Consider the following 72,089-nt stretch of genomic DNA (forward strand, 5'->3'; position numbering starts at 1 on the left):
CTACTAGTTAATGGTGGAGAGGGTGACAAAGACCATAGCACAATGCCTCCATAATGGAGCTCCTCTCCTAACCCCTCACAGGCCCCAGTACCTTTCATGTCTGACTCTTCAGTTGTCAATAACTCCTGACTCTTTACCCTCCAGTTTCTTTGGTCTCCGAATAAGACGTGAAGTTCTGGAAATAAAATTTTTAAATCTTTCTTGAAAGAAAGGCATGTCCCTTTGAAGAGAGAACACTGGGAGCAGCCTTCTCTTCACTGCACTTTACACGCAAGAAGATTCAGATGCAAAATGTTTATTTAGATGCTAGACCCATATCATCATGATGTATGTGATCTCTAGAGGATCCTTTATCTGTTAAATAAGGCAAAACAATACTAGCTCTTTGGAAAAGTCAATTTTTAGAATAAAAATGATATTTTTTCACTGCATAATTGCACAATTTTACTTGACTTGTTTTAGGGCTTCATTTCTATTCTTTAAACATGTATTTTTCCAACCTCATCCTCTTTTACTCATTCTCATTCCCTGAGCTCTAACTAAACTGGATGCTAGAGCATGTCCCTATTTCTGTATGTCTTGTCCAATCTGTTATTTTTCATTTTGTTTTTTGTGGAGATATATATATATATATTCACAAATATATAAATATGTGGATATATATAATTAAATATATATGTATTTAATTTCTAACTCTCTAATCAATAGCTTTCCCTTCAGCTTTTCTCTCATTTTTTTTCCTAATTTGTTTGTAAAACAACTACTAAGAAACAAATTGCAGTTAAACACATAGCCCCATATGATTGCTCCTACTTTAAATGTGTGATTACTAACTTTAGGTAGTGTTTTAATGATGCAACCATACTATATTTGGTCTATTAAATTTTCTTTTCCTTTCTCAGATGACTATCATATTGTTCATTATCTTTCCTTAAATTTCTAACATGTGGTATCTTTTCCACATTCTTACAATGTCCTTGAGTAAGTTGGTGGAAGGCTGAAATCAAAACACAAAAAGATGGACCTTAACAGCCCATTGCTCCTGAAAGCTTTGATGTCTCTCTTACAAACGCTACTGTCACTAATGCGTATATCTGGATCTTGCTCTCATCACTGTGGTTCCAAATGTACAAGAAAAGAAATATTTTTTCTATCAATAAAATGTTTAGTTAGCAATATTCCACAGCTATATTATGGAGACCATGATTTTTAATATTGTTAATTGGTTCAGTTCATGCAGCCGTTTTACAATAACACACATATATAGTAATAGAGTGCCTGAGTCAGGCAAAAGTCAGTGTGTCTGGAATCATCCACTCTCTCGTTGCCTTATATATTTTAGGTAATCAATACAAATTCCTCCTCTCTTTAGGATGACTTAATTAACTCTGGCTACAATTACTGTTCTTAAATTTGAACTTAACCTGTGACACCTGGTTTAGCAAATATATTTTAATAACTTTAATACTTGAAGGAGTTTGTAAAATGCATTTCAGTTATTTTTCCTTTTTCATTTCCTAAGATATTCGATATTAAGAATGACTTGAATTTTACAAGCACGCACATATTATCTTAGGTGAAGTCTGAGTTTTTAGTGTACCCCTCACTTAAATAGTTAACATTGTAGCCCAAAGTCCATCTATCTTAAAAAGTCCAGGAAATGCTACCTCTTATGTTTTCTCCTATTTTTTTAATGACTTTATTATTTTACATTTAACTTGTAAATCTATTATTTATCTGAACATTTCCACAGCCATATATCTGTATATTTGGTGTGTGTAGGGAGTGTGTACACATTCTTTTGAAAGAAATCAGGCATATTCCTCAGCCCCGGGCTTAACACAAACAGGCCCAGTACAAACACATCCCACCATATATCTCTCAACACAAACAGGCCCAGTACAAACACATATATCTCTCTATTTCCTGAGCCCAGTACAAACATCACCTGGAAAATCTCCGATAAGAACACAGCCGTTTGTAGTTTTACTGAAAGCGCGGGAACCAATAGAAAAACTACTAAATGTATAACTTAAAATGTAAACCAATTGTAATGCTGTAACCAGAAGAATTCCTTTGTTCCTCTGTAACTTTACTATCCTATCTACCTCGGGGTATAAAAGGCAAGCACTCGCATTGTTCAGGGCCCTCTTGTATGCTGTGGAATGGAGGGACCAAGTTCGAACTTGCAGTAAAGATCCTTGCCGCTTGGCTTTGACTCTGGACTCTGGTGGTCTTCTTTGGGGAACAAACGGTCTGGGCATAACACTTTCTCTTGTGCCATTCTTGGAATATGACATAAAAATTGGAGAAAAGTGAAAAGGACAAAAGACAAAAAGGCTAATGCCACACAAGTCTGAAGTCTGTTACCTAAAAAAAAAAAAAAAAAGATTTTGGAAAACTAAATAAGATCTGTTTACTATTTATGGGCCAGACCTCTGTCCTATGATTGCCACTTACTACAAAGGTGTTTGTAACCAACTCATATCCACTATTCGCAAAGAAATTCATGAGATCAATAATTATTAAAATACTAGTTCAAGATGGCAGAACAAGCTCACATTGTATCTTCTTCCACTTAATTGCATCTCACAATAACAAAGATTTAAAATTAAAAATATATAAAATTGAAAACACCTAATTAATAAACCTTATATAATAAATTTATGCTCATTTTTTGTTTCAGTGAACAGAAACCACCATTTTAAGTACATAACAAAAGATTTAAGAGGTAAACTTTACCAATTAGTCTTTATAAAATCTCAGTAAATCATAGTGGAAAAGAGATATGGAGAATAACACAAAAAACATGTAGTAAAAATAACCTGGACAAAATTGAAAATATTGGGCCCCTTGGAATTGTCTAAATTTTACTTAACTGGTCAGGAATTAAATGATTCTGTATTCAAAGAAAAATTGACTAGTATTAAATAATATTTATACTCAACTCAAACATTTAATTAATAGATAAAATATGCATAAATAAAACCATCAATGAAGAATAAAATGCATATTAATGATTTAGACTACTGAGCAAAAAGTGTAAAACAACAATTATAAACTTAAAACAATGCAAAAGTTCATTTTTCATAGGAATAATAAAGTGATTCACATTCCGTAATGGCCAGTGGCAAACCAAAAACAGACCATACAAATGATCATTTTAATTCTAAGTATGTGAATAATATTACAGGTGCAGATGATACCTTGAAATATTTTTTAAATGTATGATTTTATGCTAATGTATGTAATAGTTTGATTAAGCTATATCTAGGAAAATAAGCAATAGAGCAATAACAGGCTTATGTTTGGTATTAATATAGATATGAATTAAGTAGAAGCAAATTGATGCCTTTATTATTTTAAATGAAGAATTCATTATGACTCAGTCAGAATTACTATAGGAATTCAAAGTATTTTCAAATTTAAAAAATTTGTACTCTAATACAATTTATTATCTCAATGGTGTAAGGAAAAAAACATACCATGTAAGTGGAACATAGCACTATAAATAATTAAATGTCTTTTCCTTATTAAAACATTCTGGAACATACTTAGATATTAGGATTATTAAAGTTTAAATGTTTAAACCACACTATATATTTGTTTTATAAATTATTCACCAAAATATTAAAAAACATTTTATTCAAATTTCTCATTTTGATAACCATACATAATTTTCTCATTTATTTTGACAGTTAATCAGAAAGGAAGCATTAAATTTATAACATCTTTTCTTTTAAACCTTCTTTTCTTTATGTTATATATTTATAATTTATAATATCTTCTCTTCTAGCTCTTCTTACAAGGGCTTTTACATAGCCCTTGTAAAATAAAAAATATCTTTACGTATTATGTATTCCAGTATTATTAGCTACTTTTCTGTATTTTCTCTCATCTTCTCAGCTCATTTTGTTGTACAATATTCTTCATGTCATTTTGTTATGTATTTCCCAGTACTCTGGTAGGTAAATGTAACTTATAAGATAAAGCTCATTTACATAGGGCTGAGATTTCACTTGCATATTAGTGTGCTATTTCTAGGGTCAACATTAATTATAAATGGTATCTTATTAATATTTTATATTTACGTCAATTTTAGATGAAGTAGTGAGTTTATATGATTCCAGTAAAATAAAAACTAGAAATAATGGAAACAGAAAGATGAATTAAATTTCATTATCACAGGTGGAAAAACAACTTAGTTCACATCCTACTAAGGGTAGTTACTGGTGGTGTTTTCTTTTACACATTACAATATTCCACATTTGCTTTCAAATGAGAAAGACGGATTAGATAGGTAATACATATAAAAAAATTTATTTTATAAGATAATTGATAGCTATTTTTTCTAACACAAGTTTTTCAAAAGCGTATATATGTGTATATACATTTTATACACATATATTATGTGTATATATGTGTGTGTATATATATGTGTGTATATATATTTAAAAAGTAGCTACACAAATACACAAGGGTTTTTAGAAGCAACACACCATAAGGGCGTATTAAAATTGGACAAAGTTAAAATGAGGGAGACATTTAATACTCCCCAGTGTAATGATTAAGAATTATAAGAATACATTTTAATAAACAGCAAAAAACAAAATAAAAAGTCAAACAGCAATTTAAAAACAAAAGTAGAATTTGTGTTTCCCACATATAATTTCTTACCATTTTTATAAGAGCAGATCAAGTTATTTACGTAAAATTGTTTTTAAATTATTATGTTACCTTATACTTCTATTCAGGTAACTTTTAGTCTCAATCATGTTTAATTCCATTTACAAAAATGAGATGATAATACTATCTTATTCATAATCGCAAATACTGTTTGATCTCAAAAATTGCCACTAAAATATGTAAGATGAAAAGTAATCAAATAAGATCAAATTGCATAGACAGTATGGGTAATTTAATAGTACAATATTAAAATCTCTGATATTCTATTTTTAAATGCTGGATGAAACAACAACACACACATACTGAAGTACTCAAACTCTACAACTTGATTTGGAGATTTTTTTTAAAGTATGTTTTAATAATAATTTATTTGACTACTCTTTGAGATCATCGTTCTATTTGTATTGCCTACGTGATAAATAGCTTACTCACATTCTTTTCATATGTTATTACTCTTGCTGTTAGCCTTTCTTTAGTAAAATACAATTAATAATCTATCTGTCTAATTCCTATAAAAATACTGATGAGAAATGTACTGGACTTCATGAATATATAGTTTAATTTGGAAATGTTGTATCATCACATTTAGAATTTTATTTTAGATTCATGATGGAAAGCTCACTTGCAAGGCTTCCACATAATAAAATCTTTTGAAAGTATACTTAGAGCTGTCAAATGAGGTTGTGTTCAATTGTTCATCAAGGCCCACAATGTCAGTGAACTCCTGAACATGATGGACTGTATGAATTTATCACCCAGAAAGAGAGTCAGAGATTATCTGAGGGAGGACTTAAAGGTGATGACAGAAGCTACGTAGTGACAGTTTTGTCATTAGAAGCAAAAGCAGTAGCAGAGGAATTTTGGTTCACTGAAAGGGGTTGAATTCGTGAATGATGCCCTCCTAAATAGAAATATAAATATGAAGTATATAAAATATAGTTGTAATGAAAAAATGCAAAAACATGAATAAATTTGACTACCAATAGATTTTAATAAGTAGAAGCAGGTACTTGTAAATGGCATTCTATTTCTTCAATTTATTATTTTTTCATAAATTATGCACTTATTTCTGAATTAAATATAAGCGGCTCTGAATAAGCCAGAAAAGCTTTGAAAGTGCTGGAATGTTACCATTGGAGTAAGGACTGATCAGTTCTGGTATTCACAACAATGACCACATAAAACTTTCCACAGTATGCTCCAAAACAATGTACTAATAATAATTAATTTATTAATATATCCAAAAGAGTAGGACTAACTGTGTAGCTAAATAAACTCAATCCATCATCTATTTGGAGAGGAAACCTTTAAAGAATCTAATAAATTATAAGAAAATACTAATAAATAATATACTTTTTTAAGAAGGCTAATAGACTAAATAAATATATTCTTGTGTTAGAACAATTGATTATGTGATGCTGGACATAAAAAACTCAAAAGCACATTTTTTTAAAGAAAGATGCCGGGTACCAAAAAGCTAAAGCTTAAATAAACATATGAATTTGGAAACACTTTTAATGGTGTAGAAAAGATTTACTTTATAAAGAAAATTAACCAGGTGCCCAGAAGATTGGTTTTTAATTCACCTTTTGGGGAGGCAAAAAGATCTTTTGCAAACCAATGCCAATTTATTAAAAATCTAGATTATATGCCAGCTTATCCAAGATAAATTATTTTTCCCTTGTTTATCTTATCTAAGATGAAACATTTGTCCCTTGTTTATCTTATTTAAGATGAATTATTTGTCCCTTGTTAGAGTATAGAAATCTTAGAAAGGTAACAAAATGAAAATAGTTGTAACTCTAAACACCATTAAAATAAGTATAAAATAAGTAGGAAATAAACTAATCATGATGTTGATATGCAGAGTGAGTTAAGATATAAGTATGCTAATAAATGGCATATAAGCTTTATAATTATGTACATTTTGTCTTCATTGTGATGTATTTGAAGTAGCCATAAGAATCATTATTCCAAATGTTACATTAAAATGAATCTTGAATTAAATAAAACAAAGCTTTGTGATTGTTTTTTTTTCTCATGTAAAAAAATGGTCAGAGCATTAAATTAATGAGTACATTTGTCCAGTAACAACATAGAATGGATGCCTTGGCAATATTCCTGCTAGAAAGCATCAAAAAGTGTTTGATAAAATTTTATTTTAGAAAACCATTAGTAAATAAAGTAGTTAGTACGTGAATACGAAAGAAAGTTCTTGCAGGTGTATTGTGGTAAAAAAGATGTTCCATCATTGTGATTGATCTATAAAACTAGTGCTTATCATTTGAACTTCTATTACTGGTGGACTAGACAGATTTAACATGCTGCAGAGAGAACAAGGGAGGCCCAGTGTGGGGACTTCATAATAAATTAATTATTACCTAGGGAAACCCTAAAGAAAACTCTTATTTGGAAACCAAGGAAAAAAGTCTATGCACATTGTAGATTCATATATTTGTTGCTTGGTGTTTTAAACTTGACTATAGGTTGAGGAGAAAATAAGAAAAAAAATTATTATCTGCATGCCAGTAATCAGGTCAGTTATATGATAGAAAAACTTGACAACAAATACACAGCCTCAGATAGTCTCAGATTTCTAGTTACCGCAAACATCTCTTGAAGAAGCATAAAACAAAATTAACTCTAGCAGCACAAATTTTATAATCAGGGTTCAAAAAGTTCCCACAAATGAAATTCCAAATATCATGAACCCTAAATTTCAAAATTAGAAAAATTCTGAGCAAATAAGCTAATAATTGTGAGGCTCACTTGAAACTATAGGGTCAAACCTCTGATAATTTTAGATACTGCATTATCAAATGCAGAATATAAATTATTTAAATTAATGTATTTTAAAAATAGGATATCAAAAGCGTGAAGAAAGTACAAAAAACTTTACAAAAATGAATACTTATATTTACAAAACCCAGACAATCTTCGATAAGATAATTATATCAATAGAGTGCCACAACTGCAAAACACAAAAGATAAGGACAGTATCTTAAAAGGAGTCAATGATAAAATACAGATTAACTTCATGAAAATTACATGCTTACAGCAGATTACCTAGCCACAGTAATAAATAAATATTCCAAGTAATTTTTTTTAACAAAACTTTTATCTAAAATCATACAGTTTGGGGTGTGGCCAAGATGGCAGACTAGAAGCAACAGCAATGGGAAGCTCCCGTCCAAAAGAACAATAATAGCATGTGAGTCTGCACTGGCAACCGAGATATCCAGGTTCTGTGATCAGAACTGACTAGTTGGCTGGTGTGACCCACGGAGAGGAAAGAAGAGCCATGTGGTGCGGCAGCCCATCTGAGAGCCAAATGAGGGCAGGGGAGTCCCCATCCCCTAGCCAAGGGAGCCCGTGAGTAAACATGTTACCCATCCGAAGAAACTGCTTTTTCCATGGAACTGTGCAACCCACGGATGGGATGTTCCCACTTGTGAGCCCATGCCACCAAGTCTAGGGTCTCAACCCCAAAGCCAGGCAGAATCTTAACAGATTCTCAGCTAGAATCTGCTTAAGCCTGGGGGGTGGGGCTCCTGGGGGGAGGGGTGACCAGCACCACAGCTGCAGCTGGCTGCTGTCTAAGCTGCTTGAGCTACTAGGGGGAGGGGGCAGCAGCCAGTACTAGGAGTGATAGCTGCCTAACACGCTAAGCTCCCTGGGCATGGGAAGGGAGACAGCCATCTCTATAGCTCCAGGCAACGCTTTTTCCCTGCTGGAGCCAGGGAGGCTAGACGGCTTAATCCAAGAAGTGTCCCCCATAACGCAACACACTGGCTGTGACAGACTGTGGCCAGAGTGCCACTTCAGGGCTGACCCTGACTATCCTCACAGGGCAGGGCCTCCCTGAGGAAATCCAACGACTCCAGACAGGTGCTCAGGGACAGAACTCTGATCTCCCTGGGTCTGAGCTCCTAGGGGGAGGAGTGGCTGCAGTCTCTGTGGACCAGCAGACTTAGCCTTTCTTCCTAGTAGTCCTGAGTAATCTAAGCATTCCAAATGAGTGGGTTTTCCCCCAGTAAAACACACCCACTCTACCAAGTGACAGTCGAAGTACTTCGTTAAATGCATTCTATACCCCATGCCACCCAACAGTGTGAGACCCTCCAACAGGAGTTATCAGACATCGTATTCAGGAGCAATCCAACTGGCATCAGGATGGTGCCCTTTGAGGTCAGAGATCACAGAGGAAGAAGCAGGCACCCATCTTTGCTGTTCTCCAGCTTCCTTGAGTGACATCTCCAGGAACGGGACCAAACCAGATGAATAGGGCCTGAAGTGAACCCCCAGCAAACCACAGCAGATCTACAGAAGAGGGACCTGACCATTGAAAGAAAAACCAACAAACAGAAAGTAACAACAACAGCATCAAAAACAAAAACAGTCCCCACATAAACCCCATTCACGGGTCAGAAGCCTTGAAGATCGAGTTTAGACAAACAAAGATGAGAAAGAATCAATAAAAATAATGCTGAAAGTACAAAACACCAGAGTGCATCTTCAACTCCAAATGATCCCAATGCCTCTCCAACAAGGGTGCAGAAATGAACAGAGGATAAGATGGATGAACTGACAGAAGTAGGCTTCAGAAGATGGGTAATAACAACTCCACTGAGTTAAAGGAATATGTTCTAGCACAATGCGAAGAAGCTAAAAATCTTGATAAAGGTGACAGGAGCTGCTAACTAGAATAACCAGTTCAGAGAGGAACATAAATGACCTGATGGAGCTGAAAAAACACAGCATGTGAACTTTGTGAAGCATACGCAAGTATCAATAGTAGAGTCGACCAAGGAAACGAAAGGATATCAGATTTGGAAGACCATCTTGCTGAAATAAAGCATGCAGACAAGATTAGAGAAAAAATAATCAAAAGGAATAAACAAAGCCTCTGAGAAATATGGGACTATGTAAAAAGACCAAACCTACAATTGACTGGAGTACCTGAAGGAGACAGGGAGAATGGAAACATGCCAGAAAACACCTTTAGGATATTATCCAGGCGAACTTCCCCAACCTAGCAAGACAGACCAACATTCAAATTCAGGAAATACAGAGAACACTAGTAAGATACTCCATGAGAAGATCAACACCAAGACACATAATCGATAATCATCACATTCTCTAAGATTGAAACGAAGGAAAAAATGTTAAGGGCAGTCAGAGAGAAAGGCAATGTAACCTACAAAGGGAAGTCCATCAGACTAACAGCAGATCTTTCAGCAGCAACCCTGCAAGCCAGAAGAGAGTGGGAGCCAATATTCAACATTCTTTACAAAAAAAAAAAAAAATCAACCCAGATTTTTATATTTAGCCAAACTAAGCTTCAAAAGCCAAGGAGAAATAAAATCCTTTCCAGAAAAGCAAGTGCTGAGTGATTTTGTCACCACCAGGCCTGCCTTGCAAGAGCTCCTGACAAAGCACTAAATATGAAAAGGAAAAACAGGTATCAGCCACTGCAAAAACACAGCAAAATAAAAAGACCAATGACACTATGAAGAAACTGCATCAACTGGTGGGCAAAACACCAGATAGCATCATGACAGAATCACATATACACATAACAATACTAACTTCAAACATAAATGGGCTAAATGCCCCAATTAAAAGACAGAGATTGGCAAATTTGATAAACAGTCCAGACCCATCAGTGTGCTGTATTCAGGAGAACCATCATACATTTAAAGACACAAATAGGCTCAAAATAAAGGGATGGAGGAAAATTTATCAAGCAAATATAAAGCAAAAAAAGCAGGGGTTTTAATCCTAGTCTCTGACAAAACAGCTTTCAAACAAACAAAGATCAAAAAAGACAAAGAAGGGCATTACATAATGATAAAGGGATAAATTCATCAAGAAGGGCTAACTATACTAAATATATGTTCCCAATACAGGAGCACACAAATTCATAAAACAAGTATTTAGAGACCTACAAAGAGACATAGACCCCACATGATAATAGTGAGAGACTTTAACACCCAATTGTCAATATTAGGAAGATGAAGAAGACAGAAAATTTACAAGGATATTCAGGACTTGAACTCAGCTCTGGATCAAGTGGACCTAATAGACATCTACAGAACTCTCCAGCCCAAATCACCAGAATATTCATTCTTCCCAGTGCCACATGTCACTTATTCCAAAATCGACCATATAATTTAAAGTAAAACACTCCTCAGCAAATGCAAAAGAACTGAAATCATAACAAACAGTCTTTCAGAACACAGGGCAATCAAATTATAACTCAGTAATAAGAAACTCACTCCAAACCACACAATTACATGGAAATTGAACAACTTGCTCCAGAATGACTCCTGGGTAAATAATGAAATTAAGGCAGATATCAAGAAGTTATTTGAAACCAAGGAAAACAAAGAGACAACATACCAGAATCTCTGGGAGACAGCTAAAGCAGTGTTAAGAGGGAAATGTATAGCACTAAATGTCCACATCAGAAATCTAGAAAGATCTCAAATTGACACTCTAACATCACAATTAAAAGAGCTAGAGAGACAAGATCTAACTAATCCAAAACTTAGCAGAAGGCAAGAAATAACGAAGATCAGAGCAAAACTGAAGGAGATAGAGACACAAAAATCCCTCCAAAAAAATCAACCATCCAGGAGCTGAATTTTTTGGAAAAAAAAAAAAATAGACCACTAGCTAGACTAATAAAGAAGAGAGAAGAATCAAAAAGACACAATAAAATATGATAAAGCAGATATCCCCACTGACCCCACAGAAACACAAAAACCATCAGAAAATACTATGATCACTTCTTTGCAAATAAACTAGAAAATCTAAAAGGAATGGATAAAGTCCTGGACACATATACCCTCCCAAGACTAAACTGCAAAGAAGTCAAATACCTGAATAGACCAATAACAAGTTCTGAAATTGAGGCAGTAATGAATAGTCTACCAACATAAAAAAGCCCAGGAACAGACAGATTCACAGCTGAATTCTACCAGAGGTACAAAGAGGAGCTGGTACCATTCCTTCTGAAACTATTCCAAACAATTGAAAAAGTGGGACTCTTCCCTAACTAATTTTGTGAAGCCATCATCATCCTGATACCAGAAATCAAAACCTGGCAGACACACACACACAAATAAATAAACTAAAGAAAGAAAGAAAGAAACTACTTCAGGCTAATACCCCTGATAAACATCAATGCAAAAATCCTCAATAAAATGCTGGCAAACTGAATTCAGCAGCACATCAAAAAACTTATCCACCATGATCAAGTCAGCTTTATCCCTGGGATGCAAACATGGTTCAACATATGCAAATCAACAAATGTAATACATCATATAAAGATAATCAAAGAAAATAAAACACATGTTTATCTCAGTACATGCAGAAAAGACTCTGATGAAATTCAACATTTCTTCATGTTAAAAACTCTCAATAAACTACGTATTGAGGAACATATCTCAAAATAATAAGAGCTATTTATGACAGACACACAACCAATGTCATATTGAATGAGAAAAAAACTGAAAGTATTCCCTTTGAAAACTGGTACAAGACAAGGATGCCTACTCTCACTACTCCTATTCAACATAGCATTGGAAGTTCTGGCCAGGGCAATCAGTCAAGAGAAAAAAATAAAGGGTATTCAGATAGGAAGAGAGGAAGACAAATTGCCTCTATTTTCAGACCACATCATTGTATATTTAGAAAACCCCATCATCTCAACCCAAAAACTCCTTAAGCTGATAAGTAACTTCAGCAAAGACTCAGGATATAAAATCAGTGTGCAAAAATCATAAGCATTCATATACACAAACAATAGACAAGCAGAGAACCAAATCATAATGAACTCCCATTTACAATTGCTAAAAATAAAATAAAATACCTAGAAATACAACTAACAAGAGAAGTAAAGGACTTGCTCAAGGAGAACTACAAACCACTACTCAAGGAAATAAGAGAGGACACAAACAAATGGACAAACATTTCATCCTCAAGGATAGGAAGAATCAACATTGAGAAAATGGCCATACTGCCCAGATTAGTTTATACATTCAGTGCTATTCCCATCAAACATATGAAACAGAGCACAACATCAGTGATCATTAGAGAAATGCAAATCAAAATCACAATTAGATACCATCTCACACCAGTCAGAATGGTGAGTATTGAAAAATCAAGAAACAATAGATGCTGGTATGGCTGCGGAGAAATAGGAACCCTTTTACACTGTTAATGGGAATGTAAATTAGTCCAACCATTGTGGAAGATAGTGTGGCAGTTCTTCAAGGATCTAGAACCAGAAATACCATTTGACCCAGCAATCCCATTACTGGCTATATATCCGAAGGAATATAAATCATTCTACAATAAAGACGCATGCACATATATGCTTATTGTACCACTATTCACAATAGCAAAGACAGGGAACCAACCCAAATGTCCATCAATGATAGACTGGATACAGAAAATGTAGTAAATACATACCATGGAATACTATGCAGCAATAAACATGAATGAGATCATGTCCTTTGCAGTGATATTGATGAAGCTGGAAGCTATCATGCTTAGCAAACTAACACAGGAATAGAAAACCAAACACTGCATGTTCTCACTCATAAGTGGGAGTAGAACAATGAGAACACGTGGACACAGGGAGGGGAACAACACACACTGGGGCCTGTGGGGGGTCAAGAGTAAGATGAGGGACCCTAGAGGATGGGTCAATAGGTGCAGCAAACCACCATGGCACACATATACCTATGTAACAAATCTGCACATTCTGCACATGTATCCCAGAACTTAAGTAAAATAAAATAATAAAATAAAATAAAATTGAATCATATGTCAATAAAAAATATTTTGAATAACAATATTAAAATGTAATTTCAGCAGACAGGGTTAATGTTAACAGACCCTCACCAAAGAAACTCTAAAGGGTCAGTCATGAAAAAATGAAAACAAAACAAAACAAGACTTTGTTGACTTGACTTGCTCTAACCAGGAGTCACAAGCAAATAAAATTAGACACATAGAGATAAAGATATATCATCTAAATGTACATTGATTTTATAAAATAATAATTTTCTAATTTGGGGCATTGAAGAAATAGAATAGAAATAAAATAGCAGGCAAAACCAGCACATATTTTGGTGAAGGTTGTAATTATTAATAGAGACAAAGATTTCTTTTTATACTTATTGATATGTTTTGGCTGTGTCCGCACCCAAATCTCATCTTGAATTGTAACTCTCACAATTCCCATGTGTTATTGGAGGAGCCCATGGGAGGGGATTGATTTACAGGAGTGAGTCTTTCTTGTGCTGTTCTTGTGATAGTGAATGAGTCTCATGAGATCTGATGGTTTTTAAAATGGGAGTTTCCCTGCACAAACTCACTTTTTGTCTGTTGCCATCCATGTAAGATGTGACTTGCTCCTCCTTGCCATATGCCATGATTGTGAGACATCCCCAGCCATGTGGAACTGTGAGTCCAATTAAACCTCTTTCTTCTGTAAATTGCCCAGTCTTAGGTATGTCTTTATTCAGCAACATGAAAATAGATGAATACAGGAAATTAGTACCAGTAGAATGGGTTGCTGCTGAAAAGATATCTGAAAAGGTGGAAGCCACAACTGGGTAACCGACAGCACAGGGGCTGAAATAGTTTGGAGGGCTCAGAAGAAGACAGGAAAATGTGGGAAAGTTTGGAATTTCCTAGAGACTTGCTAAATTGCTTTGCTTCCTAGACACTTGTTTGAAAATGCTGATAGTGATAAAGACAATAAAATCCAGGCTGCAGTGGTCCCAGATGGGGATGAGGAACTTGTTGGGAACTTCAGCAAAGGTGACTATTGTTATGTTTTGGCAAAGAGACTAGCAGCATTTTGCCCCTGCCCTAGAGACCTGTGGAACTTTGAACTTGAGACTAATGATTTAGGGTATCTGGAGGAAGAAATTTCTAAGCAGCAAAGTTTTTGAGAGTTGACTTCCGTGCTGTTAAAGGTATTCATTTTTTTGTTTGTTTGTTTTCTTTTGAGATGGAACCTTGCTCTGATGCCCAGGCTGGAGTGCAGTGGTGCGATCTTGGCTCACTGCAACCTCTGCCTCCCAGGTTCAAGCAATTCTCCTGCCTCAGCCTCCTGAGTAGCTGGGGGTGCAGGTACATGCCACCACACCTGGCTAATTTTTGGGTATTTTTAATAGAGATGAGGTTTCACCATGTTATCCAGGATTGTCTCAATCTCCTGACCTGGTGATTCACCCACTTCAGCCAAGGCATTCAGTTTTATAAGAGAAGCAGAGAATAAAAGTTTGGAAACTTTGCAAGCCTGATAATATGACAGAAGAAAAAATCTTATTTTCCGAGGAGAAATCCAAGCCAGCAGCAAAAAATTTGCATAAGCAACGAGGAGCCAAATGTTAATCTCCAATACAATGGGGAAAATATCTCCAGGGTATGTCAGAGGTCTGCTCAAGGCAACACCTCCCATCACAGACCTGGAGGACTAGGAGGAAAAAGTGACTTTTTAAGTGCTGACCCTAGGGTAATTAGCATATCCATTTTCTCAAACATTAATCATTTCTTTGTATGGAGAATGTCCAATACCCTCCTTTTAGCTATTTGAAACTATTTAATATATTATTGTTAACTGTAGTTATCCTACAGCACTATAGGACATTAGAACTTATTCTTCCAATATAGCTACAATTGTTATTGATTTTTAAGGGGTCATGGGATATTTTGCATATTAGTTTTTATCAGATGAGTGTTTTGTAAAGACTTTTTCATGGTCTGTGGTTCATCTTTTTATTCTCTTGGCATTTTTTTTTTTTTTTACAAGAGAGAATTTTTTTATTTATTAAATATTGTATACTACACCAACATTCAGAATCATTATTAGTCATTGCTGCCTTTTATGTGTATAGTTCAAATGATAACTTAATATGTGTAATATAAAATAGAATTTTAACAGTAAGTTTTTACAGATTTTAACTTCCAGTTACATATTTGAAGTTGAATATTCAGATATTAAGAATAAATCTCAATGAAACCCCTGCTTTTACTGTGAACATTGTTTTACTTTAAGTCTCATAATAACTCCTGTCAAAAATAAAACTAGATCAAATTAGAAAAATTTTTAAGTTTATTGTGCATATAAAAGAACAGTTTGCTAACCAAGGAACCATAAAGTGAAAATGGTAAGAAGCACCACTTATAGCAATAATAACATAGTTTATAAAGCAAAAAAGAAGAAGTATTTTGCCCTGTTTTGCAACTGACTGTTATATATAAACATTCTTTTGGGAGCAAGTGGAGATGTTTAAACTAGTTTGTCTATAGCTTATTGCTTTATTTTCACTGAATTACACTGACCTACCTAAAGCTTATGTTTTTTATTTTGTTTATCATAAGAGCTAGTGTTTTAGGGAAACCAGAATGACTTAATTGTTGGTTTTGTGGTTATAGGCGATTGGCCTAAAGTGTGGCCTCCATTTTTATTTTTTTTAGAACTTGTATTATCACCCTGTTGTTGATTAAACACAAGTTTCAGGATGTCAGAAATGATACTAAGGTAGGCACTTGGTCCTTCTATTAATATTTTTCAAAGTCTTCAAACAAAGCCAAAGCTAGAAGTCTATTTTTTGTTGAATTCTGAAGCCTTGTGGCTTCTTTTTCATGCTCTTGACATTCTGTCTCTAAGATCTGATAATTACAAAGAGTATATTCTCCTTTTCATTTGTAATTCTCAATGACAAAAATATTCTCTTTGGGTGAAAGGGCAAGTGTGCTGGCACATGTGAACCTGACAGCGTATTGCTGAGGTCTAAGTGTATTCCATCCTTCCATCATACTTAGTCTCTGTTATCAAAATAGTTAGCAACAGCCACAAAAATTGGAGTATAAATGGTTATCTAAAGAGTGCTCTTTAATACATGACATGCTTTGTATACCCTAAACTATATATTATTGAAATAAATCTCCAAAATAAATTGGTGACCTTGGGATAATCCTTCAGATGTCATAAATTGAAAAGGTAACTGTTTGATAAAATGTCATACTCAGGTAGCTTTTTAAAGTCTCAAACCAGTTTGACAATTCAGCCTATGTAAATACAAATCCTGTCTGTGTATAATAAAACACATTAAATGATGACATGATGTGTCAATAACTTGCGGTGTTTCTAGTTTAATGGTTTGGAAGGCAGCAGTGTGCTGTTCAGAATGCACTGCAGACAGTATCTTTAATCATGTAGGAAACAATATAAAATCAAATTCTGGTGTGCTGGCAAAGGTTTAACAACCAATTCTACAAAAACAAAAACCAAACAGAAACAAAGGCTGCTTGTAGCATTTAATGATTTTTGTAGCATGAGTACTTTCAACCTTGGACTATTTCAGTCTGCTATATTTCAAGAAATATGAAAGGTATGAGATTTTAACCTACTTGCAGGCAAATATGTTAGCATGTCATAGTTTCATGGTTGCTGGCAGAAGATATGAGACCCTGAATCAGAGACAAAGGGCAACTTATTATTCATAGTAATAGCAGATGGCAGAGTATCAGAATTTGTACCATTTCCCTAACCCCAAATTCCATAGGGTGAGATAAAGATCTAAGTAACACCTGCATGTGTGTTATGAGAAAAGAACCTTGAGTTTAGGGTACCTGAATTTTTCATAATAAGTTATTGGCAAAACTACATTTTCCAAAAGGGAGACAACATCTGTACTATTCTGGACAATAAACAAGTCTGGTTTTTACTCAAATTTGTTTGTTGCCTTTTTTTTCAAATTTGTTTACTATACAAACATCCTTAAAAAATTTGTCATTGCAAAGGTCATCATTACCACCCTTCACAAAATACAGAAACTCAAGAAACCAACAAATAGTTGTTTTCCAATACCAATTTGATATCACTGAACATGGAATTGGAAAAATAAATGAACAGTTGCCTGTTGTGAGTCAGAATAAGATGCTCCAGCATGTCACTACATTGGAATATTAAAATGCCATTTTTTAGAGTTAGGTGAATAAGATAGATACTATAACAATTACAAGATATATATTATACTCATATTTATTTTTAATTAAAAACTTCATGCTAACCTTAAAGAAAAAAATGGTTATCTAATTCTTGTTAGGAAAATATTAATAGAATAAGTTACTAAATCAGTACAATATTAATTTCTCATCCTGACTGATACCAGAACTCAATAGGAAAATTGTTCAAATTCTTTGCAAATTCTGCATCACATATAAAGTGCTAAAGCATATTATATGATTTTAATATCATGGCCATGTCCAAATAAAATATTTTGACATTGCCTAAATTCTAACATAAATGATTTTAAAAGACTAAATATTAAAGAAACACACTTAATTTGTTACTATTTTCATGAGTTGTTTATGACTATCTAGATAAGTGTACTTTGGGAACATTGAATAGAGCTAAAAAATTGAAAAAATACTTAGTAAATTATGAGTTATTCAATTAGTTAATTCATTTGTGAGTTTCCTCAGTTCTGTGTTTCCTTATGCCATCACATTTGTCACAGTGAGTGGTGATTATCCATGTAACTGTATGTTTTTCTACCTATTTCAAGGCCTTTAACCAGAGCTGCACATCAGAATGAATTAGATGATTTGAAGCACACACGTGCACATTTGCACACACTTCTAGGCCTATCCACAGAAATGGAATCAGTGGATCCAGGATATGGTAAGTGTATTTATATTTTTAAATTATCAGAAAAGTCTGACATACATCTTGGTTTAAAATAACTGAAGTAACTATCCTAACATGTGTTATGGATAGCAGAAAAATTATTTACTCATCTGTGTTTCCCTTGTATCCATCACACTGTTTCAAGAACAGTAGGTACTTACATATATCTGCTATTTCTTTCCATCTCACTTTGATATAGTACACCCTTGTTTTTCACATAGGCTTCTGAAACAACTTCCTGAATGGAAATTACCATTTTATATTTTTAAATATTCAAATATTAGCAGTTTCATATGGCCCAGCCTAAAAGAATACAATCCAAAATTTTTAACATACATGCTATCTATGACTTACTGTTCATAACATAATATTATATCCATTCTGACTTATCTCAAGGAATTCTTTTTCTATTCTTTCCATACTGAGACATATGCTTATCATCGGAACAATTTTATCCCAGATTCATAGATTCACTAAATGCAATTCCTATTTTCTAGTTCTTTATTTCCCTTCCTTTATGTCTATCTCTTCCTCTCTATTAGTATGAGAATAACTTGTAAGCATTATATTGGAAATGGCTGTTTTCTGCCATGATTCCCTGTCTTTGCTCATTTATTTCCTTTATAATTTGAAAGATTTATCTAAATTTATGATTTTTATTTTTATGACTTTATTTCAAAATAAAAGTTTCATCTATGTCTATGCATATAATTTGGAGGTTATTTTTGATATTTGTTATACAATGTATTCCAAAAGTATAGTGATCTCAGCAAATGGCAGATATTTCAATAGTTATTTATTTAATAAACAAACACATTTTTAAAATAGTTTGAGGAGAATATGATTAAGTGTAATGTTATCATATCACAAGATAATGTAATAAATGGTTTCAAAATAAAACTCTTGATATTTGGAAATGGTAACTCTTGTAGATCACAAAAGCTGTCTCACACTTAATTCATTTTTTAAAGGTTGAAAATAAAGAGATATCGATATTTTTGGCTTTCTCTTATCAATTGGTTTTATCTTTCCCAAAAGTATCCTCTGAAAGCCATAGATTAATCTCCCAAATGAAATCATCTCCCATTGAAAGAGGAATAGAAAGTTTACCTACATGAAGTATTATTCCTGTGATTATAATTATATTTTACCAAAATGTTACTTCAGGAGGTATCAAAAATATGTATAACTCCTTACAGAAATGAAAGGTTGTGATAAAAATACCAGAATTTAAACAAGAGTATTTCTAAGCACAAAGACAGTCATAGTATTACTTCTGATTATGTATTATGGGTTGAAACAGAGGTATGATTGAACTTGTGACCGGCATGTAAGACAGAGAACTTCTTATTTTTTTTAAGTTAGAATATTTCTGGGTGTGCGGCTCATGCCAGTAATCCAAGAACTTTGGGAGACTGAGGCAGGAGAACCACTTGAGTGAAGGATCTGAGACCAGCCTGGACAACATAGTGAAATCCCATCTCTATAAAACATAAAAATATTGACTGGGCAAAGGGGTGCACACCTATAGTCCCAATTACTCATGAGGCTGAGGTGAGAGCATTGCTAGAGCCCAGGAGTTCAGGGCTATGGTGAGATATTCACATCACTGCACTCAAGCAGCCTGAGCAACAGAACCAGACCCGGTCTTCAAAACAAAACCAACCACACAACAGCAAATTAGGACATGGACAGTTAGTATTCAAGTGCAAAAAAAAACCACAAAAAAACAAAAAACAAAAACAAACAAAAAAAAACAACAATGCATCTGTGTAGTAGCTGCAAATCCTTATCTAAATATAATATAGCCTATCTTTTGATTTTTCTGAACCTGACTAGGCTCCAACAATTAGTGATGATGATGAAAAAGTACATATAGATGTAACATGTGCTATATTTGACTTTATTTCAGCAAATAAAATATTAGCAAGTAGTTTATTCTGGTACACCAGAGAATAATAAGATGATAATAGAATTAACAGTGGTTTGTTTATTTATTCAAGAGCATTAGAAATAATCTGGCCTGAAGACCTAAATTTATAATATATTTTCTCAATCTCAATATATAGGTTAGTGTTTGTATTTTGAAGGAATATTAAAGTTTAAAGGGAACAGTTGTTTGGTTTATTAGTAAAATGCTGTTTTTACTCAGAACTAAAACCAAAAGCCAATTGACTTTTTAAAAATTTAAATCAGTACATTTCAAATGCAGAAACATTTAAAACTGATTAATACAATATAAATAAGTGGAAGGATCAGGTAATGTGTGAATTTGCCAGATGAGTCTCTGGGAGTTAACGCAATTTATGGAGAAGGGGCAGTTACAATAGTGGGCTTTAAATGTATCTTGACCAAATTACCAGTTGCTCTGAGAAGAGGATGATGAAGAGAGATACTAGACTGTTCTGTTAAGAAATAGAAAGACTCTCCCCAAGATTCAAGAAGCAGCTTTGTTCACTAAAATTCACACAGGTAGTCAGCATCAAGTAACATTTTTAAGCAGTAGCAACAACAACAAAATGGTTGAAACAATGATAAAGTGTTTCCAGGTGAGGAAGGTTGGGAATTTGAAAATTTTATTTATTTATTTATTTTATTTTTTTTACTTATTTATTTATTTATTTATTTATTTATTTATTTGAGATGGAGTCTCGCTCTGTCGCCCAGGTTGGAGTGCAGTGGCATGATCTTGGCTCACTGCAACTTCTGCCTCCCAGGTTCAAGCGATTCTCCTGCCTCAGCCTCCTGAGTAGCTGGGATTACAAGCTCGCATCACTATGCCCAGCTAACTTTTGTATTTTCAGTAGAGACGGGGTTTCACCATGTTGGTCAGGCTGGTCTTGAACTCCTGACCTCAAGTGATCCACCCGCCTCTGCCTCCCAAAGTGCTGGGATTACAGGTGTGAGCCACAGAGCCCCGCCTGAAAGTATTTTAAGAACACAATTGTACATACTAAAAAATGTAAGCTATCAGTATTCAGACAAAAAAAAAAAAAAAAAAAAAAGTCAGAGGATATTCAGCTATTTAAACAAAGTTACATCTCTAGATTAAAGCTGACTTGTTCACCCAGACTACAAAAGAGAACTCAGGTAAGGAGCAATGACTCACTGAAGACTTCTAAATTCAATCTCATGCAGAGACACACCAGAGGTGGGACTGGGATTGAGCATTCAAATGTATGCCCCAGTTGAGAGAGATGAATAAAGCATATTCTGACACCATAAGGGTAAGAAAGAATATGGAACAACATCAGCTCAAGGTCATTCCATTTCTTGAAAATAACATATAATTATAAAATCCACCTTTTCTCTGAATTTATTTTTTATTTGGTATAGTCAGAAAAAAGAAAAAAAAAAACAAGATGTGGCATAATGGGAATACAGGAGATAATTCATTTAAAAAGTGTTTAGCAATACTAACTATAACAAATAGCATAACGGATGAAGAGAATGAATCAGTACAATCTTATAATTGTGTTGGCCAATAACAATGTGAAGCAGGGTAAGACAGAAATATGTGATTAGAGAATACAAGCTGTATTTCTAAAAGTTTTGCAATATGCCACAAACTTGAATGAATTGCTTTTGAATGCTTTTACTGTCCCTGAGTTCACTCTGCTATATTATGTCTTATTTGATCTAACACTTAATAGTCTCACTGGTCACAAGTATGATATTTGTAAGAAACAGCATCAAATAGTTACAAATTCTGCAGTCAACATACTTATCCTTATGCTTCTTATATGAGAAAATATACATTTTAGATGTTCTGTAGTTTATGATAACTTGTGATACCTGCACTTAATAATTTGTTTTGTCAACTTTTTCAAAAGCATGGTGGAAATTGAAACGTATGCAGAATGTGGGAATGAAAGTTTACTTCTGTAGACTTTCACCTTCATTGAGATAGGAAAAAGTAAGTCATTTCAGGGGTCACAAACGTTTTCTAAAATGTACTTTTTGAAGCTCTTTTTTAAATATTTGATTTTTTTCAGACCTCTAAAGCTTCTCTGAAACTGAAAAAGAAATAGAAATACTCTTTGAAATTAGCATGTGAGCTCACTTTATTTACTCATCATTTTCAAGGGGCTGGAAATTGTATTGAGTACACTTACTGAGAATAACTGGGGATCCAGATTTTATGCAGAACAAACTAGAGTTTTTCTAACTAGAAACTTTTTTTTTTAATATGACTGATAATTTTAAACATCCTAAAAAAGCACCTATACTGATAGGTGTGAGAAGATGTCTTATTGTGGTTTTGATTTGCATTTCTCTAATGGTCAATGATATTGAGCTTTTCTTCATATGCTTGATGGTCACATGTATATCTTCTTTTGAATGGTGTCTCTTCATGTGTTTGCATGCTTTGTAATGGTATTGCTACAATTTTTCTTGTAAATATCTTTAAGTTACTTATAGATGCTGGATATTAGACCTTTGTCACATACATAGTTTGAAAATATTTTCTCCCATTCTATAGCTTGTCTTTTTACTCTGTTGATAATTTCTTTTGCTGTGAAGAAGCTCTTAAATTTAATTAGATCTCATTTGTCAATTTTTGATTGTTGAAATTGCTTTTGGCATCTTTGTCATGAAATCTTTGCCAGTTCCTGTGTCCAGAGTGGTATTGCCTAGGTTGTCTTCCAGGATTTTTATAGTTTTGGGTTTTACATGTAAGCATTTATCTTGCATTGATTTTTGAGTAAGGTGTAAGGAATAAGTCCAGTTTCAATCCTCTCCATATGGCTAGCTAGTTATCCCAGTACCATGTATTGAATAGGGAGTCCTTTCTCCATTGCTTTATTGTCAGCTTTGTCAAAGATCAGATAATTGTAGGTGTGTGGCCTTACTTCTGGGCTGTCTATTCTGTCCTATTGATCTATGTGTCTGTTTTTGTACCAGCACCATGCTCTTTTGGTTACTGTAGCCCTGTAGTATATTTTGTAGTCAGGTAGTGTGATGCCTTCAGCTTTGTTCTTTTTACTTAGAAGTGTCCTGGCTATTTAGGATCTTTTTCAGTTCCATATGAATTTTAAAATAGTCCTTTTCTAGTTTTGTGAAAAATGTCATTGGTAGTTTGATAGGAGTAGCATTGACTCTGTGAATTGCTTTGGGAAGTATGGTCATTTTAATGATACTGATTTTTACTCTCCATGAGCATGAAATGTTTTTTGTTTTTTTTCATTTGTTTGTGTCTTCTCTGATTCCTTTGAGCAGCGGTTTGTAATTCTCATTGTAGATATCTTTCTCCTCCCTGGTTAGCTGTGTTCTTAGGTATTTCATTTTGTGGCATTTGTGAATGGGCTTTTGTTCCTGATTTGTTTCTTGGCTTGACTGTTGTGGGTATATAGGAATGCTAGGATATTTCATACATTGATTGTATATCCTAAAACTTTGCTGAAGTTGTTTATCAGTTGAAGGAGTTTTGGGGCTGAGACATGGGGTTTTCTAAATATAGAACCATATTGCCTGCTAATGAGAATAGTTTGACTTCCTCTCTGCCTATTTGGATGCCCTTTATTTGTTTCTCTTGCCTGAATGCTCTGGCCAGAACTCCCAATACTATGTTGAATAGGAGTGGTGAGAGAGGGCATCCTTGTCTTGTGCCAGTTTTAAAGGGGAATACTTTCAGTTTTGCCCATTCAGTATGATGTTGGCTATGGGTTTATCATGGATGGCTCTTATTATTTTGAAGTATGTTCCTTCAATAACTAGGTTATTGGGAGTTTTAAACATGAAAGGATGTTGAATTTTATCAAAAGACTTTTCTACATCTAATGAGATAATCATGTGTTTTTTTGTTTTTAGTTCTGTTTATGTGATGAATCACATTTATTAATTTGTATATGTTGAAGTAACCTGGCATCCCAGAGATAAAGTGTGCTTGATTATGTTTGATTAGCTTTTTGATCTGTTGCTGGATTCAGTTTGCAAACATTTTGTTGAGGATTTTTGTATCAATGTTAATCATGGATATTGGCCTGCAGTGTTTTCTGTTGTTGTTGCGTCTCTGCTGAGTTTTGGTATTAGGATGATGCTGGCCTCATAGAATGAGTTGGGGATGAGTCCCTCCTCAATTTTTTGGAATAATTTCAGTAGCAGTGTTACCAGCTCTTCTTTGTACATCTGGTAGAATTTGGTTGTGTATCCTCTGGTCCTGGGCTTTATTTGGTTGGCAGGCTATTTACTGCTGATTCAATTTCAGAGTTTTTATTGGTTTGCTGCAGTGAATCACTTTTCTCTGGTCCAGTCTTGGGAGGGTGTATGTTTCCAGGAATTTATCAGTCTCTTCTAGGTTTTCTAGTTTGTATGCGTAGAGGTATTCATAATAGTCTCTGATGGTTGTTTATATTTCTGTGGGGTCAGTGGTAACATACCCCTTTGTCATTTCTAATTGTGTTCATTTAGACCTTCTCTCTTTTCTTTTTCATTAGTGTAGCTAGCAGTCTCTCTATCTTATTTATTAAAAAAAAAAAAAAAACAGCTCTGGCATTGTTAATCATTTGAATGTTTTTTCATGTCTCAATCTCCTTTAGTTCAACACTGATTTTGGTTATTGTCTTCTGCTAGCTTTGGGGTTGGTTTGCTCTTGCTCTTATTAAAACATCAAAAAATAACTGATGCTGGTGATATTGAAGAGTAAAGAAAACACTTATATACTGCTGGTTAGAGTGCACATTAGTTCAACTATTGTGGAAAGCAGTGTGTTGATTCTTCAAAGAACCTTACACAGAACTACCATTCGACCCAGCAATCCCATTACTGGATATATATTCAAAGGAATATAAACTATTTTACCATACATGTTCATTGCAGCACTATTCACAATAGCAAAGACATGGAATCAACCTGAGTGCCCATCAATGGCAGATGGGATTTTTAAAAATGTGGTACATATACTCCATTGAATACTATGCAGCCATAAAAAGAGCAAGGTCATGCATTTTGTGAGAATACACTTAGAGCTGGAGGTCATTTTCCTTAGCAAAGTAATGCAGTGACATTAAACCAAATGTTGTAAGTTCTCACTTATAAGTGGGAGCTAAATGATGAGGACACATGAACACAAAGAGGGGAAGAGATACTGGGGCCTACTTGAGGGTGAAGGGTGGGAGGAGGGCGAAGATCAGAAAAATAATTAACTATTTTTTACTGGGCTTAGTACCTGGGTGACAAAATAACCCGTACAAAAAACCCCCATAACACGTATTTATGTATATAACCAAACTGCACATGTACCTCTTAATCTAAAATAAAAGCTTTTTATAAAATCACCCACTTTTTTTCTATTTCTATTTTATTTGGTCTAGTAAAAATGTCATGCCATGTGACACTTCGTTATTTATCTTTGATTGTACTACCCACTAAGGTATCTCATTCAGTAACTGTATTTTTGCTTAGTGACTTCAAATTATAAATAATTACATTGTATAAATGTACTTTTCATTTCTACAAATTTTAATGTTAACAAACTATATAAAATATTATGCTGAAATACCAATATATATTTTAAAAATTAGAATACTGTAGAACAAATCACTATTTTGCAAAAATTTTTGTACTGGACATTTGATTGAGCACTTGGACCCTCTCTCAATTAGATTAATGTAAGATGTTGAACTTTACATTACCTTGGAAACTCATTACCAAGTTTTGCTTGATGATATAACTCTCAATATTGTCAGCAACATATTCACTGACATTAGTTGACATAGTTATAAAACCAATATTATCACTTGATAATTTTCTGGGATTCTGTGAGTTAAAGGAACTTAACTCTTTGGTCCACTAGGTAAGATTCTCAAATATGGGTTTATAAACTAGTTCTCTTAGGAAGTTCCCAGTAGTATAATTATGGAAACAGGAAAACAACATTGAGGTTTTCATAAAGTATATTCAATTTAATTGGTATCTTTATTCTGGTATTATATTTTCATAAGCTTTTATTACTAAAATGGTTTTTATAATATTGACATGGTTAATTTTACATGTTAATGTGGTTGAGCTCAGGGATGTTGGATTAGTTCATTTTCACACTGCCATAAAGAACTACCTGAGACTGGGCAATTTATAAATAAAAGATGTTTATTTTACTCACCATTCCACAGGCTAACAGGAAGCATCACTGGGAGGTCTCAGGGAATTTACCATCATGGAAGAAGGTGAAGGGGAAGCAAGCATGTTTTACTATGGCGGAGAAAAAGAGAGAATGAGGGAGGGGAAGTGCCATACATTTTAACCATCAAATCTCATAAGAACTAATTCACTATCATGAGAACAGGATGGGGTGAACCCACCTACATGATCCAATCACCTCCCACTAGTCCCCTTCTTCAACACATTGTGATTACAATTCAGCATAAGTTATGGATAGGGACACAGAGGCAAACCATATCATTCTACCCCAGCCCCTCCCAAATCTCATATCTTTCTCACATGTCAAACATAATCATGTCTTCCCAACAATATCCTAAAGTCTTAACTTATTCCAGAATCACTAAAATTCCAAGTCCAAAATCTCAGCTGAGATAAGGTGAGTTGCTTCCAACTATGAGCCTGAAAAATCAAAAGCAAGTTAGTTACTTCCGAGGTACAATGGGAGTATAGGCAGTGGATAAATACTCTCATTCCAAAAGGGAGAAATTAGTCAAAACAAAGGAATTACAGACCCCATGCAAGACCAAAACCCAGTAGAGCATTAATTAAATCTTAAAGTTCCAAATTAATGTCCCTTGACTCATATTGTATATCCAGGACTTGCTGATGCAGGGGGTGGATTCCCAAGGCCATAGACAGCTTTATCCTTGGGGGTCTACAGGGTACAGCCCCCATACTGCTTTCACAAGCTGGGATTGAGTGCCTGTGGCTTTTCCAGGAACATAGTGCAAGCTGTTGGTGAATCTACCATTCTGGGGTCTGGAGGACGGTGGCCTTCATCTCACAGCTCCACTAGGCAGCACCCTAGTGGAGACCCTGTGAGGAGGAGGATCCAATTTCAGTTTTCCCGTTTACACTGCCCTTGTGGAGGTTTTCCATGAGGACTCTGTCCCTATAGCAGACTGCTACCTGGACATTCAGGCAGATGGAGATCTAGGCAGAGGTTTCCAAACTCTTGTCTTCTGTATACCTGCAGGCCCAACACCACATAGAAGCCACTAAGGATTGGGGTATGCACACTCTAAATCAACACCCCAAGGTGTACCTTGGTCCTATTTAGCCATGTCTGGAGTGGGAGCAGCTGGGACATAGGGCACCATGTCCCAAGGTTGCATAGAGCACTGGGGACCTGGGCCTAGACCACGATACCATTTATTCCTTCTAGCCTTCCAGGCCTGTGATGAGAGTGGCTGTCACAAAGGTCTCCCTGACATGCCGTGGAGACATTTTCTCCATTGTCTTGGGTATTAACATTTAGCTCCTCTTAATTTATGCAAATTTCTGCAGCTGGCTTAAACATTTCCCTAAAAAAAAATGTTTATTGTTTATTTTTCTGTTGTGCTATACTCTTTTTTTTTGTACTATGGTCAGGCTGCAAATTTTCCAAACTTTTATGTTCTTCTTCTCTTTTAAACATAAATTCCAATTTCAGACCATGTCTTTGTGAATGCATATGACTGTATGCTGTTAGGAACAATCAGATCACTTCTTGAATGCTTTGCTGTATAAAAATTTCTTCTGCCCAATATCCTCAATCATATCTCTCAAGTTTAAAGTTCCACAGATCCCTAGAGCAGGCTCAATTTTGCAAGTCTCTGCTAAAGCATCACAATGGTGACCTTTGCCCTGGTTCCCAATAAGTTCCTCATCTCCATCTGAGACCACACAACCCTGGATTTCATTGTCTATATCATTATCAGCACTTTGGTCAAAATCATTAAGAAGTATCTAGGAAATTCCAAACCTTCCTTTATCTTCCTGTCTTCCTCTAAGTCCTCCACACTGTTCTAACCTCTGCCTGTTACCCGGTTCCAAAGTTGCTTGCACATTTTCAGGTATCTTTAGAGCAATGCCCCACTCTCCTGGTACCAATTTCCTGTATTAGTCTGTCTTCACACTGCTATAAAGAAATACCTGAGACTGGGTAATTTATGAAGAAGAGATTTGACTTACTCTTCCACAAACTTAACAGGAAGCATGACTGGAAGGGCTTAGGAACTCACAGTTATGGCCAAAGGTGAAGAGGAAGGAAGCCTGTCATACCACCACAGTGGATCAGGAGAGAGACAGAGAGAAAGGAGTTGGGGAGTGCCACCTTTTTTTTTTTTTTTTTTTTCCTGAGACAGGGCCTGACTCTCTTCACCAGGCTAAAGTGCAGTGATGCAATCTCAACTCACTGCAGCTTTGACTTCCTAGTCTCAGGTGATTCTCCCACCTGAGCCTTCTGAATATCTGAGATTAAAGGCATGCACCACCACGCCCAGCTAAGTTTTGTATTCTTAGTACAGACATGGTTTCACTATGTTGCCCAGGCTTGAGGAGGTCCCACACTTTTAAACTGTCAGATCTTTTGGGATCTCACTCACTATCATGAGAACAGCATGGAGTAAATCCTCTCCCTATGATCCAACCACTTCCCACCAGGACCCTTCTTCAGCAGGTGGGAAGTACAATTCAACATGAGATTTGGGTGGGGACACAGAGTCAAACCATATCAGATGTCCAGATAGCTGGTAAAACATTATTTCTCTCTGTGTCTGTGAGGGTGTTTGTGGAAGGGGTTAGAATTTGAGTCAGTAGACGGAGGGCAAAAAATGTACTCACTACCATGCATGGGCATCATTCAATCTGTTAAGAACATGAATAGAACAAAAAGGCAGAGGAAGGGTAAATCCACTCTCTTTGAACTGAGGCATCTATCTTCTCATACCCTTGGACATTAGCACTCCTATTGTAAGGCATGCAGACTCACAGTAAATTATACCACTTTCCTGGTTCTTCGTCTTGCACACAGAAGATCATGGGACTTCTTGGGCTCTGTAATCATGTGAGTCAATTCCCATAATAAAAAAAATACATCACACACACACACCAAAGACATATACATACACACACACACACACACACACACACACACACACTTCCTTCTCCACCCAAAGCTGTAGGTTAATTACTTAGTGTCTTTTATTAGACTGTGAAAGAAAGATCAGATACTACTAATGCTGATTATTGAATGCCCTACGGGATAACTCTTGGCTTTGTTTCTATGAAGAACATTAGTACAAATATAAAAGTATAAGGATTTTTGACAGTATTTAGATTTTATTCTGACATACTTAATTTAAACGCAGATTGTCAACACAATGTCATTTCCTCATTTTAAATTTTAAAGATATGGCTTGGGTAAATAAAAAAAAATTATTATAGGACCACCTAGTTATAATCCGGACATAATCTTGTATACTACATCAAAAGTTATTTTTATTTATTCACTCAAAGGATTACTTTATTAAAGTCAACATTAAACAACCAATATAATAATAAAGGAAAGAATGAAAGAGCATTTGCAAGACCAAAAAAAGAGCAAGAGCTTGTGTAAATGTGTTCACTCAAAGGATTACTTTATTAAAGTCAACATTAAACAACCAATGTAATAATAAAGAATGAAAGAGCATTTGCAAGACCAAGAAAAGAGCGCGAGCTTGTGTAAATATGAGAATGAAAAAAATAATGCTATTCAAGACTCCTCTCGGGACTTACTCTTCCAAAAAATGTAGTGACATGTCAATAACATAACTTTGGAAACTAAAACAAATACAAATCCTCAATTCATAGATTTGTGACATTAAAGAAGTCTTGATAAAGTTAGTAAATATCTTGGAGTCTCTCTCCACCTATTAGAAGGGGATAGATAAGTTATAATAAAAAGTAAAAGAGCTAAATTATATGAAAAGTCTTCCGTATGTCTTAATTAATATTAGTTTTCTTTCTCATAAATTTCTCTTCACATCACCATTAATAAAAACATATACATCTCTGATATGGGAACAAAATAAAATGATTAACTCCTATTTGTTGGCGGCCACTGTGTCTATCTATCTATCTCACCAAATACTAAGTTTATTAATGATTAAAAGATAAAGACAAAAGTTAGGCACAGATAGAGTATTACTTTATGGAAAAACTTGCATCTGTGAGTTACAGCTTCTAAATGTCCCCCTTCTTTAGCTCTACTCATGTTTTTAATTAATAGGAAATTTCTGAATAACATGTGCAGATTTACTGTTCTTAAGGGAACCTGTTTGTTAAGGGAATCTGTTTCAGGCTGATTGCCCTGTAGTTTTATATTCTCCGGTAAGTAGGAAAAAATCCTGATGTAATTAACTTCCCCTTTGCTACCAGCTATTCTATTCTCTGTAAGTTCATAAATTCAAATTTTATTTATAATAATTAATTGAGGCACATCTGTTATAAATTGTTAAAAATACATTTTAATATTGTTTTAAAATCTGAAATAAAAAGAACATTATTTTATCTAATCCTGAGATTAGATCTGTTGTTCAAATGTTGACAGATATCATAATAATGTCTATAATAGCAAAAGAATCCATGTCAGATATATGCTTCACATTTAATTGTCCTAAGTTCCCTTTGGTCTAAATAAGTATCTCAGACTTTGACACTTAAAAGGCATTTCTTAGATAGGGACACCATTAAATCAATCAGTAAGTATCATCAGAATGTTTATAAGGAGGCTGGTAAGAGGTGTTCTTTCCATGGGACACCCTCTCAGTAAGAGAGAAATGAGTCCCAGTTCCGTCTTTACTCTTTCCCCTCCCATATACTTCATTTACTTGTTCTCTGCTTCTCCAGGGAAAGGCAACATGAACTCCTATAACCAAGATAACAAAGAATGATGAGTTATATATGGAATTACAATCTTCCTTTCTCATTTGACTCTCATGGTTGGTGCTCCTCTGGTTGCTGACAAAATTTTTTGAAAAGTTTTATGTTTGTTTTCTCCCCTCATTGTAACTTATAAAATTATATTATAAGAGGGCAAAGGCCAGTCCTTGCAGTACCATGCTACAGAAGCATTAGTATTTTATTATTAAGCCAACTGTTTAAGAAAAAATTTGGATTATCACATGGCAAGTGGCTAAGAAGCATTTGGACCTTCAAGAGAGATTTTTCAAAGTCTCTTTGGTATATTTATTTCTATGGATACATAGTATCTAGAATATATATAAAGATTTTTTTTTTTTTACCAATTTTCATTTGTCTCCACCATCATTGTAGAAGTCTTCTTCATTCTCTTTATGTGGATAATCATTCTAGTGATGTGAGAGATAGTCTCTCCCTTTCTCCATGTCTAAACAAAGAATTCAAAATTTTCATATTAAGTGACCTTATACACAATTCTTAGAGGGTCCGCTATGGTGGTGGATGAGTAATGAGGGGAAATTCCATTACTTTTATGGCAGAAATGGTTGCATTCAGTGGTCCTTTCATTGAGAAGGAAAATATTTCTATTTTGGTTTAGGATTCAAAAAAATGAATAATTAAGAATTTTTTTCCTGTTTTTTTAAAATAAACATCTCTTTGTAGTACTGTATTCCTTAACAGAACGGACAAATAGCAGAGTTCATTTAGCAAGAGAAAGATCTTGAAATGCCTAAATGTTCTGTTAATGGGATTATAACCTGTTTTTGTACCGTTGAAGGTACTGTATGCTTTTAGACAGGCAGAGTAAGTTATTTTAATAGATACGCTAATAAAAAAGAGAGCTTTCAATTGGTATATCATACCGAGCTGAAATCTGTATTTAAATGCATCTGGGGCTTTCTTTGCTAGTTGGCTAGCAATTAATCATGATTATAGTGTTTGACTGCCTATCACCTACAGCCTATTACAGAGAGACTGTTTTATAAGTACCACAGTGTTCCCAAACAAAACTGAGGGTTGGGCTGCTATTTCTCATGGGAAAATAAAGAGATGCACATGAACTAAGGAGGAAGAGAGTCTTTATTTCTGCAACTGGTTACAGGGAAAAGGCCTGAAAATTATCGCCATACCAACTCAAAATTGCAAAATTTTCTGGAGCCAATATACCTTCTAAGCAATATGTCTATGTGTAAATGTACATTCATCTAAAGACATAAGTGATTAACTTCTTTTAATCTATAACTAAGGTCTGAGTCTTGAAGACCTTCCTCTGGAGCCTCAGTAAATTTACTTAATCTACATGGGTCCAGGTGTAAACTTGTTTGTGGAGGCCTAGGGAATTTCTTCAAACCTGCAATAAAACCTGTTTAATTCTAAATGGGCCCCGTTAATAATTTCTTCGTTATTTTGTCACGCTTTAAGGCCCAGGAAAGACCTAGGCAAAACCTTTGGTGGGCTTTTGTTACATCCCAGCCTTTGAATAAGGTCAGTGGCTTTTAATATTTAACTTAACCACTAAGTCAATACTGGAACAGTTGTTATGGAGGCCTGTGTTAGTGAGACCTGGCCTGCTGCAATAGGACCCACATTCATTGACATATAATTTGATTCTGATTTTCATCATAATGTGACTAGACTTCTGGATACATAGACACACACACACACACACACACACACATACATATACACACACAGTATGAGAGAGGGAGAGATGTATATTATAAAAATAAAGTGATTTCAGGAAAATATCAATAATTTAATGACCTAAAACAGAAAATTAAAAATCCTTCCATATAAGCAACGTTGTAAATTCATTTAAAACTAAAACATTATTTTGGTACTGTCCCAAAAGCAGTTAGTGTTACCACTGAAGACTATTCAACAGTGACTCAGAATATGAAGATGGCCCTTAACCACATACATAGATTCATAATTGGAGTTTTACCCAAGACAAGCATAATATACATCCATGTTCAGCCTCATTTAACAATAGTGCTCTAGCATGTCTGAAGTCACAATCCTATGTCTCATAGTTATTAATTTTGCATGCAATTTCCAATCTGTATAAAACCTGTATTCTATTTCTAGCCTATTACAAATATATTTTTTAGAGAATTGGTGTAAACCTAATGCTACTGACCTTAACATGATAACAGAACATTTTCACCACTAGGATTATTTTAATTCAACAGAGTATTCAAGAAGAGAATCAATTTAAAAGAAAACAAATACAGAAAATGATAATATAAGAAGAGAGATAAAGAAATAAGGAGGAAACAAAAGAAGAGAGGGAAAGAAACAGGCAGAAAGAGAGAAAGAAGAGAAGGAATAGCTTCAGTAATTCAGTGAGAATACCAAGGCATAGAAAAAAGCATATATATTTAGTAAGACAATTTAATGCATGTTAAACACTAGGGTAAAAATAGTTTAATTATTAGGCCATTGAATGGAAAATATAATTTACCAAAGAACATTTGGCAGCATTCATTGAGTTAATATCAAGCAAATCAAAGATCCCAAATCATTTCATTGTTGCATTTCCATCTGAAAATTCAGATACCATGGAAATAAACCAAAGAGTTTCTAAGTAAGAGCTTCTAAACATTTTATACTCTTTTTTCTTTTTAGCAAATGTTTGTATGTGTCTGTGTGTGTGTGTATGTGTATGTAAAAGTCAACATAAATTTGGGACATTTTACTTTCCATGATTATTTTTAATGAGACTGACAATCACCATCCATTTGAAATGAAAGCCCTCATTATTGTATTCTCAAGAAGAATTCTGGTTATTTTTATGCCTGAGAAGGGATAGATTACTTAGCTGCTCACTCCTCCCTAGTGAATTTCATTAAAATTAAAAGAAATATAAAGTAAATATGTGTAATGGGTGGGAAAGAATATATACAGGAGGTAATATAGTTAATATCATTCAGGTGTATGTGTTTTCAACATTCCATGAGTGCCCTATGAAATTTCTATAAATCCTAAACGTATGTTAATTCCAATCCTAAATCAGGAGACTAAGATTATGTATTATTTATGAATAAGATTATGTATTATTTATAGCCCTGTTACTCAAACATATAAAATGACTTAAAGATTATAGCATGGTTTCTGATAAAACAACCAACCAAGCAAAATTTATAAAGATTTTTAAATAATTGGTTAGCTGGCATTTCATAAATATGAAATGTAAGATTATGAGTTTTCATCTGAATTCCTATTGTATCAACTTGACAATTCTAGATCATGCTGTTAAACCAAATAACCATAAAATTCAGTAGCTTAAAAAAACCTAAATTCATTTATTGCACAATTGACATGACATTGTGAGTTGACTGGGAACTCTACTACATACTATTGCCTCATACTTTATAATCAAAGGATCATTTTATAAAAATGTTTATTTTATATGATATGATGTGAAGTCATTTAATGTCAGCTTGAGCTTACATTCAGGCAATCCCAAATCTCAGACAATTGCTTATTCAAGTTACATTGTGTAGAATTAAAAAAAAATAACATATTGATCTAATTTGGTGAAAATTAAAGTGAGAGTCAGGAAATGAATCATGTAAGTAAATAAGACTACACAACCCATACAGTAGATATTAATATTTATTTTGCAGACAAAAATTAAGTAGATTGTAAGTTAATTTGAAGTATTTCATCAATGCTTTCTGAATATAATGATGAAAATAGATATAATTTCAATGGAAAAAACATATAAAAGATATCTGAATAAATAAACTGATCTCATATTTTAAAAATAATGTTTTATATTCTATTAAATATGTTTTCATTGATAATAAAATCATTTTTATTAGTAAAATATTGAGTAACAAATTTTACTAGACATTAAAAACACGAGGATGAATAAGAGGTAGGCATATTTCTTTTCCTCAACAATTTTAATTCAATGAGAGAAAATAATTTTTAGAAAATCATTTGAGATTTTGACAAGTTTTATAAAGGATGCTGTCACTGATAAAGATGAGGGTGAAGAAGCTACTTTAAAGAGAATGACAAGGGGACCTCGGTGTTGTAGTGACATTTAAGGCTGATACCTAGAAGATGAGACTAAGTCATTTGTTGAAAGAGAAAAGAATAAAGTATAAAGGGAAAAACTCAGCTGGAGATACTGATGTGCTCTACAAACTATGAAAAAGACAGAACTGACCATTGGTTTTAGATGCAACAGATGAAGAGCTTTAAAGAGTTCACTCTCATTCTTACAGAAAAGAGGAAGTTGAACAAACGTGAAAATGAATGGCATTTCTTGGGTCTATCTGAGAATTGAAGCTGCAGGGGAACTGCCATCTCAATATGTAGAGAGAAAGGTACATCAAGAGAGATAAAACAACCATGATCTGCTTACATGGAGTAGTGTGCACTGGAGCCATAGAAGGGAACTTAAACGGTGATATTGATGAATTACTGCAGGCTGAACGTGGACTAGTATGACAGTGAGAATCTGCTGAAGGTCCCAGGCCCAAGGGAGCCTTCACACTTCCGCACCAGGATTTTTGGGTGAGGATTCAAAAGATCACTTGTGGTTATGGCAGAAGAAGAGGAAGAGAAATCTTTGTGAAATTCACTCAGAAGCTTCTATATTATTCCAAGTATAAGGACTATGCCCAGTTCAGAAACCTTATTCCTGCCCAGAAAGGAAATTTCTTCCCCCTTCAGCTATCACTTTACTTCCCTTCTCACCTAAACGAATGGTTTAGGGGGCTCAGGGATTTAAGGAGATAGACTGGTTGGAAAGGCTGTAGCCAGGGATCTAAACGGGGGCAGAGGCAAGAAAGCTATGCAATTGAATAAACAGATGAAAGTCACAATCCCAAGATACAAGCCCACTAAAAGACCAAGATTTAATCAGAAGATTACAGAACACTCCTGTTTTCTGACACCTTATCACCACACTGACAGCGCTCAGAATGATAACAGCAGATTACATCTGAAAGAGCTGTAAGGCACAAACTGTCTTTGAGGAAGAGGTACATAAGAAGACCATAGTCCTGGGGGGGGGGGGGGGGGGAAATGTCAAAGGGCCCTGGAAAACTTGGAAGCTTCTGGCACCTACAGGAGAGTTCAAAATTTTAGGTGCTGAATGAAGAGATTGTTTCAATAAAGAAGATGTGAACTTTTTTTTAAAGTTGGTAATGGTTTGAGTGAAATGACCTAATATGTCCACTGAATGTGAAAAATGGACATGATAGGTTACCTTGACTAAAGTACAGTAATTTCACTGATATGGTGAAGATTGGAAATGAACTGATAAACACTTGCCTACTTAATGGTACACATATTCAACGCCCTAAGATATTCTGACATTTTACAAGGTGTTAATTTGAATGTATATAGAACGATATAAGAAATCCAAAAATAGCAAATAAAAACTGATTTCTGTGGTAACAAGAAGAAGCTAGTCTTTTAATATTAAAAGACTTAATAACAAACGGGTTTTCTAATTATCCTCTATACAATAAATAAAATGAAGAACTATACATGGAGAAATAGATATATAATATAAAAATAAAATACTAGAACTTAAAGATGAAACTTGAAGTCATAATATTGATAAAAGTATGTAAGTATGTGATCATAATCAGCAATTTTTGCGGGGATACAGTAAATAACAACAATTCAGTTTTTTTATTTAAATACATGATAAATATGAAAATGTTATTTTATCTTTTTTTCCTCTACTTTTTCAAAATATTTACTGTGCATGAATGGAAAGCTCTATATGCATCTATAGAATCAGATAAGTTTTATTTGCTAAGCACTGAGGCTGCTGAGAATTTTCCTGATTACGCCAAGATGAAGAACATTCTTTAGTTAAACAATAGATAACTAAAAGTATAAGCTTATCCATTGTAGCTACACAGTAGTCAATACATTTTCATTTTTACAACCATAAACATGTCCTCTTCACTACCTATATAACATTTGAGAAAATAAAATTGATATTTAAGTTTGAAGAATTTTACATATAAATTTTGCAGTGAAATATTGTATGTCATAACTATCAATCAAATCAAAACAAAATCAGAATTCATTTGTCTACTGTCATATAGATATGTTGCTGATGATATCATTTAAATTTGGCTTGACATATTATATTTACAACAGACACATATTAAAAACAATTTACTTATTTTATTAGTCTACATATGTGTGTGTACATGCACAGTCATACATGTGTTTGTATGTTATGCAATTTAGGTACAAGATCATCACAAATAATTTGGATAATTCCAATATTATTTAGTGAATATATGTCTTTATATGACTATTACGAGAAAAATGTGTCTTTATTGTGGTCATGCCAATATTTCTTGCTACTACTCTATATAACACTGAGGTATGGAAATATGGCTATAAAATATAAATCAGGTGTTCAGTATATACATATAGGTTTGGTAGGTCTATAAATATGCAGAAGTGGGAGGATATTGTAAAACATTGATTTATCATCCATTTAAAAAGTCATCTTTTAATTTACTCATATGTTTTGTCAGGTACAGTAAAGTAAGGTTTAATTATTGGAGCTTTATTTCTGTAATAGATATGCCACAAAAGGTAGTAGCTCAAACACACAGAAGTTTGTCTCACTCTTAAGACAGTCCAAGATGGGCACTTATGTTAATGAACATGGCCTTTCCACATAGTGATTCAAATACCCAGGTTTCTTCCATTTTTGTATCATCACCATACCTAGGATTTCAGAAACCTCTTAAAACATGTAAGAAAGAGAATGAAGAAGATGGAATTTTTTTAAAAAAATAACCTCTTGGCCTGGAAGAAATACACATAATGTCTGCTTCCATTCTCTTGGTAATAACAAGTAACATGGCCACACCGATTATAAGAGGATAGAAAGGTTAGCATAGGGGAAACTGATCCAGCTGAGAAGTTACTTACCAGACAGCTCCATACACTTGAGAAGGGATAATAAATTTTGACGAAAAGCAATCTTTGCCACAGTCTAACCTCTGGCCAGCAAAAACCATATTTTTCACTTTACCCAGAGATCATATACACCTACTCCCTTTTCAGAAGAGATGACTGAAAGTAATATCTTCTTTATGTCTCAACATTCAGGATCTCTGAATTATGTATATAATCATGCCTCACTTAGTGACAGAGATACATTCTAAGAAATGCATTGTTAAGTGATTTTATCAGCATATGACATCATAGAGTATACTTACACAAACCTACATTGTATAGGCTACTATACTAAGCTGTATGGTATAGTTGATTGCTCCTAAGCTAGGAACCGGTACAGCATGTTACTGTACTGAATACTGTAGGCAACTGTGACATAATTCTAAATATTTGTGTATCTAAACATATAAAAGTGACAGGAAAAATATATTATAAAAGATTTTTTAAAATAATATACCTGTAGAAGGCATATATCATGGAGCTTGAAAGACTGGAAGTTGCTCTGAGTGAGCCAGTGAGTGAGTGATGAGTGAACGTGAAAGCCTCAGACATTACTGTCCACTACTGTAGACTACATAAACACTGTATACTTAGGGTACACTAAATTTGTCAAAAATGTTTTTCTTCAATAATAAATTGATCTTAGCTTCCTATAACTTTTTTATTCATAAATGTTTAAATTCTTTGACTCTTTTGCAATAACATTAGCTTAAAACACACACACATTGTACAGTTGTACAAAATATTTCCTTTCTTTATATTCTTATTTTATAAGCTGTTTCTGTGTTTAATTTTTTAAGTTTTTTTAACTTTTACTTTGTAAACTTTTTTGTTAAAAACTAAAATACAAACACACACATTAGTCTAGGCCTAAACAGGATCAGGATCATCAATGTTATTGCCTTACACCTCTACATCTTGTCCCACTGAAAGGCCATCAGGGACAGTAACACAAATCGATCTGTCATCTCCCGTAACAATGCCTTCTTCTGGAATACTCCCATAGAACCTGCCTGAGTCTGTTTTACAGTTAACTTTTTTATAAATATAAGTAGAAGGAGAAAGAGCATACACCAAAATAATCATATAAATAGTATAGTAAATAAATAAATACATAATATAGTATATACGTGAACAGAATAATAATAATGGTTTATTTTTTGTCGAGTATTATGTACTGTACATAATTGTATGGGCTATAGTTTTAGACTACTGGCAGTGCAATAGGTTTGTTTCCAATAGCATCACCACGAACACATGAGAAATGCATTGTACTATGACATTACGATGGCTATGACATCACCAAGTGATAGAAATGTTTTAGCTCCATTAATAATCGTATATGACCAGCATTGTATATGCCATTCATTATTAAATTAAATGTTGTTATGTGGTGCATAGCTATACTTGTGTCTCTCTATCAGGTATAGATTTGTTTCTCTATGTTTTGCTAGTCTGTAAACCAAAAGACAAGCAAACTGCCCTACCTTTATCCAAGCCATTATTTTTCAGAATAGTGACTAAAAACAACACAATTGGCACTCAGACTAAATCACAGAAGAATAAAGGCACACAGTAATAATTAGTCGATGGCAAAGACCCAAACCTACTGGGTAGGAAAAATGAAGACACTAAGTTGGCAGAGAAGCAGGTTTTCTATTAGCTCTCAAACTGACCTCTAAGAGGAATCCATTACCAGCCTCTAGGAAATATACCATTTTGAGGAGCTGTGTAGCTTTCAGTTATTTTCCAATGATCCAATTATGAAGAACAAAAGATGCTTGAAAAGTTTGAGAGTCAAAACCTTTCTAATGAGTAACTCCTGGAATGGCAGAATGAGAACCTTGATAAATTTAATGTTCCATGAAAACAACAACAGAAAGCTAAAATTAAACTGGAAATTAAACAAAACTACAAAACAATTGAAAACTATCTTTTAACAAGAAACTACTAAACCTCGGTAAGACAGCTGTTGGTGGTGTTTTAAATTGGGCCTATTCTCGTCTTCCCTCCCGGTTCAGCTTCCTGGCGTGGTACCTGTGAAAAGCTCACAGCTGTGCGAGGGTCGTATTACAGCTATTTTTCACTCAGAGTTCAGCTCAATAAAAAATCTCCATCCCTAAGATATTACCAATGTCTATAGATACATGCTGATAATATTGCAGCTGTCTAAATCGATTATTTAAGATGAGGCCCACAAGATCCTGGAGAAAAATTAAAAGAAATATGTAGAAAATTAGATGGTCATAGAAAATTTTGAAAATCTTCAATATGTTCCTGAAGATCTAGAAGGCTGTGTACATACACTTACCTGTGTACATGCCCAATAAGATAGGGAAAATGAGAAGGAAACAGTTGTGCACTCCTTGCTTTCCTTGAGATCCTGGAAAGCAAGAAGACAAAAATAAGAGTGTCTTGTAAACAATATGAAGGTTGAAGGTGTGCCTTCTCACATTAATCTACTTGTCCATGAAAGAAGACACACAGGTAAGGTATGTAAGAAAATATTCTAAATGAACATAGGCTGACCACCAAATTATAAGGACCTAGAGATTAATCTAAGTAAGCCAAAATTAAAAATGAAAATAATAAGAAGAAAAAGAAAAAGCTATCTGTGAAGTCAATGACTAAGCACTGAAAGAAATACAGAATCTAAAGAATCCAGGAAGGTCAAAAAACAAATAAGGGGCCGGCGCGTTGGCACACGCCTGTAATCCCAGCACTTTGGGAGGCTGAAGGGGAAGATCACGAGGTCAGGAGATGGAGATTATCCTGGCTAACATGGTGAAACCCCGTCTCTACTGAAAATACAAAAAATTAGCCAGGCGTGGTGGTGGGCGCCTGTAGTCCCAGCTACTCGGGAGACTGAGGCAGGAGAATGGCAGGAACCCCAGGAGGTGGAGCTTGCAGTGAGCTGAGATCACGCCATTGTACTCCAGCCTGGGTGACAGAGCGAGACTCAGTCTCAAAAAAAAAAAAAAAAAAAAAAAGAATAGGAGAAAAACAACAGAAACAAAACAAAATTCAGCAAAACCACAGAACCTCTCTGAAAGCCAGAGAAATCTGATTCCAGAGTTGTTATAATACATTCTCTAAAGTTCATTTTTCAACCAAAAATATTATGAGAAATGCAAAATAGTAGCATATATATAGCAAGTTGAGAAAAAAATCAGTCAACACAAAATGTTCCTATGTAGGAATAGATATTAGACTTAAAAGACAACAAATTGTAATTCAGATTTACAAGCATATTTAAATAACTAAAAGAAACTGTAGATAAACAATTTAAAGGAAGAATGATAATTATGTCTCACAAAATATATATCAATAAGCAAATGAAAGTTCATTCAGCTGTCAACAGGTAAAGTAACTACATGTTTTTAAAAATTACCAGAGGCTGGGCGTGGTGGCTCATGCCTGTAATACCAGCACTTTGGGAGGCCGAGGCAGACATATTACCAGGTCAGGAGTTCAAGACCAGCCTAGCCAATATGATGAAACCCCGTCTCTACTAAAATACAAAAATTAGCCAGGTGTGATGGTGCATGCTTGTAGTCCCAGCTACTTGGGAGGCTGAGGCAGAAGAATTGCTAGAACCCAAAAGGCAGAGGTTGCAGTCAGTTGAAATTGTGCCAATGTACTCCAGCCTGGGAAACAGGGCGAGACTGTCTCAAAAAATAAAATTAAATTAAATGAAAAAATATAATAAAATTACTATAAAAGCAAACCAATAGATTTTATCTGAAATAAAAATCAGTGAACTTTAAGATAGGTCAATAGAGGTTATCTATTCTAATTATTAGAATGAAAAAAATAAAAGAGGTAAAATAAAAATAGCCTCAGTGAATCTAATAAACTGTCAAGGATATCAACAAAGGGAGTTTAGAGAATGAGAGGAAAGAGAAGAGGGCAGAAAGTGATTTAATAAATAAAAAATATGTTTCTATTTTTCCAAGATGTTGAGGAACTGCAGGAAGAAAAAATATAACACAAAAAGATCCACACTTAGGTTACATAATAGTTAAGCAGACAAAAGTCAAAGAGAAAGAAAAATTGAAAGCAGCAAGACAAAAAGGTCATGTCCCATAGATGGAATTCTCGGTAAGATTAAGGTTTGACTTATCTTCGGAAACCATGGAAATCAAGAGACAGCAAAATGAGATCTTGAATTATTGAAAAATATTTTCAATCTAGAATTAAAAATTAAGCAAAACATTTCTTTAAATAAATGATAAAAAAGTAAGGCATTCAAAGATAAATAAAAACTCATGAAATTTTTTGCTAGTAGACCATCCCTATTAAAAAAAAAAAAAATACTAAGAGAGTCCTTCAGGCTAAAATTAAAGGGAACTAAACAAAGACACAAATTTAGATTAAAAAAGAATGAATACCTCAATAAAGATATCTTCACAGAGAAATGTAGAAAACAGTATAAATGTATGTTTGTAACACTTTTCTTCTATTTTATTTGTAAGAAAACTTCATAAAGCAATAATTGCTTATCTCTGTTGATTGTCTTATATTGTATAAAGATGAATAAGTGGGGTTTATTCCAGAAATACCAGGTTAGTGCAATAGTTAAAAATCAATCATTGTAATATAGCGCATTAAAAAAATAAAAATAAGATCACCTCAATAGATACATCAAAAAATTTAACAAAATCAAATACGCTTTCATGATTTAAAAAAACCCTCAGGCTACTGTGACCAGAAGATAACTTTTAAAATCTGTATGGAGCATCTATGAAAAACTCACAGCTGAAACCATAATTAGCAAAATAAATATTAATGCTTTTATACTATAATAAGATATGAGACAAGAATATTCATTCCTACTACTCTTATCGAATATTTTAATGGCAGTTCTAGGTAGTAAAGCTAGGTTAGAAAGTGAAAATCATCCAGTTTGTAAGGAAGAAATAAAACTATATTTATCTTTGAAGTTGTCATGATTTTGTTGGTAGAAAAATCTCAGAGAATGTAGTAAAATACTGACAACTAAGAAGTGAGTCAAACAAGATACAAAATCAGCATAAAAATCAAATTTATTTCTATACATAAGCAATGACCAGTTTTAACATGAAATTAACAAAATAACTTATTTGCAATAACAGCAAAAACAATAAAATGCTTAAAAATGCACTTTAAAGAAGTGTAAGACGTACACACTGTAAACTACAAAAAATATACCAGAAGTAGAAGAAATAATTGAATAAAAAGATCTCAGTTAATGAATGAAAGACTAATTATTGTTAAGTTAGCAATAATTTTCAAATTGATCTACAGATTAAACATAATCTATGTCAAAATCTCTACTGCATTTTTGCAGAAATTGACAAGCTGATACAAAATTATTTATAAAAATTCAAATTGCCAGAATAGTCAAAACAATCTTCCATTAAGAATAAAAAAGGTAGATCAATGGAATAAAATGACAGTCAAAAACCAAATCCTTAGATTTATGATCTATTGGTTTTCAAAAAGGGTGTCAAAATAATTTATTGAAAAAACAATAACATTTTCAAAAAATGATGCTGCATCCACTAGACGTACACATGCAAAAGAATAAATTTGAACTCCCTGCCTCACACGATGTACAAAATTAACTCAAACTGAATCATTCACCTAAATATAAGATCTAAGACTATAAAACTGTTTTAGAAATCCAGGAGTTCATCTTCCCTGCCTTACGTTCACTACCTTATCTTTCTTAAATATAAAGCCAAAAGTCCAAGTAACAAAGAGATGTGAAAATAAGTGGGACTATTAATACTGAGTGTCAATTTGATTGGATTGAAGGAAAAAAAGTATTGATCCTGGGTGTGTCTGTGAGGGTGTTGCCAAAAGAGATTAATATTTGAGTTACTGGGCTGGGGGAGGCAGATCTGCCCTTAATCAGGTAGGCACAATCTAATCAGTGCCAGTGAATATAAAGCAGACAGAAAAACATAAAAAGGAAAGACTGGCCTAGCCTGTCAGTCTATATCTTTCTCCTGTGCTGGATTCTTCCTACCCTCAAATATCGGACTCCAAGTTCTTCGGTGTTGGGAATAGGACTGGCTCTCCCTGCTCCTCAGTTTGCAGACAGCCTATTGTGGGACCTTGCAATCATGTAAGTTAATACTTAATAAATTCCCCTTTGTGTGTGTGTGTGTGTGTGTGTGTGTGTGTGTGTGTGTGTACATATATATAGTTCTGTCCCACTAAGATAATCCTGACTGGATAACTAATATATATATTAGCTCTGTCCCACTAAGATAATCCTGACTAATAAAGATTTTGGTACCAGTACAGATAGTGGTTCTAGAGAAACAGAATATTAAGGATGGAGTTCTTTCATTGGTTTTAGAGTTTCTGAAGTTGGTGTCTTAATATTATTAGACCCCCAAAATTCTAAGGACTCTACTTCTAATAGTATGGAGAACACTGATAGTCCTTGATGGAAACTGTTTGGAGAGTTATGCAAAATAAATGCATTTGACAGTCCTAATTCACCACTCATGAGATGCAATGAGTTTAGTAACTCTATACATAATATCTTTGACCATATGTGGAGAACTAAGGAACATAATTAAGCTTGTTGGTTGCTTCCAAGTTCAGTGGAAAAAATGATGAAAGAAAATGATGAACTCAGGTATTCTGTCTCCTGGCTGCAGAAGCAGATTCTGAGCCTCAGATCTACTACAATTGCCCTGAATGACAGTCTTATCTCCTGTAGAGAAAGAGTTGAAACTGTGGAAAAACAGACACAAGCTCTTAACGTAAGAGTGACTGACCTGCAATGTAAGATGCATGCACGGCCTCACCAGGTGTCTGCTATTAAATTGAGGCCATTGATTGGAAAATAATAGGACCCTGCAACTTGCAATGAGGACATGTGGGAGGAACCTGATGAAGCTGGGGACACTGTTTGTAAATTCGGATGAACGTTTTTTGTGACCAGGAACAGCTTTCCCATCCACAGTAGTGGCAACATTCCCTTCCTGACCCATGCTGCCATCAGTCTTTCCACCTTTGTCTGAGGAAAGAAACCCTGTACTGCCTGAGGCAACCTTGATGGCATCCCCTGAGGCAGTTGGCAAGCAAGATAATGTTGATTCTTCTCAGAAGCCACCCCCAACACCTCTCTTTGCTTCTAGACCTATAACTAGACTAAAGTAGCAGTGGGTGCCTAGAGGTGAGGTTGAGAGTGTTATCCATGAGGAGGTGCACTATACTTGAAAAGAACTGTTTGAACTGTCTAAATTAATAAACAGAAATCTGGAGAACAGGCATAAGAATTAATAGTAAGGGTATGGGATAATGTTGGAAGGAATATAGAGTTAGATCATACTGAATTTATTGATTTGGGCCCACTAATTAGGGACTCTGCATTTAATGTTGCAGCTTGGGGAGTTAAAAATGGTTCTAATAGTTTATTTGCTTGATTAGCCAAAACAGGGATTAAAAGATATCCCACTGTGAGCAAGCTGGAAATGCCTGATCTCCCTTGGTTTAATGTAAAGGAAGGGATCCAAAGGCTTAGGGAAATTGGGATGGTGAGCTGGATTAGTCACATTAGATCTACTCATCCCACCTGGGAGGGTCCAGAAGATATACCCTTGACCAATGCCTTGCAAAATAGATTTGTGAGGGCAGCCTCTACATCTTTGAAGAGTCCTGTAATTGTTCTTCTCTGTATGTCAGATCTAATGGTGGGAACCACAGTCACTCAATTACAAAATTTAAATATAATGGAAATAATTGGATCCCAAGGTGGCAGGGGCCAAGTGACAACACTCAACCATCAAGGGCAAGGTAGGCATAGCTACCATAATGGACAGCAGAGCAGCAATCAGAATAGTCTGACTTGTGTAGAACTCTTGCATTGGCTAATTAATCACAGTGTTCCTAGAAGTGAAATTCATAGGAAACCTACTACATTCCTACTTAATTGATGTAAGTAGAAAACTTCTAGGTAGAATGGACAAAAGACTAATTTGAATTACAAAAACAGAGAATCATGGCCCTTCAATCAATTTCCAGACTTGAGACAGTTTACAGACCCACAACCCCTTGAATGATGGGGAGGCTATGTCCCCTTAAGAAAGGACCCCACTACATTACCAACAATTTATGCAGTGAATCTTTTTCCCATCCTTCCACAAGGATACCTTTTACCAGGATAACTGCACATTGGGAAAAGGGAAATGATCAGACATTTCGGGGACTACTGGGCACTGGCTCTCAGCTGACCTTGGTTTCAGGGCACCCAAAACACTGCTGTTGTCCTCCAGTTAAAGTAGGGGCTTATGAATGTCAGGTAACTAATGCAGTTTTAGCTTACGTCTGACTTACAGTGGGTCCAGCGGATCTCCAGACTCATCCTGTGGTAATTTCCCCATTGCCAGAATGAATAATTGGCCTAGACATATTCTGCATCTGGCAGACCCCCAGATGGTCTCCCTTACTGGTAGGGTGAGGGCTACTATTGTGGGAAAGACCAAATGGAATCCATTAGAGCTGCCCCTACCTAGAAAAATAGTAAATAAAAAACAATATCGTATCTCTGGAGGGATGGTGGAGATTAGAACCACCATCAAGGACTTGAATGACAGTGGATTATGGTAAGCTCAACCAAGTGGTGACTCCAATTGCAGCTGCTGTACCAGCTGTGGTTTTACTGCTTGCACAAATTAACACATCTCCTGGTACCTTGTATTCAGCCATTGACTTGGCAAATGTCTTTTTCTCCATTCTTGTCCATAAGGCCCACCAGAAACAATTTGCATTCAGCTGGCAAGGTCAGTAATATACCTTTACTGTACTACCTCAGGGGTATACCAACTCTCCAGTTTTGTGTCATAATGTTATTCAGAGAGAACTTAATCACTTTTCTCTTCTGCAAGTATCACACTGTTCCATTACATTGATGACATTATGCTAATTGGATCCAGTGAGCAAGAATTAGCAAACATACTGGATTTATTTGTGAGACACTTGTGTGCCAGAGGATGGGAAATAAATCTGACTAAAATTCAGGAACCATCTACCTCAGTAAAATTTCTAGGGGTCCAGTGGTGTCAGGCCTGTCAAGGTATTCCTTCTAAGGTAAAGGATAAGTTGCTGCATTTGGCCCCTCTTACAACCAAGAAAGAGGTACAATGCCTAGTGGGCCCATTTGGATTTTGGAAGCAACACATTCTGCATTTGGGTGTGTTACTCTGGCCCATTTATCAAGTGACCCAAAAGGCTGACAGTTTTAAGTGGGGTCCAGAACAAGAGAAGGCTCTACGATAACTCCAGGCTGCTTTGCATGCGGCTCTGCCACTTGGGCCATATAACCCAGCAGATCCAATGGTCCCTGAGGTATCAGTGGAGATAGAAATGCTGTTTGGAGCCTTTGACAGGCCCCTATAGGTGAATCACAGCAGAGACCTCTAGGATTTTGGAGCAAGGCCCTCCCGTCTTCTGAAGACAACTACTCGCCTTTTGAGAGACAGCTCTTGTCCTGTTACTGGGCTTTGGTGGAAACTGAATACCGAATATGGGTCATCAAATCACCATGCAACCTGAACTGCCTATCATGAACTGGGTGCTTTCTGACCCATCTAGCCATAAAGTGGGTCAAGCGCAGCATCATTCCATCATCAAATGGAAGTGATATATATGTGATCAGGCTCGAGCAGGTCCTGAAGGCACAATTAAGTTACATGAGGAAGTGGCTCAAATATCCATGGTCTTTACTCCTGTTACCCTCACCTCTCTTCCCCAGCCTGCACTGATGGCCTCATGGGGCATTCCTTATGATCAGTTGACAGAGCAAGAGAAGACTTAGGGCCTGGTTCACAGATGATTCTGCACAATATGGAGTCACCACTCGAAAGTGGACAGCTTCAATACTGCAGCCCCTTTCTAGGACATCCCTGAGGAAAGTGGTGAAGAGAAATCTTTCTGGTGGGCAGAACCTCAAGCAGTGCACCTGGTTGTGCACTTTGCTTGGAATGAGAAATGGCCAGATGTGCAGTTATATACTGATTCATGGACTGTAGTCAATGGTTTGACTGTATGGTCAGGGACTTGGAAGAAGCATGATTGGAAAATTGGTGACAAAGAAATTTGGGCAAGAGGTATATGGATGAACCTCTCTGAGTGATCAAAAACCATGAAGATATTTGTATCCCATGTGAGTGCTCATTAACAGCTGACTTCAGCAGGGGAGGATTTTAGTAATCAAGTGGATAAGGGGAACTATTCTGTGGACAGCACTCAGCCTCTTTCCCCAGCCACCCCTGTCATCGCCCAATAGGCCCATGAACAAAGTAACCACGATGGCAGGGATGGAGGTTACACGTGGGCTCAGCAACATGGTCTTTCATTCATCAAGGCTGACCTGGCTGTGGACACTGCTGAGTCCCCAATTTGTGGGCAGCAGAGACAAACACTGAGCCCTCGATATGGCACAATTCCTTGGGGTTGTCAGCCTGTCACCTGGTGGCAGATTGATTATATTGGACCTCTTCCATCATGTAAAAGGCAGAGGTTTGTCCTCACTGGAACAGAAACTTACTCTGGATATGGACTTGCCTATCCTACATGTCATGCTCCTGCCAAGACTACCATCTGTGGACTCACAGAATGCCTTATTCACCATCATGATATTCTGCACAGCATTGCCTCTCACCAAGGCACTCACTTTATGGCTAAAGAAGTGTGGCAGTGAGCTCATGCTCATAGAATTCACTGGTCTTACCATGTTCCCCATCATCCTGAGCAGCTGGATTAAAAGAATGATGGAATGGCCTTTTGAAGTCCCAATTACAACACCAACTAGGTGGCAGTACTTTGCAGGGCTGAGGCAAAGTTCTCCAGAAGGCTGTGTATGATCTGAATCAGCATCCAATATATGGTACTTTCTCCCATAGCCAGGATTCACAAGTCCAGGAGTCAAGGGGTGGAAGTGGAAGTGGCACCACTCACCATCACCTCTAAAGATCCACTAGCAAAAGTTTTGCTTCCTGTTCCCATGACATTACATACCGGTAGCCTAGAGGTCTTATTTCCAGAGGGAGGAAGCCTGCCACCAGGAGACACAGCAATGATTCCATTAAACTGGAAGTTAAGACTGCCACTCAGACACTTTGGGCTCCTCCTACCTTTAAGTCAATAGGCCAAGAAGGGAGTTGCCGTATTGGCTGGAGTGATTGACCCAGAGTATCAAGATGAAATCAGTCTACTGCTCACAATGTAAGTAAGGAAGGGTGTGCATGGAATACAGGAGATCCATTAGGGCATCTCTTAATTTTACCATGTCTTGTGATTAAGGTCAATGGAAAACTACAATAGCCCAATCCAGGCGGGACTACAAATGGCCCAGACCCTTCAGGAATGAAGGTTTCTGGCCACTCCACCAGGAAAAAAAACCATGATCTGCTGAGCTGCTTGCTGAAGACAAAGGGAATACAGAATGGGTGGTAGAAGAAGGTAGTTATCAACACCAGCTATGACCACGTGACTAGCTGCAGAAATGGTGATTGTAATTGTCATGAGTATTTCCTCCTTTTGTTAAAAACATGTTTTTGCATATATACACTTGTACTAAGAAGACATCTTCATTTTATTTGCTTTTTCCTTTATCATGTGACATGAGATTTATTGACTTTATATCAGTATTTAAATAATATTAACTTTATGTAGTAGTATGTGTTGGGGACTGGTGTGTTTCCGGTTGTATGAAGGATAGTTGTATCAAGTTAGGCAAATTATGACCTTATTATTGTCTTTATTTGAAGATTATGTATGATCTCAGGAGATGTGTATGGGTTCAAGTTGACTTGTGATGGTTAATACTGAGTGTCAACTTGATTGGATTGAAGGACACAAAGTATTGATCCTGAGTGTGTCTGTGAGGGTGTTGCCAAAAGAGATCACCATTTGAGTCAGTGGGCTGGGGAAGGCAGATTGACTCTTAATCTGGTGGGGATAATCTAATCAGCTGCCCAATGAATATAAAGCAGGCAGAAAAATGTGGAAAGGAGAGATGGGACTAGCCTCCCAGCCTACATCTTTCTGGCATGCTGGATGCTTCTTCCTGCCCTCCAACATCAGACTACAAGTTCTTCAGTTTTGGGACTCAGACTTGCTTCCCTTGCTCCTCAGCTTGCAGACAGCCTATTGTGGGACCTTGTGATTGTGTTAATAAACTCCTATATATACACACATATATATGTATATATGTATATGTATATATGCACATACATATATGTATATGTGTACATATGCACATATGCATATATGTGCATATGCATATGCATATGCATGTATGCATGTGTATATATGTACGTGTATACGCATATACATATGTGTACACATATATACGTGTACATATATACATATGCATATACATATATGTACACATGTACATGCGTGTGTACATGTATATACATATATGCATGTATATATGTACATATGTATGTGCATATGTATATATACACATATGTGTATATATGTACATATATGTATATGTATGTATGTATTGTGTATATGTATATGTATATATGTATACATATATGTATATCCAATTATTTCTGTCCAAGAGAACCCTGACTAATACAATAAGTAATATTGACTAGATTAAAATTTGAAATTTTTATACTTCAAAAGACGCTATCAATAAAGTTAAAAAAACTCAAAAATAAAATATTTGCAAATCATACATCTGATAAGACATGTATATCTGGAATATGTAAATAATTCTTACAAATGGAGAATGAAAGACAACCCAATTGAAAATCAACTTTAAATAGAGATTGTTCCAATGATATATTAAGGAAATGCAAATCAAAACCACAAGATACCATTTCACACCCACTAGGATGACTATAAGCAAAAATACAATAACAGATGTTGGTGAAGATATGGAGAAATAGGAACTCTCATGCATTGCTGGTGGGAGTATAAACTGATGCAGCTGTTTCACAAAAACGGTTTGGCAGTTTTTCAAAAGGTAAACATAATTACCATATGACTAAGCAATTCCATTCCTAGGTCCACATTCAAATAAAACAAAAAAACTCATAAAAACTTTTACGTGAATGTCTTTAGAAGCATTATGCATAATAGTGTTAAAAAAACAAATGTTCCTCAGTTCATGAATGATTAAATAAAATGGAATGTAGCTGTAAAATGGAATATTGTTCAGAAATAAAAAGGAAGTACTGAGACATGTTATATGAATAACATTTGAAAACATTGTGATAAGTGAAAGAAAGATTCCAATATATAAAATGTTCAGAATAAGCAGATATTCCAAAAGAAAGTGCATCAGCAGTTTCCAGGGTCTGAGGGAAAAGTAATAAAGAATGACTTCTAATTGGTAAAAGGTTTCTCTTTTGAGTGATGAAATGTTTTAAAATTAGAATGTGATAATGATTGGGTAATCCAATATAAGACAAACCACTTTAAAACAATTTTATTTTTTTATATTTCAAATCATATCTCAAAAATGATATTTTAAATGTAATATAATGGCATTCTCAGTAGCCTTGTTTTATAAAATATAGTTTTAAAAATAGAATATTTATTTTTGCAAGTTATTTTATTACTAATATTTTTTCAAATAATTTTTTTTACAGTTAAAATATTTCTAAGGTGTGCTCATAGTGTTTTTAATCAATACTATTTTCCTAAAGTAACATTGATGTATTTGCTTCTAGGTAGTCCTCTATTTTTGTAACAACATCCAGTGTTCTTCGCGATCCACAGGTTTTATATGTTTTGTTTCTTTTCTTATACGCCCTTCTGCCTCCCTATATAAACTGAATGCCAACTTTCTCTAAGGCATCTGAAACAGAAGACTTTTGGGGAAGGCAACACACTTAGTTTAATCTATGTTGCAGGACAAAGTTTCTGTGTCTGAGAAATAGAAAACATTCTTTGCCACCTAAAGCCTATGTCAGTTTTACTGCCTGTTGTTCTAAATCCAGATATAGTCACCTTCTCCAAACTTTCAAGACCATGACTCTTTTCTCTCATACCTCTAATTTTACATGAAATATCTCTTTCCACCTGTATATTCCTATAATCAATACACAAAGCCAACACACAATGACATTATATATGGATTTCTTTTTTTTTTTTTTTTCTGAGACTGAGTCTCGCTCTGCCACCCACGCTGTAGTGCAGTGGGGCGATCTCTGCTCACTGCAAGCCTTGCCTACCAGGTTCACGCCATTCTCCTGCCTCAGTCTCCCTGGGACTACAGGCGCCCGCCACCATGCCCGGATAATTTTTTTGTATTTTTAGTAGAGACGGGGTTTCACCGTGTTAGCCAGGATGGTCTCGATCTCCTGACCTCGTGATCCGCCCGCCTTGGCCTCCCAAAGTGCTGGGATTACAGGCGTGAGCCACCGCGCCCAGCCTATATATGGCTCTTTTGAAGACTTCTCCCCTAGAGACTGCAGACTCAGTAGTCATTTGGTATGGTTTTCTATTATTGCAGAAAATGTTTTCTCAAATATTTTCCATGACATAATATGTATGTTCAACCATTTTTTCAGGATGTAATATCTGCTTCTTAGTATCTGCTACCCTACTGATAAGCCCATGTCACATATATTGAGGAAATGTCGTTATTAAATTTTTAAGATTTTTATGTATTTGGTATATTCTGGTTATAAGACCTTTATCAAATATAAAATTTGAAAATGTATTGTCTGACTCTCTGGCTTCTTTTTATTATACTAGCAATGGATTTCAAAGAGTAAACATTTTTGATTTTGATAAATTACAAATTAAATTTATAATTTTCTTCTCTTATGTATTGCGCTTTTGAAATTTCGTATAAATGTTTTTTTCTTCTCCTGACACAAAGATTTTTCTTCATGATTATTATACTGTGTTTTATAGTCTTTGGTTTCATATTAAGGTCTAGAGCTCATGTTGAGTTAATTATTGCATATAGTGGCTGGTAGATATGGAAGCTTATTTTTTGCATGTCGATGTCCAATTATGCTATCATAGTTTGTTGAAAATTCTATAGTTTCTAATGCAGGAACAGAAAACCAAACACTGCATGTTCTCATAAGTGGGAGCTAAATGATGAGAATAGATGGTCACATGGAGGGAACAATACACACTGGGGCCTGTTGGAAGAGGTTGGTTGTGGGAGGGAGAGGAGAATAGTTAAGAGATGAGACACTGGGCTTAGTACCTAGGTGATGAGATGATCTGTGCAGCAAATCACCATGGCACATATTTACCTATGTAACAAACCTGCACATGTTGCATATGTGCCTCTGAACTTACAAGTTGAAAGAAAAGTTCTGTAGTTTCTTTGACCATGTATGTACAGGTCTATATTTGGATTCTATTCTGCTCCATCCTTTAACACACATGTCTTCTTTCCAAAACCACTACTTGATTACTATGACTTTATTTAAAGCTTGATACCAGGCATTGAAACACAAGTGCTCCAAACTTGTTTTCATGTTTCAAATTCTTGTGTCTCTTCCAATTATTTTGTCTGGCCATAAAATTTTTTTAATGACTTTGTCAATTTCTTAAAAAGTTAAAAAAAAATCCTTCTGGCATTTTGATTGGAACTATGTTGAACTGACAGATCACTTTAAGGAGAACTGACATCATGAGGATATTGAGTCTACTAATCCACAAACACAATGTGTCCCTCCACTTATCTCTTTGATGTCTCCCATTAACGTTTTGCAATTTTAAGTATGTGGATATTTTACATACTTTGGTGTGTTTAAATGTAAGTATTTCAAGTTTTATAAATGAAATTTTATTAAATTTTAACTACTATTGTTTATCGATACTATATAAAATTATAATCATTTCTGATATATTGACCTTATATATGAGAGATGGCTAAATTCATGTTAGTTATTGTTTTTTAGATGGTTTGAAATTGTTGACATTTGATTTCTATATAGAAATGGTATTATTTATATATTTTCCTAAAAAAAATATTTTTTTTACAAAGACATTACTTTTTTCTTGCCTATATAGATCATCAAATATGATTTTGAATAGGAATGATGAAAACAGACACTATGTTGTTATTTCCAATTTTAATAGAAAAGCATTCAGTTCTCCCCAATAAGCGTAATGTTAGCTGTGGATTTTTATTTTTGTTTTTTAGTCAATGTCTTCATTAGGATAACTGTATTTCCTTTCTAGCTTTATGCGTTTTTTTTAAAACCATTAATGGATTTTAAATAGCATCAAATGCTATTTCTACCTCCGACAAGAGGAATGTAAGGCTTTGCCTCTTTATTTTATTATTATGAAAATGGAAGTCATTGACATTTGATTGTGAAAACAGCTTTGCACTCCTAGTATAAATCTTGTGTGTCCATGGCATGTTATCATTTGCATATATTGTCAGATTTGATTTTCAAATATTTTTCATTGACAACTTTTTCATCTCTGTCCATGATTATTATTGCTCTGTCTTTAGTTTCTTTTTTTTTTAAATTAACTTTTACTTTAAGTTCTGGGGTACATGTGCGGGATGTGGAGATTTGTTACATAGGTAAACATGTGCCATTGTTGTTTGCTGCACAGATGAACCCATCCCCTAGGTTTTAAGCCCACCATCCATTAGCTATTCTTCCTAATTATCTTCCTCCTATCACCTCATTCCACAGGTCCCAGTGTGTGTTGTTGTTCCTGACCATGTGTTCATATATTCTCATCGTTCAGCTCCCACTTATGAGTAAGACTAAACGGTGTTTGGTTTTCTGTTCCTGTGTTACTTTGCTGAGGACAATGGCTTCCAACTGCACCCTTGTCACTGCAAAAGACATGACCTCATTCCATTTTATGGCTGCATGGTATTCCATGGTGTATATGTACCACATTTTCTTTATCCAGTTTACCATTGGTGGGCACCTAGGTTGATTCCTGATCTTTGCTATTGTGAATAGTGCTGCAATGAATATACTCATGCATGTATCGTTATAATAGAATGATTTATACTGCTTTGGGTATATAATCAGTAATGGGATTGTGGGTCAAATGGTATTTCTGCTTCCAGATCTTTGAGGAATCACCATGTTGTCTTCCACAATGGTTGAACTAATTTCCCACCAACAGTGTAAAAGCATTCCCTTTGCTCAGCAACCTTGCCAGCTTCTGTTTTTTTCTTGACTTTTTAATAATGGCCACTCTGACTAGCATGAAACTGTGTATCTCCTTGGGGTTTTGATTTGCAGTTCTCTAATGCTCAGTGGTGTTGAGCTTTTTTTCATGTTTCTTTGCTGCATGTATGTCTTTTTGTGAGAAGTGTCTCTTCATGTCCTTTGCCCACTTTTTAATGGGGTTATTTGTTTTTGCTTGTAAATTTGTTTAAGTTTGTTGTAGGATAAATCACTATATCCTCTGGATATTAGACCTTTCTCAGATGGATAGATTGCAAAAATTTTCTCCCAATCTGTAGGATGTCTGTTCATGCTGATGAGCTTTTGCTGTGCAGAAACTCTTTAGTTTAATTAAATCCCATTTGCCAATTTTTGCTTTTGTTGCTATTGCTTTTGGCACTTTTGTCATAAAATCTTTGTCTATGCATATGTCCTGAATGGTATTGTCTAAATTTTCTTCTAGGGTTTTTATAGTTTTGGTTTTTTTTTATATTAAAGTCTTTAATCTATCTTGAGTTAATTTTTGTATAAGGTGTGAGGGAAGTGTCCAGTTTCAATTTTCTACATATAGTTAGCCAGGTATCTTATGAGAACCATTTATTAAATAAGAAGCACCATTTGTTAAATAGAATAGGGAATTATTTCCCCATTGCTCGTTTTTGTCGGGTTTGTCAAAGTTCAGATGGTTTTAAGTGTGCAGTCTTATATCTGAGTTCTCTATCATGTTTCATCAGTCTATGTGCCTCATTTGGTACCTGTACCATACTGTTTTGGTTACTGCAGCCTTGTAGTATAGTTTGAAGTCAGGTAGCATGATGCTCCAGCTTTGTTCATTTTGTTTTAGGTTGTCTTGGCTATTGAGGTTCTTGTTTGGTTCCATATAAATTTTAAAATAGTGTTTTCTAATTCTATGAAGAATGTCATTGGTAGTTTAATAGGAATATCATAGTATCTATAAATTACTTTGAGCATTATGACCATTTTCACAACACTGATTCTTCATATCCATGAGCATGAAATATTTTTCCATTTGTTTGTGTCCCCTCTGATTTCCTTGAGCAGTGGTTTGTAGAGCTCCTTGAAGAGATCCTTCACTTCCCTTGTTAGCTGTATTTCTAGGTACTTTATTCTCTTTGTCAGAAATGTGAATAGAAGTTCATGTATAATTTGGCTCTCTGTGTGCCTATTGTTGGTGTGTAGGAATGCTAGCAAATAACCTTAGTAAGATACTCCACAATCTATGAGAAAATCATTCCCAAGACACATAATCATCAGATTCTCCAAGGTTGAAATGAAGGAAAAAATGTTAAGGGCAGCCAGAGAGAAAGGCCAGGTCACCTGCAAAGGAAGCCCACCAGACAAACAGTGGACCACTCAGTGGAAACCCTATAAGCCAGAGGAGATTGAGGGCCAATATTCAACCTTCTTAAAGAAAGGACTTTCCAACCCGGATTTTCTGTCTCTGGAAAACTAAGATTCGTAAGCAAAGGAGAAAGAAGATCTTTTTAAGACAAGCAAATGTTGAGGGAATTCGAATTCATCACCAACAGGCCTGTTTTGCAAGAGCTCCTGAAGGAAGCACTAAATATGGAAGGGCAAAATTATTACCAGCCACTATAAAAACACACAAAGGATACAGATCAACGACACTATGTATGAAGCAACTGAGTTAACAAGCCCGCAAATCTAACCAGCCAGCATCATGTTGACAAGATCAAATTCACACATATCAATATTAACCTTAAATGTAAATGGGCTAAATGCTTCAATTAACATACACAGAATGGCAAGCTAGATGAAGAGTAAGGTTCCATCAGTGTGTTGTCTTCAAGAGATACATCTCACATGCAACAATACCCATAGGCTCAAACTAAAGGGATGAAGGAAAATTTGTCAAACAAATGGAAAACAGAGAAAAGCAGGGGTTGAAATCCTAGTTTCTGACAAAACAGACTTTAAACTAACAAAGATTTTTAAAAAGTCAAAGAATGGCATTATATAATGGTAAAAGGTTCAATTCAACAGCAAGAGCTAACTATCTCAAACGTACATGAACCCAATACAGGAGCACCCGGATTCATAAAGCAAATTCTTAGAGACCTTCTAAGGGAGTTGGACTTCCACACAATAATAGTGGGAAAGCTTAACACCCCACTGACAATATTAGACAGATCATCAAGACATAAAATTAAGGGAGATGTACAGGACCTGAACTCAGTTCTGAATCAAGTAGACATGACAGATATCTACAGAAACCTCCCTGCCAAAAAACAGAGTATATATTCTTCTCATTGGCACATGGGACATACTCCAAAATTGGTTACGTAATTGGAAGTAAAACACTCCTCAGGACATGCAAAAGAACTAAAATCATAACAAAAAGTTTCTCAGATCACAGCACAGTCAAATTAGAACCCAATATTAAGGAACTCACTCAAAACCACACAAATGCATGGAAATTTGGTTTTCTAATATGTGGGTCTTTTAAAGGATGTGTCCATTTTATCAAAGTCATCCATTTGTGTGTATAGATTTGTTTTCAGTACCTCGTAATGATGACTTTTGTAGCAACTTTAGGGTCAGTGGCGATACTATGTATTGAATTACCTACATTTGTAATTTATGTTTTGTTCACTACTATGTTTATGTTTCTGTTCTTTTTTTTTATTTCTCCTTTTTTTTTTCTGCTTGCTTTAGGATATATTTTTCTTCTTTTTCTATTTTCAAAGTAAAACTTTACTTATTGATTTAAGACATTACTTTTTCAAATATAAGCATTACTTTTTAAATTACCCTTTTAGCACTGCTCTAACTGCATATTAAAAATGTTAATATGCTGTGTTTTTATTTTTAATTATTATAAAATATTTTATGATATTCTTGTGACTTCTTTAAGCCAGAGAATAATTATAAGTGTGTACTTAATTTTCAAGGGTTTTTATATTATAAATATACCCTTTACTCAATGATTTAAATTCCTTTTTCACCTGAGAATATACTTTGCATAATTTTAATTATTTAAAATTGTGAAAAATCTTACTTATGCCCCAGAATATAGCCTATCTTGGTGAATGTTAAATGTGTACTTAAGAGATATAGATTTTCCTCCTAATTTTGGGAATTTTGTGGTATTAATTTCATCTAAGTATAGTTCACCTAAAATTGTTTGAAAGTCTTTTGTTGTTAGTTCCACACACATTTAGCATTCTCATTTCTTTGTGCTATATTCTCCTTTATCCTTCATATTTTTTAATAAAGTCTACTTTTTGATAGTAATGTAGCTATTCCAACTTTCGTTTGGTTGTGTTGGTATGATAATTCTTTCTCCCTCCTTTTATTTTCTTTTAAACTATCTATGTTTATACATTAAAATTGGGTTTTAACTGAAAGCATTGAAAAAGAAGAAAAAATTGGATGTCTTACACTTTCTGATTTCAAACTGTACTACAAAAGTATACAGTAATCATAACAGTGTGGTAATGGGATAAAGACAGACATATAGATCTATGAAATATAATAGACATCACAGAAATAAACCCTCACATATATGGTTAAATAATTTTTTACAAGAGATCCAAGAGTATTCAATGGAAAATACATTTATTCAACACATGATGTTGGGAAACCAGTTATACACATAGAATATAGTTTGGATCCTCAATTTACACCATATGCAAATATTAACTCTGAATATATCCAAGTCCTGAAATATAGGCTCTTAAAATAAAATATAATGAAAAAAAGCCTCATGACATTGGATTTAGCAATGATTTCTTAAATAACGACATAAAAAGCACATGCAATAGAATTTTAAAAAATGGGTAACAGAATTTCAAATTTAAAACTTCTATACATCAAAGGAATAGATTGACAGGGAAAGGACAATGCATGGAAAGAGGAAAAAAATGCAAATCACTTGTGGTTGGCCTTCTACAAGCAACCACATGTTGAAAATATATGTTTTATTATGTGTTGTAATTAAGTTGTTCAGACTTGTTTTCTCTTGTCATTGTTTTCTAAAAAATACAGTATAACAATATTTGCATGGCATTTACATAGTATTAGGTGTTATCAGTAATTTAGAGGTTAAGTGTATGGGAAATGTGTGTAGTATATATTCAGATATCACAGAACTTTACTTTTTGAGATATTTCTTCATTATTTTTAATTTGTTTTATTTTAGGGCAGCATAGCAGTTGTAAATATTTATGGAGTATATTTGATATTGTGATACTAGCATACAATGTATAATGATAAAATGAGGGTAATTGGGATATGCATGACTTCAAACATTTGTCATTTATTTGTATTTGAAACTTTCCATTTCCCCTCTTCTAGTTATTTTTAAATATGCCATAACATGTTGTTAGGTATAGCAGTACTATTGTGCTGCTAAACATTGGATCTTTTTCCTTCTATTTTTATACTCATGAATTAAGCCCTCTTTATTTCACATTCCCACTATCCTTCAGAGTCCATGGTGACCATCATTCAACTCTCTATATCCATATGATCATTTTTTTTTTTTAGCTCACATGTATGAGTGAGAACATGAGATACAGGATACTTGTCTTTCTGTGCCTGACTTATTTCACTTAACATAATGTCTTCCAGGTTCATCCATGTTGTTGCAAATGACAGGATTTCATTACTTTTATGGCTGAATATTATTCTGTTGTGTACGTGTACCATATTTTTTTTCCATTCATAGATAAAGTGTTCTTCATTGATGGACACTAAAGTTACTTCCATATCTTTACTATCGTGAAAGTAAGGCAATAAACATGGGAGTGCAAATATCTCTTTGATACGGAGATTTCCTTTATTTCAGATATATACTCATCAGTGGGATTGCTGCATCATATGGCAATTTTATGTTTAGTTTTTCCTGGAACCTCCATATTGTTTACCACAGTGGCTATACTAATTCACATTTCTACCAACAGCGTAGGAGAGTTTCCTTTTCTCCTAATCTTCACCAGTATTTGTTACTTCTTGTCTTTTTGGTAAAAGGCATTTTAACTAGGTGAGGTAATATCACCTTGTTTTCTTAATTGTCATTTTTCTGATGATTACTGATTTTGAGAATTTTTTATATATCTGTTGGCAGTTTGCATTTTTATTTTTATTTTTATTTTTTTTTAGAGAGAAATATTTGTTTAGCTTTCTGGGACATGTTTAACCTAATTAATTTTTTCTGCTGTTGAATTGTTTGTTTCTTATATATTCTGATTATTAATCCTTTTACAGATGAGCAGTCTGCAAATATTTTCTCCCATTATGTAGATTGTGTCTGCAGCTTTGTTAATTGTTTCTCTGTTTGGAGATTTTCTCTTGATGTGATCACATTTGTCAATTTTTGCTTTACCTGTGTTTTTGAGACCTTACACAAAAAATCTTTGCCCAGACCAATGTACTGGAGTGTTTCCCCATTGTTTTCTTCTAGAATTTTTAGAGTTACAAATCTTAGATATTTAAGTCTTTAATCTACTTTGATTTGATTTTTGCGTATGGTGAGAAATAGAAGTCGTTTCATTCTTCCGCAGATGGATATCCACTTTTCCTAATATCATTTATTGAAGAGACTGCTCTTTCCCCAATGTATGTTCTTGGCACCTTTGTCAAAAGTGAGTACATTTTAGGTGTGCAGATATATTTGAATTCTCTATTCTGTTTCATTAGCCTGTATGTCCATCATATTGCCAGTATCATGTTGTTTTGGTTGCTATAACTTTCTACTATAATCTGAGATTAGGTAATGTGATGACTCCATCTTTCTTCTTTTTGCCCAAAATTGCTTTGGCTATTCTCAGTCAATTGTGTTTCCACATGTATTTTAGAATATTTTTTTTCTATTTCTGTAAAAATGTCATTGACATTTTGATATAGAGTACACGGACTCTCTAGAACAATTTGGGTACTATGGACGGTTTAACAGTATTGATCCCTTCAATTCATGAAAGAGAATATATTTCCCTTTTTTGTATCCTTTTCAGTTTATTGTATACCCTTTCCAATTTTTTGTATAAGTGTTTTATAGATTTTATTGTAAAATATTTTATTCTTTGGTTATGTTTATTGTGAGGTATTTTATTTATCTGTAGCAATCATAAATTACATAATTAGTTTCTTTCTCAGATTAACTGTTGGTATATAAAATGCTATAGATTTTCATATATTGATTTTGTATCTTACAACTTTACTGACTTTATCAGTTCTACAAGTTTTTTTGGTGGAGTCTTTAGGTTTTTCTAAGTATAAGATCATTGAAACAGGGATAACTTGATGTCTTCTTTCCCACTTTGAATTCCCTTTATTTCTTTCTCTTGCCTAATTGCTCTGGTTCTGAATTCTAGTACAATGTTGAATAAAAGTGGTGAAAGTGGACATTCGTGTCTTGTTCCAGATCTTAGAGGAAAGGCTTTCAGTTTTTTCCTGGTCAGTGTACTAGCTGTGGGTTTGTCACATATGACCTTCATCATATTGAAGTATGTTCCTCCTACACCCAGTATATTGAGAATTTTTATCATGAAAAACTCCATCTCACAGGGGCAGTAGATTCTTTTATAGTCCTGGGTGGGTCTAGAATTGCTATCTAGAATAAACGGACTATAATTAGGGCTTCCAGGGATCTTCCTGTTTTTTTTTTTTTTTTTTTTTTTTTTTTACTGTGGGGGAGTTGGAACTCACATTGCAAGACAAAATTCTCTGTTCTTTTCCGTTTCCTTTACTCACATAAAAATACCTCTCTCACTGTGCTGTGCCACCTATAGTTGGAAATGTGGCAATGCAGGCACACTCATAGCCACAGCAGCTGGTGTCACACTGGGCTGAGCCCCTTAACCAATTCCTCTGAGAGTAGCACAGCATCAGAGCTTGCCTATGGGAATGCAACAATTGTGACCTGATTGCCACTCAAATGTACTAGGGGACCCAAGCCACTTTAGTCAACTGGTCATGAAGCATCTTCAACTTGGGTGCCTCGTGCTGACACAAAAGATTCCTCTCTGGCCCATGGCTGGTCTAAATGCTCCCTTCACAGACACTGCAGAATTCTGTTCAGTATTGTGTTCTACTTTGACCAAGCATCATTGAGTCCCAATGCAAAGCACCACACTGACTTTTCTCTCCCTCTCCCAAGCACATAGATTCTATCTACAGGCTATGCCGTCTTGGGTTGCAAGAGGAGTGGTTATAGGCAATGCAAGACTGTTCTTCCTCCCCTCTTCAATGCATTTTCCTTGTTATGTTAAACCAGGTTCTATGATTGGTCAGATTTTTAGTTTTATAAATATGATTTTCTTGTAAGAATAGTTGTGTAAATGCTGTTTGTTTTCCTATGTAGGGAAATCACTGGAAGGTTCTATTCAGTCATCTCCTTTTGACCACATTATTTTGTAAGGGACTTGAGCTTCTGCAGACTTTTGTATCCATGGATTTTGGAAACAATCCCCCAGGGACACGGAGGGACAGTTGTATATATAATAAAAGATCAATATTCATGCTACATAAAAATCTTTTCAAATTTATGACTGAACAACCCTATTAAAATATGGACATAAAATTTAGGTAGAATCTAACCCAAACAAGAAATGAAAATGGCTAATAAATGCATTAACAAATGGTCAGCATCCCAGTAATTAGAGGATCCAAATCAAAATTACAATGACGTACCACAACATAACCATTAGAAAGACTATTATCAAAAACAAACAGAAAATGAAAAGTGCTGGGAAGGATATGGAGAAATTGGAACCCTTATATATTGCTGATGAAAATGGAAATGCTGCAGTCATTATGTAAAAAACTATGGCTGTACCTCAAAAAATAAATAGAATTACCATATGATATAACAATTTTACTTCTGGGTAGATATAATAATTGAAAGCAGGAACTCAAGTATTTGTACATTTATGTTTATACCAGAGTTATTCACTATAGCCAGAATGGAAAAGAAACCCAAGTGTCCGTTTAAGGATTGATGTATAAGAAAATGTAGTATTTACATCCCATGGGATATTATTCATCCCTAAAGAGAAAGGCAACTCTGATACATGTTACAAATGGATGGACTTTGAAGCCATTATACTAAGTGAATTAAGACAGTCACAATAAACCCTAGCTGTTGTATGATTGCACTAATATGAGGTATCTAGTTTAGCCAAATTTATAGAGACAGAAGGTGGAAGGGTGGTTTTCAGAGCCTGAGGGGGAGGAGAATGAAACTTGTATTTCATTGGTATTGAGTTTTAGTTTGGGGAGATGATAAAAATTCTGTAGATGGATGGTGGCTATGATTGCACAACAATATGAATGCACTTAATACCATTGATCTGTAAAGTTATAAATGATTAAAATGATAAATTTATGTTGTATATATTTCAACACAATAAAAATGTGTTTCTAAGACAGAATTTCCTTTTTCATTATCTCATATAACCTATATCTTTTAACCCATTTACATTGTGTTTTTTTTAACATGGTTGAATTAAAATATTCCATCTTATTATCCATTGTCTCTTTTTTCTGTCCAATTTTTTTTTTCCTATCTTCTACCATCCTTTGTGTTAGTGGAGCTTTTAAAATTTCCATTTTATCATCATTCTGAGCAAACTATCTCAAGAACAGAAAACCAAACACTGCATGTTCTCACTCATAGGTGGGAATTGATCAATGAGAACACTTGGACACAAGGTAGGGAACATCACACACCAGGGGGGTCTGTCATGGGGTAGGGGGAGCGGGGAGGGATAACATTAGGAGGAATACCTAATGTAAATAATGAATTAATGGGTGCAGCACACCAACAAGGCACATGTATACCTATGTAACAAACCTGCACGTTGTGCACATGTACCCTAGAACTTAAAGTATAATAATAAAAAAATCAATTTTATCCCCCTATTGATGTATACTTTATACCTCTTTTAAAAATATTTTCTATGGAGTTTGCAATATATGACAATAACTTAATAAATTTGGGTTGATCTTGAAATTTTATTATACCATTTCACTAGTAGTGTAAAAACCTTATAAATCTGTATTGCAAATTCTCTTCTCCCATTCTTTTTTATTGTTGTCATACATTTTACTTTCACATATTCTATAAACACATGATATAATACTACCATTTTTGCTTTAAACAGTCAGTTATATTTTAGAACACTTAAAACAATAAAATCTTTATTTTATTTTATGTTTTATTTCCAGAATTATTTATGTCTTTTTGTGAAGTCAAGCTACCTACATAACTTTTTAAAATATATCCCATAAAGTATTTTTGCTGTTGATAAATTGTCTCTGTTTCAATTTATCTGAAAACTGTTTTATTTTTCATGAGTTTTAAAGATACATTTAGATTTTCTGATGATTGTAGAATTCTAGTCTGATATACATTACTGCCTCACATTCTCTCAGGCAAGCTATTAATACCAGTCCTCTACTATAATATTACTATGTTCTTGAGTGAAAATGTTTATCCTCTGAAAAGTTCATTGTATTTTAGACTAATTATGCCCAACATTTACTGCTAATTATATTTACTCATATGTAAGAAATTGCTGTCAATTTTTTACTGTTACATTTTAAAAAATCCAAAAAACATAGTCTCTTAAAACAAAAAGCATTTATTTGGCTTCTGATTTTGTTGAGTAATTCTGATCTAGACAGGCCCCACCCGATCTTAGACAATTTTCCTCTTATGTCTATGGCCTTTTCAGTTAGTTGGGCATTGTCTGGTCCACATGACTTCAGTCATGTCTGGAATTTGACTGTTCACATGTTGAAGCATCTTCATTTTTCAGAAGTGTTTGCATCTACCTGCACAATAGTCCAGTCTCATGTATATGTTAGCAAATTTTGGTTTTGTTTTTTCAAAGAGACTCCTCTACAAGGAGAAGCATTTGTTACCGTAGTGAGAGTAAAAGTTGCATGATTTCTTGAGTCTCCTGCTCAAAATTAATGTAACACCATTTTGCAGGAGTTGAGCAGATAGAATTGATTAAAGAAGAGACAAAGTAGAATTTCTTAGGGCTTTTTTCATTTTCCTGTTGCTAACTGGCCAAATGATTATCACAAACTTATTTTTCCCCATAAATTTATGAAGTTGAAATGAATCATCTCTAAAACTCTTCCACCTAAAAATATTGCAATTCTGTCAGCATAAACAACCAGTTCAAGCCATTCTGCTTTATTTAAGATGATGATAAAGATTACCTTTGGATAGTTACTGACAATGCAGAGGTTGAATAAAAAGTCAATTGAATATTTCTCAATATTTGAGAAAAACTGAATAGAATTATGCTTTTAACTCTTGCAGCAATGACATAAATGTTAGATTAACATCTTTAAGTTAAAAATCAGTTTGTTTAGATTTCACTTCAAAAAACTTTTTTTCGCTTCAACTATGTTACCTGCATATAAAACAAAGGCTGATAATTCAAAATATGGCTGACAATACTTCTCAGCAGAGAGGTAATATTTTACCTGAATAATTAAAACGGTATTTATTTCATTTACTGGATGACATTAGCAGAATGTGCATTACTAGTTTTCTAATAACATAAAATGTCTCTTCATTCTTATCAGCATGTACCATTTCAACAATAGTGACAGAGTGACACTGTATTTCAAAGGCAGTTTTGCCCTAAGCAAGACTTAACACCTTTTTAAGCAGTTTAAAAAGATCCAAAACTTATCTCCAGAGGACATCTGCTACTGCTGTTATGGCACATAAAAGACATTTGCCATCAAAATGTAGGCAGTCTACTAGCTAATTTCAAATGCATAAATGAGTGCCTAATCAAAAAAATCATCAAATATTTGAGGAAAATGGACATCATAAAAGAGAGATAATCTCAACCAGATGAAGTATTTCTACCTGTAAAAGAGTTATTAATTCAATCAGAACAGAACTTTAAACTATTATATTAATATCCTACATTATAATTACTCTATACTTTCATAGTCAATTTATTCTCTTATTCTCTTAAATAGTATTTTCACACTGCCATCTCTCTTCAGTCTTTCCCCACACAGTCGCCACTATCGGTTGATGTTTATTCCTGTATGAGTAAGAATGTCGCAATAGATTCCCATACCAATTGCACTCTAACCAGCATTTGTACCCACATCCTCTTCTGGAATTTTTCTTGCTACTTATAAATGAACATTCTATGCTTCCAGCTGAAGAGCATCCATTCAAGAACACTTGTGCCCAGATGTCATTTTCTGCTCCCTGATATTTCTCAATCTGTTCTTGATTCTATATATATATATATATATATGCATGCGTTTTGAGACAGAGTCTCGCCCTATCACCCAAACTAGCATACATAGTATATAGAGAAGCCATCTCGGCTCACTGAAACTTTGCTTCTCGAGTTGAAGAGATTCTCGTGCCTCCACCTCCTGAGTAGCTGAGACTGTAGTTGCATGACACCACACCTGGCTAATTTTTCTATTTTTAGTAGAGACGGGTTTCAGCATGTTGGCTGGGCTGATCTCAAACTCCTGGCCTCAGACAATCCACCCGCCTCGGCCTCCCAAAGTTCTGGTATTACAGACGTGAGCCACTACTCCCGGCCCTATTTTTGATTCTCTTCTAAATAAAATCATCGGGAAAAAAAAGTGACAATAATTTCTTTAGTCTTAAAAATATTTATTTTCATATCACTTATCCTGTCACTTGTGACTTCTTGTTTTACTTTGCATCAAACATCCTCAAATTAGTTATTTATAGATCTAACTTCCAGTTCCTCTCCTGTTTTACACTACAATCACTACAATTAGACTTTGGTTACCACTTTATAAAAACTTCTATTGTCATTGTATTTTCATTGTTATTAATGACCTACCTGATGAGCAAAATTGTTATTTCTCCTTCCTTGTTCTAGTGAAATTATTGGCAGTATCTGACATAATTGATTATAAATAATTTCTTCTCTCACCTTTCATCTACTCTTCTTGCTTACTTTTCTCTTTTTTTACTGAACATTCTATTTTGTAATAATTGTAGATGCAGGTGCAGTAGTAGGAATTACTAAAGATATATCCCATGCACCCTTTAGTCAACTTATTCTAATGGTAACATTTTGTAAAACTGTAGTATAATATCACATGCAGTATATTGATATTGATACAATCAAAATACAGAAAATTTTTATTTACCAAAAAGTTCTTCCATGTTTCTCTTAACTCTTGGCAGGCACTAATCTGTTCTTCATTTCTATAAATCTCTTACTCCAAGACTGACAAAATGAGATTATACAATAAGTAGCCTTTTGACATCAGCTTTTTTTTACACCTATGTTGACAACCACTGTTATAAGGGACTAGATAAGGCACAACAATTACTGACCCATCTTCTGTCATAGCTCTCCTCTCACACACCCATTGTGGATATCACCATTGATAGCAGTGCCCAATCTGCTTAGTCCAGATATTGTCTCGCTATCTTTCTCAACTCAAGAACCCACCCAACAGCTACCAATAGTTCAACATTGGAACAGGGAGGAGATCTTTTTGCCATTCTGGTACTAGGTAAGTCTTAGGATCTATCTCTAAAATTCTGAGTCTGAGATTCCCTCGAGTAATGAGAAATTAGAAATGATAATGAAGTTCACAGGTTAACTCATGGAATATTTGATGTGACTCAAAGTTATTTTTTTTCCTGTTTCCATGCTGATGCTCACACATTCTGCAGTGATAATGCTGATGAGTGATGAGTTAACCCATATAGAGATAACCAGTATGTGCTTCTCCAAACACTTGGTCAATATATTGTGTTCTATATTCTGGAAATCAAGGTATCAAACATTGTGATTAATATTTTTAATGTTTATTTTTAAAAATTTCAATAGGTTGTCGAGGAACAGGTGGTGTTTGGTTACATGAGTAAGTTCTTCAGTGGGGATTTCTGAGATTTTGGTGAACCCATCACCTGAGCAGTGTACACTATACACAATGTGTACTCTTATCCCTCTCCACCCTCCACCCTCTACCCTTTCCTCTGAGTTCGCAAAGCCCAAATGCCCATCAATGAGTGGATAAAGAAAATGTGGTATGTATATGTGTATATAGATAGATAGATAAATAGGTATACACCATATATATACACACACACACACATGCATACACACACACACAAACACTATGGACTACTACTCAGCCATAAAAAAGAATGAAATAATGCTATTCTCAGCAGCATGGATGGAATTGAAGACTATTATTCTAAGTCAAGTAACTCAGGAATGGAAAACCAAGCATCATATGTTCTCACTTACATGTGGGATCTAAGCTATGAGGATGCAAAGTCATAAGAACGATACTTTTTTTTTTTTTTTTTTTTTTTTTTTACTAAAACTATTTCCCTGATGATGTAGGTGGAGTGCTGTATTAGTTTGTTCTTTTTTATTGTACTGTAGCCTTCCATGATATAAATATACCACATTTTCTTCAACCATTCATCTTTGGGAAGACATTTGATTTGTTTATGGCTTTTGACTGTTATAAATAAAGTTTCCATAAACACTAATTTACATATTTTTATGTGAACATAAGATTCAATTTTACCAGAATAAATGCCCAGAAACACAACTGCTGGCTCGTATGGGAATTGCAGGTTTGTTTGTTTTAAAGGAACTGCCAACAATACTGTACTATTTTACTTCCTTGTAAGTGGTTTCTCTACATCCTAAACAGCATTTAAGCATTAATTGCTGGTGTTCATGTATCTAATTTTAACTATTCTGATAAGTTCATACTGATATGTCATTGTGATTTTAATTTGCATTTCCCTAATAACTAATGATGTTGGATTACTCTTTATGTGTTTATTTGCCTTCTGTATATCTTACTTGTTGAAATGTCTCTTCCTGTATTTGCCTAATTTTTGAGTTAAATAGTTTAGTTTTCATAGTTACAGAGTAGAAGTTTTTAATTTTGATGAGGTCCATTTATCTTTATTATGGTTCATGATTTTAGTACCAATACTAACAAGTGTGATTAGTCCTATATACTAAATAGTTTTGTCTCTCTTTTTTTTGTTCTAAAAGTTTTATGGTTTGATATTTTAGTCCAGAATCAATTTTGAGTTGATTATTGTGTAGAATATGCAATTTAGGTCAAGGTCTGTCTTTTTAAATTTTCTTTCTTTCTTTCTTTCTTTCTTTCTTTCTTTCTTTCTTTCTTTCTTTCTCTTTCTTTCCTTCTTTCTTTCTTTCCTTCTTTCTTTCTTTCTTTCTTTCCTTCTTTCTTTCTTTCTTTCTTTCTTTCTTTCTTTCTTTCTTTCTTTCTTTCTTTCTTTCTTTCTTTCTTTCTTTCTTTTTCTTTCTTTTTCTTTCTTTCTTTCTCTTTCTTTTCTTTCTCTTTCTTCTTTCTTTCTTTCTTTTTCTTCTTTCTCTTTCTTTCTTTCTTTCTTCTTTCTTTTTGTTTCATTTCCTCTCATTTTTATTTATTATTATTTTTTGCTTATTGACATTCATTTGCTCCACCACCATTGGTTGTAAGGATATTTTTCCTTCACTGACTTATTTTTGCACATTTGTCATAAATCAGTTGGGTACATTTGTGTGGGTCCATTTCTGGGTTCCCTATACAGTGACACTGATTTATGTGTCTTTGCTTCCACCTATACTATCTAGTCTTAATTATTATAATATAGAATAAATCTTTAAATCAGACTGCTTCCTCCCACTCTAATCCTTTCAACACTGTTTTAGCTACTTTACTTTCTTTGTATTTCCATGTATATTTTACAATATTCTTGTCTATATCTACGAAAATCATAATGAGATATTTTATAGAAATTGTGTTAAACCTGAATGTTGATTTGGGAGAAAATTTTCACCTCTGTTATCTTTCAGTCTTCCAATCTGTAAGTATGTGTCTCTCCATTTGCTTATATCAGCTTTGATTTACTATTTCATCAGTGTTTTGTAGTTTTACATTCAAGTTCTGTGTGTGTTTTGTTAGATTTACATCTAGTTATTTCTTTGTTTTTGAATGATGACGTATGGCATTATGTTTTAAATTTCAGTGTCTATGAGTTTTACATTAGTGTAGATACATACATACACCTGATTTTCACATGGTTATCTTATGTCCTGTGACATTGCTAAAATCACTTATGAGCTCAAATATTTTGGGTTTTTTTTTTTGTTTTGTTCTGATTTTAGATTCTTCAGGGTTTTCTATGTAGATTCTCATGTCATCTGTAAACAGGGAAAGTTTGCTTTTATTCTGTCTCATCTGTATGTATGTATGTATGTATGCATGTATGTATGTGTTACCTGTCACTCTATGTTGAATGTAAGTGATGAACATAAATAGGAGTGATAAACGTAAAAATCCTGACCCTGTTCTCAATCTTAAGGGGAAAAGCATTCAGTCTCTCATCATTAGGATAATGTTATAATTTAAGGTTTTGTGGATGTTCTTTATTTAAGTTGAGGAAGTTTCCATCTACTAGTTTTCTGACAGTTTTTATTATGAATGAATCTTAAATTTTGTCAAATGCTTCTCCTTTATCAATTTATATGTTGATATTATTTTTCCTCTTTAGCCTGTTTCCCAGTGGATTACATTAACTGATTTTCAAATAGTGAACCAGCTTTGCATTCCTGAAATAAATTCTACTTGGTCACAGAATATAATTTCACAGTATATCATTATTTTTATACATTGCTGAATTCTTTTTGCTAATTTTATAGGATGCTTCCATCTATATTTGTAAAGGATATTAATTTCTATTTTATTATGTACCACCTTCATCTGGTTTTTGTATCAGGGTAATACTAATGCTATGAAATAAATCGTAAAGTATTTTTCTTCTATTTTCTGAAAGAAATGTATAAAATTGATGTTAATTCTTTCTTAAGTATTTAGTAGTTTTCTCCAGTGAAACAACTGGACCTACAGACTTCTTTTTTGGTAGGTTTAAGATTACAAATTACATTTTATTACTAGTACTAGGATCTATAATCTGTTTCCTACTGGGTTGTTCTGTTGGTGGTGTTTTTTCTTAGTTTTCAGAAGTTTAAATATGATTTGCCTTGTTTAGTATTTCTTTGGGTGTGTTCTATTTGGGGTTTACTTGGCTTCTTGAAAATATTGGTTTATATCTTTGCTAATTTTTTTGACATTGTCAGTATTATTGGTTTTTGAGTATTTTTTCAGCCCTACCTCCTTTCGTTCTTTTTTTTTTTTTTCCTGTGGGGCTCCAATAATATGAAAGTTTGCTTTTTGTTATCATCCCCAGGTCCTTGAAGCACTGCTTATTATACTTTTTTAGTCTATTTTCTCTCTGTTGATATTGAGTAATTTCTATTTTTCTGTCTTCCTATTTAGTGATTCTTACCTCTGTCCTGCCCATTCTTTTGTTAAACGCATCCACTGTTTTTTTTTTTTAATTTTAATTTTTGTATTTTGCAATTTATTTTTTTTTTTCATTTTGCCTTGTTTATGTCTCTATTTTGGACTGATACTTTTTGGACTGAGACACTGTTTTTTCATTTGTTTCAAGCCTGTTTGTAGTTGCTCCTTGAAACATTTTTATGACAGCTGTAAAATATTCATGAACTAAAGCTACCATCTCTGTCATTTTGGTGTTCTCTTCTATTGCTAGCTTTTCTTCATTCACTTTGAGAACTTTCTGGGTCTTGATATGAAAAGTGACTTTTATTGAAATATGAAAATGAGTTATA

At 34.4% G+C, this 72,089-nt stretch overlaps 1 long non-coding RNA gene across 1 annotated transcript; it reads right to left on the reverse strand.

Annotated features, from left to right (window-relative positions):
- Window positions 1–31,079: 31,079 nt before the first annotated feature.
- On the reverse strand, window positions 31,080–38,397 carry LOC135968546 (uncharacterized). Its single transcript, XR_010583413.1, has 2 exons — window positions 38,222–38,397; window positions 31,080–31,238 (listed from the first exon to the last, which is right to left on the reverse strand). It is a non-coding gene; the product is annotated as an uncharacterized lncRNA (long non-coding RNA).
- Window positions 38,398–72,089: the final 33,692 nt, after the last annotated feature.

Source organism: Macaca fascicularis, chromosome 1, assembly GCF_037993035.2.
Source record: "Macaca fascicularis isolate 582-1 chromosome 1, T2T-MFA8v1.1".
In the NCBI taxonomy this organism is placed as follows: domain Eukaryota; kingdom Metazoa; phylum Chordata; class Mammalia; order Primates; family Cercopithecidae; genus Macaca; species Macaca fascicularis.